Source organism: Gracilinanus agilis, chromosome 4, assembly GCF_016433145.1.
Source record: "Gracilinanus agilis isolate LMUSP501 chromosome 4, AgileGrace, whole genome shotgun sequence".
Taxonomy (NCBI): domain Eukaryota; kingdom Metazoa; phylum Chordata; class Mammalia; order Didelphimorphia; family Didelphidae; genus Gracilinanus; species Gracilinanus agilis.
This window is the reverse complement of record NC_058133.1, coordinates 160883279-160955367: the sequence shown is the minus strand read 5'-3', so window position 1 is coordinate 160955367 and position 72089 is coordinate 160883279. Positions and strand designations below refer to the sequence as shown.

The 72089-nt window shown below is 38.7% G+C and overlaps 1 protein-coding gene across 1 annotated transcript; it reads right to left on the bottom strand.

Annotated features, from left to right (window-relative positions):
* Positions 1–39505: 39505 nt before the first annotated feature.
* On the bottom strand, positions 39506–61863 carry LOC123246041 (natural killer cell receptor 2B4-like). Its single transcript, XM_044674993.1, has 9 exons — positions 61797–61863; positions 59010–59354; positions 58627–58917; positions 54829–54942; positions 54120–54175; positions 47616–47681; positions 42546–42611; positions 41170–41229; positions 39506–39565 (listed from the first exon to the last, which is right to left on the bottom strand). Exons 1-9 carry the CDS (start codon positions 61861–61863, stop codon positions 39506–39508), a joined length of 1125 nt encoding a protein of 374 aa, XP_044530928.1.
* Positions 61864–72089: the final 10226 nt, after the last annotated feature.

Below are 72089 nucleotides of genomic sequence, written 5' to 3'. Positions count from 1 at the left end.
GTACTGGCTAAGAGATAGAAAGGTGGATCAGTGGAATAAACTTGGGGCAAACCTCAGCAAACTGGTGTTCAATAAACCAAAGATCCCAGCTTTTGGGACAAGAACCCACAATTTGGCAAAAACTGCTGGAAAAATTGGGAAAGAGTATGGGAAAAAATAGGTTTAGATCAACATCTTATACCCTATACCAAGATAGATTCAAAATTGATAAATGACTTAAATATTAAGAGTGAAATCATAAATAAATTAGGAGAACACAGAATAGTATGCCTGTCAGAGCTGGAAAGAACTCCACAAACTGATGCAGAGCAAAATGAGAAGAAAAAGGAGAACACCGTACACAGAAATGGAAATACTGTGGAATGATCAAATGTAACAGACTTTGCTACTAATAGCAATGCAATGATCCAGGACATCCCTGAGGGAATTATGAGAAAGAAAGCTATCCCCATTGAAAGAAAGAACTGTGGTAGTAGAAATGTAGAAGAATAATATATGATTTATCACTTGGGGGTTTGTTTTTTAAAAGATTACTCTATTACAAAAATGGATAATATGGAAATAGGTATCAAGAGATAATACATGTATAACCCAGTGGAATTGCTTGTCAGCTCCAGGAGTGGGGAGGAAAGAGGAGAGGGAGAGAAAATGAATCATGTAACCATGGAAATATATTTTAAAATAAATGTGGCTTATAAGATATATTAAGCAATTATAGGGAATATTTTAACTTTTCTTTTTATGTACCCTACTGTGGCTATGAATTAAATTACAAAAACAGAAAGAAAGAAAAAAAGAAAAGAAAAGAAAAGAAAAGGAAAGGAAAGAAAAGAAAAGAAAAGAAAAGAAAAGGAAAGGAAAGGAAAGGAAAGGAAAGGAAAGAAAAGAAAAGGAAAGAAAAGGAAAGAAAAGGAAATAAAAGGAAAGGAACTCCTCATCGACTTATCTCTGGGATGAAAATAAGGAAACCAGGCCAAAAGAGAGGGTGTGGTGTGGAAGGCCAATTGGAGAAATAAGGTCATGATAGTGCCTTTTATCTGAATTCCCTATATGACCAATTGTAATAATCTTCCTGATGGGGAGAGCCGGGCTCTCTCAGTCTAAACCTCTCCTCGACCCATTCCCCACCATCACCCTTTCCCTAGCAGCGGTTAGAAAATCCCTCTCCCCTTCTGACTGACCCTGATATTAATAAATCCCCTTGTTACCTATTCAAACCCTCTGATGAATCATTGTGTCGAAAATTAAGACAAGGGTTCAAGAGGAAGGAATCATTTTCTTTTATTTCTTGAAAAACTCGTGTATCCATCTTGGCAGGAAGTACCTCCCCAAGACTCCTCCAGCCATCAGTTTGACTGGCAGGGAGAGATCCTCTCGACTCCTCCCTCAAGAGACTGGAGAAACCAACAAGAGAAATGCTCCAGTCAAACTTAAACATTTCTTACTGGCCCTAGTTTCCTTCCTGTATTCTCTGTCTCAAGCCTCTGGGAATAAAGCTATTTGAGCTGCCCTCTCCTACATACCCCATTTCCTTTATCTCCTATATACCTTCCCATACCTTCTTTCCTCCTCCAATCACCTTATAATTCCCTATATCCCTTTTATCCTTCCTCACACCCAAATTGCATCCATTTGACCCTACTCAGATTAACTTATTTATTTTTTATAACATGGGTTATGTAAGGTAAAAATCTGAGACTCTTCTTTTGACTCCTTTTAGATCCCCACATTTTCTTAATATTCTCATTGGAAAGCTTTGAGTCCTTAGCAAACCAGAAGTTACAGATTTAACAATTTCTCTCCTTGATAATTAAGAAGCCTGAACTCCAAAAAATATATTATTTAGACAATCAAGGTCAGAACCGGACAAAGCTAGACAAGACTTTATCTGACCAGGTGCAATCTTGTAAATCAAGAATGCAGGACTCAATTTATTTAGGATATCTATGAAATATATTACTGCTCCCTGAATTAACCTCCTGCTAATTGGGGGCTGGAATTTGACCTTTGACCCTGGACCTAGCTTTCTACCTTTAAGACTCTAATGGGTTTTTGTATAATTTGTAACCCCTTCACAGCTGTAATTCCTTCTCTGTGCTCTTTGTGTGAAATCAGTATATATTAAACTCAAGACTCCATGGCAAGTTGGAGCAGTTATGAGCTAAGCATTTAGTCTGAAGCTTCTCATTCAATCCAACACCATTAAATGCCATTCGGTACCCCTGAAATATAGAGCTGGTTCTCTATAGTTGGGGATGTTTAAAATTCAACTTTATGATAAGCTGCTATGCTGTAACATTTTGAAACTTATAGTTCCACTAGACTTTGATTTTCATTGTAATCAACAGGCTAATTGAGGCATTTCTTTGGGGAAATACTACAGAAAGAAACAAGATCTGAGATCTAAGTGAGTGGGAAGGAGATGAAATTCGAGGGCTATCTCTGGAATTAACTCATTCCTCTAGATTTTTAGAAAATATAGGTCATGGGCACTGGGGTGGGAGATGGGAGGAAGTATGTGATGTAGATGACTTTTGTCACCCCTAGCTCTGTTGGAGGGTAGCTAGGTGGTGCAATGACTAAAGCACTGAATCTGTTGAGACTGTGTGTCCTTCAATTTACTCAACTGTAAAATGGGGATAATAATAGCATTTACCTCCTAGGGTTGTTATGAGGACCAAATGAGATTTATTTTTATTTTTTTAAACCCTTTACTTCTGTGTATTGGCTCATAGGTGGAAGAGTGGTAAGGGTGGGCAATGGGGGTCAAGTGACTTGCCCAGGATCACACAGCTGGGAAGTGTCTGAGGCCGGATTTGAATCTAGGACCTCCCATCTCTAGGCCTGACTCTCAATCCACTGAGCTACCCAGCTGCCCCCAATGAGATATTTATAAAAAGCTCTTAGCATGATGCTTGGCACATAGTAATAATTGTTTATTCCCTTCCCCTATTTCTGTCAAGGGCACCACTATCCTTCTAAACTATTTCTATCATTTCTTCATGCTCTAACATTCTATGAATCTCTAGCTCTTCTCCTCCCTTTATTAATGTGTGAGCCTTCTACTCATCCCCTCTGTTCCCTCTACACTTTCCTCATGATTTCTAAACTCTACTTCCTCAGGCCCCATTTTTCAGATGACTAAAACATAGCTTTGATTTCTTCATCTTTTGATGATTTATCAATTGGGGAATGGCTCTTAGTTTTATAAATTTGGTTCAGTTCCCTATATATTTGAGAAATTAGACCTTCATCAGAGAAATTTACTGGAAATTTTTTTCTCATTTTCCTGTTTCCCTACTAATTTTGGCTACATTGGCTTTGTTTGTGCAAAAGCTTTTTAATTTATGTAATCAAAATTATCCATTCTACCTACTATGATTCTCTTGTGTGGTCATAAACTCTTCCCTTATCCATAGGATCAGACAGTTAAATTTTCTATGCTCTCCTAATTTGCTAATGATCATTCTTCCTTTATGTCTAAAGCATTTACCTATTTTGATCTTACGTTGGCATACAGTGTAAGATATTGATCTATGCTAATTTTTACCAAACTGCTTTCCAGTTGTCACAGGAAATCTTGTCAGATAGTGAGTTCTTGCACCCAAAGCTTGGCTATTTGGATATGTAATAAGTTATTTGTTAATTAGGTAACCAATTAAAGACTCTTGATAAATTGGAATAAGTGATAGAGCTGACAACATGTTTTTGAATAAGCTGGACTCCTTTAATTCAGAGTAGAATCCTAAAGGGATGATGGGAAAGAATTTTCCTAAGGAGCCTTGAGAAAGGTCAGTTAACTAACAGTCACTCTTTGGATGATCCTAGTTAAGGAAGGGTGTTAAAGGAACTTGCTCTAAGAGATTTGGAAGATTTAGAGAGAAGATAACTTGAAACATTTTAATACAGTTGCTGTGAAGTTGCTCTGGAATTTCCACCAGGGGGCAGTATAGAGCAAAAGGCTGGAGTGAATCTGTGTGTGAAGGAGTTGACAGGCTGAAGAGAAGCAGATTGTGAATTTCTGATTTAAGGAGATTAATAATTAGCTTAGGATAATAAATTAGATATTATATATTTAGAGAGAATAAGGAATTAAGTCAGGCTTGAGAAATCAAGCAAGAATCAGTCTCATGAGAGGCAGATTTTGAGGGGTCTGGGATTTAGCTAGTATTTATTAGATATAGGGAACTATATCTCCTAACCTTCCAATTCAATATCTACATTTCCTTTTCCTATCCCTGTTCCTTTAGAATTTAATATAAATACATTTTTTGCATAACTAATCTCCAGCCGATTCTACTCAACTGACAAATTCAACCATCAACCCCCAACAACTGAATCTCCAGTAGTCTATCAATAGACCATCAATAGCTACCAATGAATAAGAGATCAAATTCCCTACAATAGATGTATCAAACTCGTCATTACTGTGATTATTTCCTACTGTGTATTGTGGATCTCATCTACTCCATTGGCCCACTGCTTTATTTTTTTAGCCAATACCAGATTGTTTTGATGATTACCTCTTAGTAATATTGTTTGAAATCTGGTATTGCTAGGTCACCTTCCTTCACAGTTTTTTCATTGATACCTTTAATATTCCTGACCTTTATGTTCCTCCAGATTGATTTTGTTATCATTTTTTCCTAGATCTATAAAAAAATTCTTTGGAAGCTTGATTGGTATGTCTCTGAGTAAATAAATTAATTTAGAATTATCATTTTTATTGTATTGATTTGGCCTACCCATGAGCAATTAATATTTATCAATTTGTTTAGATGTCTTTATTTATGTGAAAAGTGTTTTGTAGCTATGTTCATATAGTTCCTAGATTTATCTTGGCAGGTAGATTCCCAAGTATATATTGTCTATAGTTACTTTAATTGCAATTTCTCTATCTCTACCTGTTGTGTTTATTGCTAGTATGCAGAAATGCTGGTGACTTATGTGACTTTTATATACAAAAACTTTGTTAAATGATTGCTTCAATTAGTTTTTTTAGTTTATTCTCCAAGGTTCTCTAAGTATACCATTATATCATCTGCAAAGAGTTAATAATGTTTTTTCTTCATTGTCTGGTCTCATTCCTTCAAATTCTTTTTCTTATCTTATTGTTATAGCTAGTATTTCTGGCAAAGAATTGAGTAATAATGGTGATAATGGACATGCATGCTCCACCCCTGATCTTACTGGGAAGGCTTCTAGTTTATCCCCATTACAAATAATGCTTTTTCTTGGTTTTAAATAGATATTGTTTATATTTTTAAGAAATCTCCATTTATTTCTATGTTTTCAGTAAGAATGGGTGGCACATTTTGTCAAAATGCATCTGCATCTATTGAGAGAGTCATGAAGGTGTTTTAGAAACATTTTTATAACTATTTTAATATAATTGGTTTTCTTTGCTATACCATGTATTTTAAAATACATTTAAAACATTATTTAGAGAGATAGACCACAACTTTCACCTGACTGCCAAAGAGGTCCAAGACACAAAAAGAGTGAAGAACTTTTGATACAAAGCTTTAAAAATTATAAAACATTCCTCTACAAGAAATCTGCAAATAAGGAAGTAAACATGACTATGTACAAAGCCCTGAGTAAAGCATCCTATTAATTAAGCTGCTTCTGTCTTCCTTCCCTCCAGATCAAAGTTATCTATCTCTACATTCCTCCATTTCTCTTGACTTCTAGCCTGGGGTCCCCTTTGTGCATCTATGTCACTCATCGATACATATTTTTAATTGCCATTTGTACCCCACCACTACCATCACAGAGTAAGCTCCTAGAACAATTTATGACATGCCATGTGGCTTAGTACAGTACCTTGCACACAGTAGATTTAGGATTTCCTGAATGGAAATGACTAACATCTCAATGTGAATGAGTTTTTGTCTTACTTTCCTCCATATTAGGAAGAGTCAAAACAGGTTAGGGATGGGAGAGAATGTGATAGATAGAGAAAGGGATGAATAAATGATTAAAGGGAAGACAGAAGAGCACACAGCATTCATTACAATCTTTGCTGGTTTCATGCATTCCACACATTCTCTAGGATTATTCTCTAGCTTTCTGGACAGGATGTGATCATCTAACAGTCAAGCAGGAGTCTTGACAGTCTGACCAGTGTGTCTAAAAGAGGAGATGACAAGGAGAGAGGGGAATGTAGTGTGGCAATTAACCAAAGAGTTGGGAACCTAGATAGTTCCAATTCCAATAACCAATATATATACTTCTCCCCGGCTCAGATCTTTGGCCCTACTGTAAGAGAGAGAAAAGAAGAAGGTTACCTGACTTTCTTTGGAAGTCATAGGTTTCTCTTTTTTTGTGATCCAGCCACCTAGCCATCAAGTGAGATATCCTGTCCACCTTGTCTTCACTGTAGTCAGTTGAGTTCCTGAAATCCAGCACCAACTAAGAAGAAACCTACCAAAGCCCAGTGACTTGTCTGTGAGAGTGAGGCCACAGTCATTTTGGTTTCGACCCAAGAGGGTGAATTCCTCAGTTACCTCACTCAATCAGCTACTGATGAACTCTTCAAATGTTAAATTTGAGGACCAGATAGATCAGGAAATTAGATAGGGGGTTTCAAGCAGTCAGAGAGTATAATTGAGGCAGCATCAAGATCAAGAAGAAGACTCCATGAGGGGTTCATAGAATTGTGGGAGGAGATTTAGAGGGAAAAGAGTAGCATCACCATTCCTCTGGTCTTACATCTCATTCTGAGTTAAAGAATAAATCAATTTACTGTTTTATATCATCAAGAAGCAGTCAGATTGCTTTACAAACCATCATACTACAGATGAGGCCTACCCTCTGGGCCTACAACCTAAGTTGCCACTTAAAACTAGGTCCAGCACTAGTCCACACCTTTTACTTATTTCAGTCCTTGAAGAGACAGGAACACTCCCCCTACCTGTTTCTGTAAGTTTTCTTTTATATCTCCCTCACACCCTGGAATATCTCCTTTTAGTTCCATGCATGCGCCAGCCCTCTTCTGCAAAGTCTTGTACAAGACTTTGTAGTGCAAGGTGGCTAACAGAAACTTTTTGCTTCTGTAATTTCTAACAGTCACAAAAAGTCAGTTAAACATCTTAGAATCTTCAGAAAGTCAGTTAGGACTTGAAGCTATAAATAGAGGTGAAGTTCCAACTGACAAGCCTTTTGCCTTCTGGCTTTCGCTGTGGCTGGAGGCTTTTACTTTGGCTTAACCTGTTGGCTTTGGCCTAATTACTTTGGCCTTGGCCTGTGCTTATTTTGTCTTGGGAAATTTGGACCTATCTCATTCCTCTGGACCTCTCCCTGATCTCTCCATCTACATTCCCTTCCCTTCCCCTGAATTTCCTGTGGGTCCTGGGTGGAAGGGAGGGCTTGGTGATTGAACATTGTGGATTTTAGTTTCTATAGACAAATAGAGTATCCTCAAATAAGTTACCCCTAGTTTTAGAGATTTAATAAGGATTTTACTTAAATGGCAGTCAAAACTCCCACCTGGGAGAACAACCTCTCAGTCTAAACCTCTCCACAACCCATCCCCCACCATCACCCTCTCCCTAGCAGCAATTAGAAAACCCTGAACCCCTCTCTCCTTCTGACTGACCCTGGTATTAATAAATCCCCTTGTTACCTATTCAAACCCTTTGGTGAATCATTGTGTCGAAAATTAAGACAAGGGCTCAAGGGGAAGGAATCATTTTTCTTTTATTTCTTGAGAGAACTGGGGCATCCATCTTGGCAGGAAGTACCTACCCAAGACTTCCTCCAGCCATCAGTTTGACTGGCAGGGAGGGGCCCTCTTGACCCCTCCCTCAAGAGACTGGAGAAACTAACAAGAAAAACTCTCCAGCCAAACCTAAACATTTCTTACTGGCCCTAATTTCCTCCCTGTATTCTCTGTCTCAAGCCTCTGGGAATAAACCGGTTTGAGCTGCCCTCTCCTACATACCCCATTTCCTTTATCTCCTATATACCTTCCCTTACCTTCATTCCTCCTCCAATCACCTTATAATCACCTAATATCCCCTTTATCCATCCCCACACCCAAATTGCCTTCATTGACCCACTCAGATTATCATATTTACTTTTTTGATAACAACTTCTGCAAAACGTATTACCTGTCTTTTTTCTCTCTTACACTACCTAACAATAGGAAACAAAAGAAATCCTGAATTCCTGGCAGGAAAGTCAGGTTTTGGGCCCAAGCCTGGGAGCTGGGGGCTCCCTAAGGTTTTAATCTGAAGAGTACCAGCAAGGAGGTTGTGAAAGAAGGGGTATGCAACAAGGAAAGGAGAGTGTGTCAAAACTGTACCTTGAGGTCCTGAATTTTCTAAGGAAATAAAGATGAAATGAGATGGGAAAAACCTTCTTAAATTCTAAAGGTTCAAGAAAATAAAATACATGAGAACTATAATAATTATAAATGTAAAGAACAACCAGAATAAAACATACAAAAATATTGCAAAATTACAAAGGACATGCACGTGGCCCCAGAGAAAAGATAACAATTTTCCTACCTTTATTTATTTGCAGAAGTTGAGGGGGGTAGGGAGAAAGAAAAAAAAAAAAGAAGAAGTTGGTGGGGATAGGTTCATGGTGTTCTAACTTTTTTAGATTTTTTTTCAATGTACTGATCATTTTGCTGGTTTCCTTCCCCTCTCTTATTCCTTAACATTTGTTGTTATATGGGATGATTCTCAGAAGAGGGTGGGAAAGGGACATAAGGGTAAATTTAAAAGATATAAAAATTAAAGATGTCAATGAAAATTCATTTTTAATATTTTACTTTCCCTAATTACAGGTAAACATTTAACATTCACTTAATAAAAAAAAAAAGTTGACTTCTATGTTCTCTCCTTCCTGAAAATACTTTTTTTTTTTAAATTTCAATTGCTCAGAGAGCTGTAGGGGTTCAAGCTCTGAAGAAACTGCACTGGTCCAGCCTAACTCCCATCCCTGAAGAAAAATTTCTGAAGGAACATTCACTCCCTCAACTCTAAGCATTGTTTCTATCACCACTCAGAGCCAGGAGTCAGGAGTCAGGAGTCTAGAAGGGCAAGAGTTGGTAGATGAGATTTGGATCCTAGGCCGTGCAAGTTTAGGAAGTCCCAGAAAAAGGTATGAGGCACTCAGTAAGCTCTGCTCTCTGGACACCAATAAAATCAGCTTCTCTGCCCTAAAGGCCTACTTACTAAGAACTAGATTCATCAATCCATTTATCAATAGACATTTATTACGCACCTTTTATGTGTCAGGCACTATACTGTGGATATAAGCTCTAGGGGTATAAAAAGAGACAAAAGATAGTCTCTTCTGTAAAGGATCTAATAATATAATGAAAAAGATAACATGCAAACAAATATGTACTAAGCAATCTATATACAGGAAAAATAGAAAATAATTAACAGCGGAAAGGACACTAGAGTTAAAAGGAGATAGGAAAGACTTCTAATAAAAGATGGAATTTTAGCTGGAATTTAAAGGAAGCCAAGGAGGTCAGTATGTAGAATGGAGAAGTATAGTGTTCTAGGCTTGGAGGACAATCAGAGAAAATGTTCATGGCAAAGAGGTGGAATGTTTTGTTTCTGGAAGAGCCAGGATGCCAGTGTCAGTGGATAAAAGGGCACATGTTGGGACATAATGTGTAAGAAGACTGGAAGGTAGTGGGGATTAGGTTATGAAGGCCTTTGAATGCCAGAAGGTTTTATATATGTACCTAGACAGAACAGGAAGATACTGAAGCTTATTGAATAGGGAGGTGGCATGATCAGATTTGTGTTCTAAGAAATTCACTTTAAGTAATCAAGGAATGAAGGGATGCGAGTTTGTTCTAAAGTGGTGGTGGTAATATCAGAGGAGAGAAAGGGGTGTATTTGAGAGATGTTACACAAAAGAAATCAGCCAGCCTTGGAAACACTTGGATGTTGAGAATGAAAGAGAGAGAAGCCCATGATGACTCCTATGTTGCAAGCCTGAGGAACTGGGAATATGGTGGTGTCCTCTACAATAATAGGAAAGAAAGATAGAAGGTGGAGAGGGTTTAGGAAAGAGACAATGAGTTCCATTTTGGATACACTGAGTGTGAGATATCTATTGGACATCCAAGTCAAAATGTCTAAAAGACAGTTGGAGATGCAAGATTGAAGGTAATGAGAGAATTTGGGACTGGATAGGTAGATTTGAAAATTATCAGCGGAGATGGTCATTAAGTTCATGGGAACTGAGATCACCAAATAAAGTAGTTTGTGGGGAAAAAAAAGAGGAACTAGGAGAGAAACCCAAGGGACAATGACAGAGGAAATGATCTGAGGGAGGATCCAAGAAAGGAGACAGAGAAGGAGAGTTCAGATAGTGAAAAAAATCAGGAGACAGTAGTGTCACAAAAACCTAGAGAGAAGAGAGAGAATAATCAACAGTGTTAAAGCTATAGAAAGGTCAAAGAGAATGAGGATTGAGAAAATGCCATTATGATTGGCAACTAAGATCTTTAGTAATTTTGGAGAGAGCATTTTAGTGGAACAATAAGGTCAGAAGCTAGATTGTGAGAGTTTAAGAACAAGTGGAGTTACTTTTTAAAGGATATGATCTTGGAAGAATAGGTGAACAGGACACAATGTACCAACGACCGTTCCTAAGTTTAGATCATCCTAACAGGATCCTCAAATAGAGACTAGAAGACCCAGAGGAACCGAATTATGGTCTATAGAAAGAAGAACCCCTATTCTCCATTCTCTGTCTGCTAAAATGATTTGAAACAATGGGAATTTGCCAGCCTTCTTTCTGAGGTACATCCAGCCCTGAGTACAGGAAATACAAAAACTATTGGCATTTCTTTGAGGCAAAATCATGGTCTAGTCCAGTGATGGGCAAACTTTTTAAAGAAAGAGGAGTCCAAACGAAAGGAAATGCTCATCTGTCAGTCTGTTTCTAAGGCAACTCTTTCGAAGTTTCATTGTATTGTATCCTACTCATTGTATTCGTCAGATTAGGAATAATATCCACAGCCAAATAGAACATTTCAGGGGGCCACATCTGGCCCGAAGGCCATAGTTTGCCCATCACTGGTCTAGTCTATTCTGAGCTTTGACAAACATACATATTTTACATAGTACTTTAAAGTTCACAAAGAATTTCATATATTATCTCATTTGAGTCACAGAATAATCATATAAGGTATTCCCATTTTACAGATTGGGAAAATGTTATTGTGACTTGCCCATTTTCACTCAGCTAGTGCCTGAGCTGTGATTTGAACCTAGCTATTTCTGATTCAAGTCCAGCACCCTTGTCCAATCTATCATACCATATTGCTTCTACATGCTCATTCCCTGCTTGAGTACATACCCAGAAAGCATGCACAGAAATTAGTGCCTATTACTGATGAATGACCACCTGGCCCACAACATTCCAGAATTTTATAGATGGTAGTGACTTGACTTGGAAGGTAGCTAGTTCAAAAGCCACCAAGATAGATGAGGATAGCAAAAGGGAAAAAGGAGAAACTGGAAAGTGGAGCACCTGTAGCATCAACTCACAGTATGTACTCACCCGAGAGGAGACTGAGAAGGAAGAAGGGCCACAGCTTGGGACGGACCATTGCAACTAATAGCAAGAACTGAGTGAATCACTTTCTGGCTCTGTGTGTGAATTATACCCATATAGTGGAACTTCCTCTTTCTACCAAGTCATCTCTAGAGCCAGATGGAGTTTAATAATAACTTTTAAAAATGAAGGTGAAGAGGAAATGAGAAAGAAGAGTGTAGGACCCCGGCACTGGGGGAGTGGTTCATAGGGAAGTAAGTTAGGTCTAGTAAAATAAAAAATGTGATGGGAGACCAATAATGTTGGTTAAAGGGCATTCTTTTATCATGGAAATCAGACTTAAGAGGGCCACATGGCAAAGTAAGTTATACTTGCTACTCTTACCCTATGTGGGAGTAGGTCAGGCTTTACTTTGCCCTTCATGGGAGACTTGATTGAACATTGTATGAAAAGAAAAAATTTTAATGAATAAAATATATATTTAGAAAGCTCGGTGTATCTGGGTCAGGTTCAAGGAGAAGAGTTTGTCCCTGGAAAAATGGATTGTTTTATCTCATTCAATCTTCATAATAACCCTGTGAGGTAGTATTAATAATTCCCATTTCACAGTTTAATAAATGGAGGCAAATAGAAGTTAAATGACTTTCCAAGGGTCACACAGCTAGGATATGTCTGAGGCTGGATTAGAATTCTCCTTAATTCCAGGCCCAGGCCTAGTGCTGTATCCATTGCATTCCTAACTTCTCATCATCTCAAATAAGATATCTGTAAAAGTGCTTAGCATAGTGCCTAGCAATTAATAGGTGCTTATTCCCTCCATCTTCCTTTCCCCTCATGTGGGATCCTAGTCCTTATGTCCAGAACAATATGTAGGGAAGAAGAGAAGTGTCTTCTGAGTCCAAAGTCATTTGTGCTTAGCTGTGGTCAGTGAAGTTCCATTCACATCTCACAATCTTGTTGTTGTAGTTGTTGTTCAGTTGTTTCAGTCCAACTCTTTTTGACCCCATTTGGGGTTTTCTTGGCAAAGATACTGGGGTGGTTTGCCATTTTCTTCTCTGGCTCATTTTACAGATGAGGAAACTGAGGCCAACAGGGTTAAATGACTTGTTACTGTCTAAGGTCATTTTTGACCTCAGGTCTTCTTGATTCCAGGCCTGGCTCCACACCTAGTTGCCTTCATGATTCTAACCTAATTCTCTAACTGGCTAGCCTCTACATGTTTTGCCCTACTGCAACACAAAGAGAGAACTATTCCTGAGTGGATGAGGAGGCAAGAGACCTAAGTCCTACTCTCAATTACTCCCATTGCTTATAAGAGACTTTAAGCAAGTCATTTCCTTTTCTGAGACTCAGTTTCCTCACCAGTAAAATTAGTGGGGTGGCTGATACTTACTATCTGTGTGCCTTTGGGGGAGTTCCTTAACATCTCTTACCTATAAAATGGAGTTTAATGGACTAGGAGACTAACATCTGTAAACTTGTGATCCTATAAAGATGTCTGGGGTCCCTCTAAGCTAGAAAGCCTGTCTATGGATAAAATCTATGGATTGAAATGAAAGATGTTTTCAAGTTACTGAAGGTTCTGAGTAGGGAGTGACATCTTCGAAGTATCTCTTTAGGACAGGGCTGGAGATAAGGGGAAGGTTTTTTAAGCCAGTACAACAGTATCTACAAGTCTAGCCAAATCAACAAGCATTTATTGTTTACTATATGCTGGGCACCGTCCTAAGTGCCAAGAATATAAACACAATCAGAAAAAAAAAAAAGAGAACTTCTCTCCTTAAGGAATTGGCATTCCAATAGAACCCTGATGGTGAACCTATGACACACGTAGCCATTTTTGATGACACACGGCCACATGTGGCCTCATACAAAGCAGTATGGGGCCACATGCCAAGGATGAAACATTTGTTGTAGTGTAATATAAGTTAAATAATATCAAGACCAACAAAAGAAACTGACTGACAGATGAACAAAGAAGTCACTAAGCAGGTAAGTTAAATAATTAGTTTTTGGTTTATTAAATACGGTTATATGTTACGATTGTATATGTTTGTTATTTAAACTATAAATATCATGAAATTATGGTTGTTTTTTTCTTGAAGTGACACACCACCCGAGTTATGCTCGGCTTTTTGGTGAATTTTGACACAACAAGCTCAAAAGGTTGCCCATCACTGCAATAGAAGGAAGTCCATAAAAGAAAACTGGAAAAATTCAGAAGAGAAGTTTGTAGGGAATGATAGAGAAAGGGCAGAGAATGAGGGGTAGATTCTTATCTGAACTTGAGTCTTGTCCAAAGGTTCACCTCTCTTCTCTATAGTTTACTAAAGTTCCCAACCTAGGAGGAAATTCTCTTCCCCATTTCCTTCCTGGAACTAAAGCTTTAATTGCTTTTAAGTCACTTTTTTTAAAGTTGTGTCTTTATGATACCACTTGAGGTTTTCTTGGCAATGTGGAAAGTTAATAATAATCTATTCCCCTTTTTGGTCTTTTGATTTTAAAGCATCAGGCCTAGATTTGGAAAGATCTGGGTTCAAATCTGGCTTAATATACTTCCTAGCTGTGTAACCCTGGGCAAATCACTTAACTCCATTTTTCTAACCTCCAATACCCTTCTGTCTTAGAATTGATATTGAGAGAAGATAAAGGTTTTAAAAAAAAGGTTAAGCATTCCCATTTCCTCCAAAAGCTTCCCATATGTCATAAACTGAAGACCTCTCACCATCCTTGTTGCCTTCATTCCCTTCAATGCTCTCAAATTTATCAATATTCTTCCTAAAATGTGGCACTTTGAAATGAATACAACCCTCCAAATGTAGTCTGATAAAGGCAGAGTGCCATGGGTCATCAGCTTCTTATTTCTGGATACCATGCTTCTTAGAGTTGCTAAGGTTACCTCTGCTTATTTTAGATACCTTACTTTGGGTAACTCATATTAAGCTTTTGGTCAACCACACCTGTTAGTTCTTCTTTCAGACTAATTGCTGTCTAGCCATGCTGTTCTGTGCACCAATCTGTAAGAGAAACTAGAGCTAGAGCGGAAGCTAAAGCGGTAAGTATTTCCTCCTTTCTGACTGTAAGGGCTCAACATTATGTACATTGGGACTTTTGTAAGAGCAGCACAAGACCCACTGCTTTGACTATTTGCCAAAAAGTTAGTGCCAAATAGCCCAACCCAGATTATATCCCTGGTGGCTTCTCTGTCTGCTCAAGGGTAAATTGACAGTTATTTCTGTTTCTGCTTTTACTTCTGGTGTTGCTTCAACAGTTTTTCCCCTTATCTGTCCTCTGGGTGGATCTGAGTCTGTCTCTATCTTCTTTGCCTAGGTCACTTTGTGTAAAATTCAGGGAATTTTAAAACCCAGGTGTCAGATCAAATTAGGGTTATTATCTGTGTGTATCCTTGTGGGGTGTGTGTGTGTGTGTGTGTGTGTGTGTGTGTGTGTATACATGTTTCTGTCTATCTATATAGCAATCTCATTTAATCCTGGGGTCAGGCTGCGACTTTCCAAATCTCGTGCGTAGAACCAGAAAATCTTAGTATATTGGAGCTGGTCTTGGAGGAAAAGAAATGAGCATTGAGATTGTGCCTACTATGTGCCAGATACTCTGCAAAGTGCTTTAAAATATTGCCTTATTTGATCCACACAACAACTCTAGGAGGTAGATATTATTATTATCATTCCCATTTTATAGTTGAGGAAATTGGTATAAATGGAAGTTAAATGGTTCATCCAGGTCTGATGCTAGATCAGAATTCAGGTATTTCTAACTCCAGGTTCAGCCCTCTATTCAGTGTACCACCTAAACTGACCCAACTCTATCATTTTGTAGATAACAAAATTCAAGGTAATGTGCCCAATATCAAATAAGTACTACAGTTGGTGGCAAATCTAGAACTATAGTCCAGGTTTCAATCTCCTGTTTAGAAAGTCAGGTTGTGAACTTGCCCCATACTTGAGAATGGACAAGACCAATAGCAAATTCCAGGAAACTTACCATAATTTTGACTCTGGGAATCTCCAGGAATGACTTTCACTGCTATTGAGAGAATAAGAGGTTGAAGGAGAGAGAAGAATAAAAGATGTAGAATATGGAGGTCAAGGAAGATGGATCCATGCTAAGAATACCTCCTACTAAACTCTATGGTCCTGATCATGTTTCCCAGTACATAGTGAAGTCTTTATGAAGATATGATATTCCTCGAGGGAAAATGGGTGCTCTGTATCTGATTGCAAAGCATACCAGATTGAGTCAGGGGCCTTTTGGCTCTGGCTTAACTAGCTGTCTAATCTAGGCAAGTCACCTCACAAGTCTGGACTTCAGTTTATTATTCACAAAAAAAAAAAAGAAAGAAAGAAAAAGATTGGACAAAATTATTTCTGAATTTCCTACCAGTTCTATGATTCTGATCATTTTTCCTACCATCCCAGAGCCTAAATCCTGCCTAGTCCCTTGAAAATATCTAGTCAAGTCAATAAGCATTTAAGCATTCACTAAGTCTCAGGGTTGGCATTGGCACATCAGTGCCTACAGAACAAAACCAGCCCAAGACCCCACAGATTCCTCCAAACCAATCTCACCTGATCCTGTGGCAATTTGTGCTCTACTGCGGGCCCTGAGGAGCAATAGGTGTTATGCTTAGCACCAGAGTACAGTAACAGAAAAAACAGAAAGGAAAACAAAAAAAGAAAGGATCCATGCCTCCAGCTATCTGCTCTATATCTGTGCCAATTCTCTGGGACTCTGAAGTTTTTTGAAATAGCTGCTCCCTTAACACCATTGCCTTCCTAACTATATGAATTACCCCCATGATGCCTTGGCTTAGTGTAGATATATCTACCACCTCTGGCCCTTCTTTGTTCATCTGAAAGAGAGTTTAAATATTCAAAAACAAAGGGGAAAAGTCAAGTTTACAGAAATATTTTTTCCCCTAACACAGTGCTTTCCAAACACTATGTGGCAATGGCATCCTTTTGTTTAAAAAAAGTTAGTTTCCCTCTATAAACACAATTTATGCAAATTATCTTTTACCTGATATTTAATTTATTATAAATTTTATAAAAATATAAACATAAAATGTAAATAACACTAATAACCACCATATAATTTTTGCTGTCATGGGAACATAGATTCAGAAATGGAAGAGTCCTTTGAGGTCATCTAGTCAAAACCATTCTTCTATGTTTGAGGAAATTTAGTGCCACAGAGGTAAAAGGCCTTACCTTAAGATGTACCTTAAGTCTCTGAGTCAGGATTTGAACCTAGATCCTCTAACTCCAAGTCATCTGATCCTTCCACAGCACCATGATTACTCCATCTCATGTGTAATGCAGGGTTTTTTGCATTGTAATATTAGCCTAGGCTAAGCTGTCAGTTACTCTGAATGGAATCTTGCCGATGGCATGTGCCATGGGGCAGGTGCCAACTGGCAGTTGGGCTGAGACTATAAAAGCCCCTGAAAACCCAGCTCTGGGTCTGTTTTCCCCTGTCTTCACCCTGATCATCTACTTATCCCTGACCTTCCCCCTGGGGCCCCTGGTGGTGAAGAGTGGTGAAGGGTGGTGAAAGGGTGTTGGAATCGTGGTTAGGAAGATAGGATAGCCTAGATCTTAGGACCTTCCTCAAGACCAACTGAACAAAATCTATTTCCTTTACAACTGATTAGCTAGTGGATCAAAATAATTACTAACCAGAGACTGTTTAGCTCTGGCCGAGGGCAGCTAGCCCTGGCCTGCCAAGACATTCTTAGGAACTTAGCCAGCACCAGTCAGCTGACCATAGCAACAGCTTAGTAACACCTAAGCCCTCTTACCATGGCTATTCCTTCCCAGTTTCAATAAATCCCTTAGCCTTTAATCAGAGATTCTTGTGATTATTCTTATACCATCAAGGCTAAGGAGATTAGGGAAGAGGAGAGAATATTGAGTAGTTTGAAGGTTCAGTTTGACATTGAACCAAACCACCATTGCTGGGACAGGAAGTTCAGTCCCAACTTCCTGCTGGTCTGCCATTCAGCCAATAAGAGGCAGTTACCTCAGCAGGGAGGAGCCACCCACTAGACATCTTAAAGGAGCCTAACAGCTAGCAGTGAAGATTCACTGAGCACTTAGCTTTCAGGGTTTGAATTTACACCTATACCAAGTTCATTCCCAGCTGAGGTTGCTCAACCTTGATAACATCCAACCCAATATCCTGCTAGACTAGTTTCTGGCTCCAAGGCCCCTAGTAGTGACTTTACCATCTGCATAACACATGAAAGGGCAAATGCAATAGTGATAGATTTTCTCCACCTTAAATCTTTAAATTTTCATTCTAGTCTTGCTTACTATCTGGGACCAGGGGCAGTAAAAAGTATAGTGTTGTCACATGGGTTCTGAAGGGGCTTTAGCAGGACCTCAACCATCCAGTAGCATTGCCTGGCCTGGGAGTGGTCTGGCTCCAAGAACCTCCTTGACCTATAGAGAAGAGAAGTCCTCAAACAGGATATCTAGCATCAGCACCAGAAGGATTCTAAGAACACAGCAGTGCTGTAGCTTCTGACTACTAGAAAGCCTCCATGGGTACTCATGGCTATATGGGAACTTTATGGGCTCTGGCATCTAATTGGCATGAAGGTATACTGCCATACAAAACATTTACCTCTTCCCTCTGGGGGATAGTTCTAGCTTTTTATCCTGATAATACAGACAGCAGCTAATATGATACTGGTTGCATATGTGTTATCATACAATACATTTTTCCATGTTTATCATGTTATGAAAGAAGATACATATCACTTACATACACTAATGAAAATTTCCCAGAGGAAACAATGTGAAGAATGACATGCTTCAATATGTGCTCAGACTTCATCAGTTCCTCCTATAGCAATGGATAGCTTTTTTCATCATCAGTCTCTTGGAGTTGTCCTTGATCTGGATCCTTTGGATCCCTGGATACATTGCTGATATTAGTTAAATCATTCACATCTGATCATCATACATTCTTGTTGTTATTGTGTGCAACTTTCTACTGGATCTGTGCACTTCATTTTGCATTATTTCATGTAAGTCTTTCCAGATTTTCCAAAATTATCCTACTTATCCTATTTCTTATAGCACAATAGTATTTCATCACAATCATACACCATGACTTGTTCAGCCATTCTCCAATTGATTAACATCCCCTTAATTTCCAATTCTTTGCTACCACAAAGAGAACTGAGATACGGACCTAATAGTGTCTTTCCTCTGAGATTTTCTCCAGTTCATCCAATTATCTCCAACGTATCTTGTTTGTGCATAGTTGTTCATACTTTGTCTCCTTCATTTGTCTGTGTTTTTGAGAGAAGGGTCTTTTTATTTCCTTTATTTGCATCCCCAGTACTTATCATAGTGTTAATATAGTAAGCACTGAATAAGTGTTTATTTACTTAATTCAAATCCTTTCTCTTTTCTCCCTCTACAAAATCTATCCCTTTCAGTTTTATAACATAAAACACTTTACCTGTACCATGATAATTACAGACATTTTTGCCAAAAGTAAGGGGAAGGCCATACTCTTTGAAAGGACTAGTCAGAAATCCACTATAAGTTTAGAGGTCAACCTGGGCAGAAAATGTCTTATAGAATATGAACTCTTCTGTAAACCATGATAATTTAAGATCATCTTCTCTATTTCCTCTCAAAATACAATGTGACAGAAGGAAAATATTATATTCCCCCTGAGGTTGTGGACCTTAATGTTGGGGCTCATGGAAGTTCCTAAGATTTCAGTTCTTATAAGATGATGTGCTTGGCAGAGAGAGTGATTGTGGAAATTTAAACAAGCCTGTTCTCAAGGTCTAGATCTTCTTGGAAAATGTAGTCCTTCTCATAATGAAAAATGATATCCACCACAAGAGACAGAACTGATGAACTCTGAGCAGAAATTGAAACACATTTTTTTCACTTTTTTTATTTTTCCTGCTTATTTTTTTTTAATCCTTACCTTCCATCTTAGAATCAATACTGTGTATTTGTTCCAGTGCAGGTGAATGGTTAAGAACCAGGCAATGGGAGCAAAGTCACATAGCTAGGAAGTATCTGAGGCCAAATTTCAACTCAAGACCTCCCATCTCTAGGCCTGGTTACCAAAGAACTGAGCCACCTATTTGACCCCTCTTACTTATTTTTTCAACATGACTAATATGGAAATATGTTTTGGATAATTTCACATATATAATAAGTATAATATTGCTTGCCTCTCTCAAAGGGGAGGATTTGAGGAAGACAATTTGAAATTCAAAAAAATTTTAATAGTGTTAAAAAATATATATGTTCATATACATATGAACATATATATATATATTTAAGAAAGAAAAGTGTAGTCATTTTCCTCAGTTGTACTGCTAGTTTTATTCAGGAAGCCATAGGGTAATAGAACTATTTTTGCATTCATATGCTTGTCACTCTTGTGGTCAACCCATAACAATCCCTCAGCATGCAAATTGATCCTGGAGAGATGAAGGAACTATCTCCTGAGCAGAATAGACAATGAGGTAATTTTCCCCCTAACTTCAATGGAAATGTCAAATTGAGTCAGGGAGCTATGGGATGTAGTATCAAAATTAGAATAGGAATGATGACAACAAAGAGCTGGCAAGACTTCATAAAGTATATATTATGCCAGATAAACTTCTTCCCCTTTGGAGGAGATGGCAAGTTTGGTGGATTAGGGGAACCATGCTTTTTTAATGTTTATTTTTATTCCAAACTTGAACAACAAGGGGGGGGAAAGCATTTCCATACAGAAAGCAGAACACCAAAAGAAGGATTCTTTATTTCATACCACTTGCTTTAAAAAAAGTATATATAATATATTCTATACATTACTTTCAAAACTATTCCAACTTGTGCTTCCTTCTGATCTTCTTTTTATTCTCTTTGAATTAAAAAAATGTTATAATGACCCTCTTTTTTAAATTACTTTTGTTATCTATGATTTAAAAATCAAGAGAAAGAGAGAAAACCCTTACAATAAGTATAGTCAAACAAAATTAATCTTTTGATATTTCTTCATTTTTCTTGAAAACAGCTTCAAATATTCCTAATGCTTCAATACTAGAAAAGAGGAGGAATGGGTTCCTTCTTTGATATATCCACAAAGTTATTAGTGTAATGGTGGGGCACCAGGGATGTTAACTATTATTATTAAAATGTAACTAAATGGTTTGTGGGTTCACACTGGGTTGAAGGAGAGACAGGACCAACCAGGATAGGGAGACCAAGGTTTACTGCCAAGCTGTTAACTGTCATAGGAATGACAGTTAGGCCCAACAGTCACTCAGCCCTCCTAGGCTGGGGTCTATGGAACCAGCAGGCAAAAGGTAAAAGGTTATAACAGTTTAATTGAGGGAAATAATAATTAAGGATGGGAATAAGGGATTCTATATTTACAACCTAAGGGCAAACCACAGGGGCAGGGGAAGGACTTGACTACACTATTCTATTGACCTAAGCCAGGCAGGGCCCAAAGGAAGCAGTACTGAAGTCACAGGGAAAGCTCCTCCAAACCTAGTTCCAGCCAGGTTTGGTCAGCTCAGCTAAAAAGCCTGAGGATGGCTTTCAATTGGGATCTCACAGTAAATCCAAGGATGGTCGCAGGATGCCAAGAGCCAACTCCACCAGGACAGATTCTGCCTTCCAAAAGAGAGTCAGATATTGGTTGTTTTAAAATGGACTGGACTGCTTCTCATGGTAGTGACTTCTCTATAACTGGAGATCTTCAATTAGAGGCAAACCATTTTTCAGGAGTGCATTAGACAAGTTTCCTACTTAGGTACCAATTGAACTAGAAAACCTCTACGGTTACTTCCTCTAAAATACTGTGAGTCTGTTCCCACTACCCCCATTGTATCCCCAACCCTTCCCTCCCTCATCCCAAATAGGGATTTTAAAGTTGAGAAATAAATCTTTAAAAGAGGAACTAATGGGAGAAGCATCTTGAAGTAGTCTCCCTCTGCTCATAAAGGAAAAAGCCAAATTCATCTGAAAAATGAAGAGTATTATTTCTCATCACTTCCTCTACTTTGTGAAATTAATCAAACCAAAACTAGAATAAGCCCTTTCCCCTAGCTATAGATTCAGGACTTCTCTGCGTAACTTCCTGGATTCTTGTTTCCCTTCTCTGATGTTTATGTTCCTAAATGGGTTGTTAAATTACACCTAGGACACTAGATAACAATCTAGATAAAGGTACTGTCAAATATCCCATTTAATAAAATAACAGACATTTTTACAGGACTTTAAAGTTTGCGGAATACTTTACAAACTTTATTCATTTGAATCTTACAATAACCTTTCAAGAGGTATATTATTACCATTTTGCTGATGAGGAAACTGGGGTTCACAGAGAAATTATATGGCTTTGGCCACAAGCTTGGTCACCTAGTTTGTGAGTTTCCAAAATAAGATGTGAAGCCAGGTCTTCTTGACACCAAACACAGTTAGTTGCCTGGTTTGGGTCAATCTGACAATGAGCATGCTGTATGTTGGGCACTATGCAAAACACGGTGGATACAAAGACAAAAATTATTTTTATCCCTTTGAGAAGATTATCATCTATTAGAGAGATACCTTGTGTGTATACATATACATATATATGTACATATAAATATACACTACATAGATACATGTATGCACACATACAAGATAATTGGGAGGAGAGAACATTAGTAGCTGGAAGGATCAGGAATGATTTCTTGTTAAAGGTACTTGAATTGAGTTTTTAAAACTGGCTTTACTTGACAGTAGTTTGGATAGGCCCTGCCTCTAAATATAGTTACCTCAACATTCTATTCTTCCAGTCAGAGCAGGTCCTTTATTCCTCAAATCAAACCTGATTACCTCACTCTAAAGATATCATGCAATAGGTCTTAAACTGCTTTTTGGACTAATAGCACTCAGAAGTCTCAGTAATAGGAGTCAAAGAATTTGATCATAAAAAAAGAAAAGCTGCGGGCAGCTGGGTAGCTCAGTGGATTGAGAGCCAGGCCTAGAGATGGGAGGTCCTAGGTTCAAATCCGGCCTCAGACACTTCCCAGCTGTGTGACCCTGGGCAAGTCACTTGACCCCCATTGCCTACCCTTACCACTCTTCTGCCTTGGAGTCAATGCACAGAAGTTAAGGGTTTAAAATTAAAAAAAGAAAAGAAAAACTGATGATGATTGATGATTCATACATAGCTCCAGCAACACTAAAGTCAGCCTGATTCTCATATCATGTGACTGGGGAGAAGGCAGCTACTGAATCTCAGCTGAGACATGTCCTCTCACTAATTCTCCTTTCATTCCATTAGTAGATTTGCTCCTATGGAGTGAGTATGGGAAAACTGGTAGGGAATGGAGGCAGAGGTATTGGATTCCATAATTCTGGTATGAGCAAACTACTGATACCCAGGTGTCTGCTCTGAGAGGGTGGGGAGAATGAACTGCCATTACTATCTATGGAGATGGGAAAATGAAACTGTGATAAAATGATAAGAACATTGGATTTGGAATCAGAAGACTTGGGTGTGAGTTCTGTCTATTAATAACTATCATGGTGAACTTTGACAAGTCATTTAATCTCTCTGGGTTTTAGTTTACTCATCTGTAAAATGAAGGTATTGGACAAGATCAGAAGTTCTTAGCCCGAGATCTACAAACCCCAAGGAGTTATTGGATAGATTTCAGGAGGTATATGAACTTGGATGGGTAGGGTGAGTGAGAACTACATCTTTATTTTCATTAATCTTAAACATTTCCTTTCATTATCTTTTGAAAAAAACAAATATCATTCTAAGGCAGTACCCATAGACTTCACTAGACTGCTACAGAATCCATAACATTAAAAAGATGAAGAATTCCTTATCTAGATGACTTTTAAGAACACTTTCATCTCTGAATTTAACTTTTTATCTCTCCCCCATCACTGCTACCATTATGTAGAATTAAGTAATTAGCTTTTATTGGAGTTGGGAAGGGATATGAATGGTTTGCCCGATTTTCATTGCCTTCATGGTAAACCACACAGAGCATCTGACAGAACCCCAAATCCAAATAAATTCCACAGTGTCTGAGAATGGTTATTGCACTCTTTCTAAGATGCTCTGTGAATGCTAGAGGAAACAATGAGACATATAGCTGGTCATCCTTGGATCCAGATGCTACTGTATCCCATGGTGGATCTGGCATTCAAATTTCTTGGACACTCTGTGATGCTGACTGGAATTACACATGCACAGCCAGGAATCCTATAAGCCATAGCAGCTCCCAATCCATCCCTTCTTGGGATCTCTGTCCAGGTAACCATTTCTATCATTTGGTAGCTCTTGGCAGACTCTGAGCAGCTGTAAAAGTTTGACCTTTGACCTATTCTCAAGAGACTATGATCCCCAAACCGATCCCCAATTTGAACCCCACAAGTACATTTTATGCCAGATGAAGTATACAATCATCCTGATGTGATGACCCTGATTCATTTGGAAAATTTTAATTTGTGTTCAACATAATCTATTTATTATAGTAGAGAAATCCATACAGGAATATACCAATAAATACTTAACAACTGACTTTCTGTAAAAAGGCAACTTACTTTTAACTTTTATCTGTTATTAATATTTTCTTCATCACATCCTTAAGACTAGCTCATCAACAACAACAAAAAATTGTCGATAAAGTTCTGATTTGTACAATTCTCCAATTTCCAAAATGCCAGTTCTCCCACTGAAAATCCAACAATGAGCTCTACCGGGGAGGTCGAAGCTGGCTTATGCACATCCTTGAGTGTAAAAGTACATTTTGGAAAGAGTTACAAAAAAACTAAAAAGAGTGTCAAGCAGTAAACCCTCAGCTACCTGAAAAACTACTTTGTAGTGAAATATTATTTACCAAAGATATCAAATAAACAGGAATTATTGAATTACAATATGTGGGAACCTGAGCTAGGACAGAGAGAGAAGTGTCATTGTACTATGGATCTAGAATCAGAGAACCTGAGTTAGAATGTTAGCCTCTGCCTGCTTAAGCACCTAGTAAGCACTTAAATGCTAATTGATTATGACCTTGAAAAAGTCATTTAACTTATCTGAGTCTGTTTCCCCATATGTAAAATGAAGAATCCAGACTAGAATACCTCTATATTTCATTCCAAATTGGAATCTGGGATTTTTTTATGCCTGGGGCATAGAAAAAGACCAAACCGTCTTGCCGAGCTGATGGCTGTGACTGTGTGTCTGACAATTCATACCCCTATCTTAAAAGAGTGAAGGAGATAGAAAACTAATGTCTAGAATCAATGAAGAAGATTGCTTGAAAGTTCAAAAGGAAGTCACACGGTTTAGAAAGAGAAAGATTGGTGGAAAGTTAGGAGTTGAAGAGGATAGGGAAGGAATATTTTATAAGAATATATAATTATAAGTTAATCAATGAGAAACCAGCAAGTTGTTGGGCAACTGCCACTCACAGATCAAACTCACAAAGATGGATAATGGTATCAGAGGCAGAGTAAATCTGATAACCCTTCACTCCAGGAATGGCAGTTGGATTTACTGGTCTCTATCAACTACCTGGGAATAATACAAAGATTAGCAACTCACACACTATGGGTTCTTTGAGGTAAGAGGAAAACAAACAAGAAGGAAAAGAAAAGAGTTTAATTATACTATTATGGTCAAGAGAGTGGGAGAGGTATATCTGTAACTAGGAATCTCTAACTGACAAGAACTGGAGTTCTAAGGGAAAGTTTCTCTGTCAACCTAACTTCAGTCAGGCTGACAGCCTTGGCTAAGGACTAGAGAGAGAGAGAGCTGGATATTTCGGGTTTCTCACAAATGGTCCAGGTCACTTCCTTGATAACTTCAGGATACCAGGAACCAACTCTTTGCACAGCAAATAGTCCAAGAGATACCAGGTAGGGGGAAATGCCTGCAAGCTGTCCACCAGAAAACAGACATAATCCACTACTAAAGCTTGTCTTGAGAGATGTTGTCTTCAAGTTTCTCCAGTCCCAAAGATCTCAAGCTCATGGAGACCCTGCTGGCTGGACCTCTGCTCCAAACCCTCTCATACCAGCAATGACAGTTTTTCTCTCCTCTCTCTTCCCTTGCATTCCATTCAGAATGTCCATGACTGACAACCAAAGTTTTGCTCTTACTTAGCCTGCTTGCTAAATCTGCTTTCTTACTTTTAAAGTCTATTTCTCTATTACGAATAATGCCTAGACCTATCCTGGTCTGGTAGTAAAAGAGCCAGTTATAAAATTCTAGGAAACTAAGGACTCTAAATATGAACATCTTATTTTCAATTCAATTAACATTAAGTAACTACTATGTGCTAGGTACTGTGCTAAGTTCTAGGGTTACAAATAAGAAAAAGAAAGACAATCCCTGACTTTAAGAAGCTTACAATCTAATGAGGCATGGGAAAGGCTGGGGGAAATGACGAGACACCAGAGATATCTTGTTCTCTAGAGCTGAAAACAGTCAGAGAAGTAGCTGCAATATAGAGTGAGCTGAAAGTCCAATTTCTGCCTTCTGTAAAGAAAGGCTTTGGGAAGATTTTGATACTCTACCCTGGTTGAGAGAGGTGGTATCCAAGGCTGAATTAGCGGCATGATGATAAAATCAGAAATGGTAAGATTATACTGATCTCAAATCAAAACAGGTCTGGAAAGTGACCTAAGGGCCAAACATCTGGAGTGAAATTTAACAAAAAGCAGCTGTCATGTTTCTCTGAGAAATACATCACTTTATTAACAGAGGCATACTACCTGCCAATGAAAGGATCTATGGCTACCGTGGTTTCAAGAATCCTAGTAAAAAGGATTTATCTTCGATTTTATAGGTTTTGGAGAGTACAGTACAAAGAACAAAACAGGGTAGGTGCCATCATGGAATTGAAGGTAACATGACTGGTTAAATAGCTGAGGCATAAGTGGAACAACAGAATTTTGTAGAAACAATTCCTTACTTCCCTCCTGACACTAAGAAGTATTCATTGTTTGAGTTCACCTGCAAGGCCAAAAATAAGGGCCCAGACTTCTTTGGTTAGAAAACCAGACTTCTTTGAAGGATAACTTGGTGGGGTAAAGATATTAAGCCTGATTCCCTTATGGCAAGCTGCATCCCTGAATGTAAGTAGCCTTGAGGCAAGAACAGAACCGTGATTAGCAAGAGAACTGGATTTCTAAACTTAATCCATTACAGGTTAGCTGAATTTTGAACTAAAGGTTAGAGTCAAAGAACCATGAAAGGAAGTTACTGAACAAAATTAATTAATTGTAAATAAGATCAATGAAAAGAGATACAGAATCCATTTAATCTTACAAAGAAATAAGAATAAAATGAGGGTGAGCAAGTTCTTACCCTCAATGGCCTGTAAGTATTTTCTAGGGCTAGGAATAAAGGGTTAGAATATGGAGTAAAATGCTCATGAAGGGGATAAAAATGAAAGTGACTCAGAGGAAAATAGAGATATTGTAGGGAGACTGATATTCAAGGGCACAAAGAGCCCCTGATGCTCTGGGGAAAGGGAACTAATGTTTCAATTTCTAATCTGCCTCTGTAGGGCCAAGAACCTCCAAAGAGAATTCAATTCCCCCAACAGTGATTGGGACCCTGGGTGATCCAATTACTTTCCCACTGAAGATTCTATCAGAAGTTGAGAGTATTGTCTGGATTTCATATACTTCTTTTACCACAACAGAGTCAAGAGAAATGAGAAAGATGAAGTCAAGACCCAGAGACCTGACAGAAGCAAAGACCCTTCCCAGGACTTCTCCCTGAAAATTCCTAATGTACAGATGGAGAACCAAGGACTTTATGCAGCCTATATAGGCACCAACTCCTCCAGATTCCCAACAACACACTGGTATTCCCACAAGTTGACAGTGAGTTCCAGGACTGAGATCCTGATATATAATCTCTTTATCCAAAAGTTTTTTCTTGTCTCTGCTGCCTTCCATTCTTGTCACCCTCAATCTTCTCTCTCTTTCAGGCAGAATTGCATGTGAGTTGGGGCATCTGGGTAGCTCAATGGATTGAGAGGCAGGCCTAGAGACGGGAGGTTCTAGGTTCAAATCTGACCTCAGACACTTCCCAGCTGTGTGACCCTGGGAAAGTCACTTGACCCCCATTGCCTACCCTTACCACTCTTCTGCCTTGGAGCCAATACACAGTATTGTATGGATGGTAAGGGTTAAAAAAAAAAAAGAATTGCATGTAAGTACATTAAATCATTGGGGAAGCTAGATAGGGCACTAAACAAAGTCCTGGGAATGGAGTCAAGAAGGCTCATCTTTCTGAGTTCAAATCTGTCCTCAACAATTACTAGCTACGTGACAATAGGCAAGTCACTTTAACCTTGTTTGCCTTAGTTTCTTATCTGTAAAGTGAACTAGAGAAGGAAATGTTAAAACCACTCCAGGATCTTTGCCAAGAAAACCCCAAATGTAGTCATGAAGAGTCAGACATGACTGAAATAACTAAAAAACAATATTACATTGACCCTCAAAATATTTCATTTAATTGGAATTTTTGGACATTCATTGTCCAACACTATTCCTTAACATAGTGCTCTGATTTGCCTCCCCCCCACTCTATTTCCTAATGTTCATAGATATTGCACAGCACCAAGAAATACCAGAGAGCCCATTGTACAGAATAGCATCCTTCACAAATAGTGTGGTTTCTACTTGGGACTAAGATGATAATTTTGAAGGTAAGAAGAGCTCACAAAGACTGAGCTATATAGTTCTCAGAGCACTTTCTTCCCAACTAGCAGCATGATGTGAAGGGGGGAAAATACTGGATTTGGAGTCACTTTTCTTTATCTGTAGTATGAGGATTTTAGGGCTGGATAATTTTGACGGTCCCTTCTTGGTCTAAATTCTATAAAAATAAACAAACAACCAAAAAACACCAAAAAACTCATGAAATGGATAATGTGCACCAGCATTGCCAAATTCAAATGGAAGTAGAGGCCACTAATTCACACCTAAGAATCCTCATGGACTTCATTTTTTAATTTGATCTCATCTATGTTTTATTTTATTTTTATTTTGCTAAATTTTTACCAATTATATTTTAATCTGGTTCAGGCCTCACAGGAATGTTGTCCCATGTGTTTGACACTTCTGAGGTACATAGATTATACTCATTAGCCAGATATGGAAACTGAGGCTTAAGGAAGTTAAATTTCCTTGGAAACAAAGCCAGTTAATGTTAGAACTAGGCCTTAAACTCAAGTTTTGGGATTCTAAATTCCTGCAATATACATAATGAAAATGCCTCTCCTTGACTTCTTCAGGTTCAGGACCAAAGAGAGTTCCTTACAGAGCTAGCAGGTAGAAAACCTACTTAGCTCCTGAAGGGGAAGGGATTTGACACTAATTCTTCCTTTTTTTTTTCTTTCCTAGCACTTGGAAAGGGTAGGCTGGGCTAAAATAGGGAAGATTGGGGTGTGCAGGAAAGGATTAGAGGATTTTAGATCTAGAGCTGGAAGAGATCTCAGGAACCATCTAGTCCAATCTCCTCATTTTACAGACAAGAAAACTAGCCCAGAAAAGTAAAGCCAATGAGATGAAATCACCCAGGTAGATGAATAGTTGAGATGGAATTGGGATCAAGATTACACATCTCCAAAGCTCACACTACCTTTCACTATATAGTATAAAGAAAACAACACTTGTCTCCACACAAGGCTGGATTCTGTTCCAGCTCTGCCACTAACGAGCCTGTTGCATATCTTCTCTGATTCCCAGCTTCCTCATCAACAAAATGTGGCTATACAATCTCTAAGTTCTCTTCCTACCCTGAAATTCAATGCTTGATCAATTTTGGGAAAGAAAAAATCAAATTGTAGAGCAAGTGGTTGAAGAGGAGATAAAGGGGAAGGGGAAATAAGAAGAACAATTCACCTCCAGTCAGAAAAATTTGCTCAGGTTTTCATCTCACTATTTGTTTATTATGTTTATCAAGTCAAAGAGAGGATTTTTCCTATCAAAGGAGAAGTTTGTCTAATTAGTCTATTTTCTCCTTCTTTTTAATCAGTTATTTTTTGTGCATGACTAAAAAACAGCATGATCTAATGAAAAGTACAGTGGCATAATTCACATTACAAGGCTAATACTGTAATTTGTTTTGCTGGGATATGCATGTTTATATGGAGGGTTTTATCTGTTTTATTTTTATTTGCTCGATTTGGGAGAAGGAAAGATGGATTGCACAAGTTATAAATGTTCATGAAAATAATTAAATAATTTTAAACCCTTACCTTCCATCTTAGAATCAATACTACGCATTGGTTATAAGGCAGGAGAGTGATAAGGACTAGGCAAAGGGGGTTAAGTGGTTTGCCCAGGGTTACACAGCTAGGAAGTATATGAAGTCAAATTTGAATCCAGGACCTCCTGGGTCTAGGCCTGGCTCTCAATCCCCTGAGCTACCCAGCTGCCCCAAAGTAAACACTTTTTTAATGAAGGGGTTGGACACTTTTTTCCCAACAATTTTATTTGTTGTCTATTCAGTTTTACAACAAAAAGTGTATTTAAACATGCACATAGTAATGGCAACTTATCAGCAACTTTACCTCCCTTTCTGATCCTTATTATTTTCTACATTCTCTTCACATACTTACACGTATATTATATTCCTTCCATGGATGTAGTTCTTTTGACTAACACAACATAATTAAAATAAATATACGACACTTCAGTTCTGATTTTTTCTTAGTGCATTACTCCATTTTGTATTTTTCTAACTTCATACTCTTCAAGTTCCTTCTGACCCCATAATACTGCACCCTGTCCACCAATTTTGGGAAAACTGTTAAAAATGATAAAAAAAAAAAAGCATTCAATGGTGTGATGATGAGGAAAAAGACAGTGATGCTAGCCTTATAAATGGATAATTCTTTCTGAAGAGCAGATTGGCAGTACCCAGAAACACTTGCAAACTTGACCATAATCTGTGACACAATGATCCTAATTTTGGGATTATCCCCACCAAGGAAGTAAATTTAAAAGAAAAAAACTGTTTATAGCCATATTATTTGTAATAGTGGAAAAACTGGAAATATTTTGAATGTTCAACTGATGAGGAATGGCTAAATGGAGCTGGGGTCAGGGAGAATATGAAACAGCATGTAACATAACAAATACTAAAATTACATGGAAGATGAGATAGCTTTTGTGATACTTCTGTTGTGAGGAAGATTAGATTAGGTATTGATTATGTATTGATTAGGAAGTACATAGCAGGAAGGAGCTGGAGTTGGGAATTCCAGGTTAGAATGAAGGAGGAGGAAGAAGGAACTTGGCCCCGAGTGAGGACTCCATTAGTGGTGGGCAAAAACTGTTGCCAGCCTGGGAGACCTCAGAGCAAAGGACACCCTGCTTCCTGATTTCCCCTGGGATCCTGTGTGGTGTGGCATCTAGCAAAAGGACAAATCTAAGGGGGTGCAGAAGGGGGGGTTGAAGGGGAAAGGTGGAGCATGAATCATGTAACCATGTTAAAAATGAATATTAATAAATGTTAAAAAAAAATCATGCATACAAGAAAAAAAAAAGGACAAATCTACAGAGCCAAGGGAGGAGGAGAAGTTTGAGAGCTGGTGGACAGTGCTTCAAGCAAAACCTTCTCTACTTGGTACCTGAGACAACTTTAGCTCCTGGCATCCAGAGATCATCAGGGGATTGCAGTGAGAATCCCAAAGCCACAAAGCCCTAGTTGTACTCAAGCCTGGCAGGTTCCAGGTTTGAGGCAGAAAACCCAGAGACTCCATTTACAGCTCCTTGAGCCCTGTTAGTTTAGATAACTTAGATTAGTTTAGTAATAAGTCCTTCCCTTTCCCTGTGGGGTTTTGTTAGGTGTTAAGGGTTTAGAGTAGACATTCCTATCCCTCCTTTTGTTGTTTCTAATTAAACCCAGTTTCATCCTGTTACCTTGTCTGTTGAATTTAAGGCCTCTGGCCAGAGTGACAGTTGGCTGTTATTTTTTCAGTTGGGAGTAGCTTAGCTGTACAAGTCTTCAATGTTCAGTTTTAGTCTCTCTTAAATCCCAGAGTGTGTTCCCACAAACCCCATGGTTAATTTATAATATCCCTGGTGACCCCATTACCTTATTTATATTTCCTACACTTCCCAGCTCTAAAATTTTGTCTACCTCCTCAGTTAGCCCATTCTACATTTAGTTAGCCAGTAGGAATCTGAGGCTACATTTGAACTTGGGACTTTTTGACTCCAGGCCAAGTACTCTGTTCTTTGTACTATTTAGCAGCAATTCCAGATTTAATAACCTTTTGTGTATAGTACTATATATGAGGTATCCCAAAAGTCTTAGTTCAGTTTTAACTTTTACTAGTTAAACCATATATGGAAATATTTATTCTATATGTTGTATATTAAAATGAAGTTAAGTGGCACAGGGGGCCTGGAGTGATGGATGCAGAGTTCAGAAGACAAGTACAGACTGAGCTTCAGTTACCTACTTACTTAAACCTGTACTTAGACATTTGGAACACACCCTATAAAATGATATAATATTGTTAATAATAAGTGGTTCTCAAGTGGAGGGTCAATGATGGCTTTTAGGGCATATCATTGGAGTATTCCTGGTTGGATTAGATAATCTCTGAGGTCACTTCCAACTCTTAAATTCTATAATTTCATGATTTGTCAGGGAAGATAGTAAACTGCAACATGGAAGAACTTCTCAAGAAAAAGGCTTTTCAAAACTATCTGGGGCAAGAGTTTCCAAGACAACGGCGATGACATGAGAGGAATGGAATGGGGCAATTTGTCTCCCCACTGCCCCCAGGTCCTTTCCCTATCCCCTTTCCTTCTCACACAGAGCAGCTAAAGAAACTTAAAGGTACAATGAGCTCAAGGACTGATGAGAGCCAAATCTGTATCATCACGATGGCCTGTCAGGTCTTATGGGGAAGTACCAGGGAAGTTAACTAAATATTATCTGTGGGTTCACGATGGGGTGTGAGGGTGACAGGAATGACACAAGACAGGACCAAACAAGGTAGGGAGACCAGGTTTAACCACTAAGGAGGTAACTGTCAACAGAAATGGCAGTTAAGCCCTAACAGTCACTCAGCCCACCTAGGCAAGGCGCTATGGAACCAGCAGCAAAAGGCAAACGTTTATAACAGTTTAATTGAGGGAAACAATAATAAAGGATGGGAATAAGGGTTTCTACACTTACAACCTAAGGGCAAACCACAGGGTCAGGGGAGGAACTTATCTACACTAAACTAAGACCTAAGCCAGGCAGGACCCAGAGAAAAGCAGGTTTGAAGTGGGTATCCTCAAAGCAGAGTCCAGACTCACTCCAGTGATGTTGCAGCTCCTCCAGGACCACCTGCTGTACTCTTCCAGATGGGTAGATTCTGGGAGCTAACCCAGCCCAAATTGACCTGCAACTCAGGGTGGGATTAATAGTCTCTACCAAAATCTCCTACAAGTAGGTGACGGTCTTCCTTCAGGATCTCTGGTAAACTGAGGTCGCCTAGGATTAGTTGCAACTTGTCTCAACCACCATGGAGTCTCTCTCAGTCAACAAGAACACACTTCCTGCTTCCCCATTCCATTTTGGAATTCTCCAGCCCTTCCTGTTAAGTCTCCTAAATGATAACTTAAGTAATCTTCCTCATAACACAGGTACAAGGGAATGGTTATGAAGAAAGTGACATTTTTAGACATTCCTGAGGGAAGGAGTCATTAAGGTCCATGAAGGATCTGTCCTCTCTTTCTCTTGGAGGCCAGGGGATGGTAAAGTGAACTTCACCTACATAGCCAGGAATCATGTCAACAACAGCTCTCATGTCTTCCCTGCTTAGCAGCTTTGTTTCAGATAATTCTCTCTGGTCCCTTGTTCTACTATGGTCTTTCCCTGCAACCATCTTGGCCTCCTTAAATGTTCCCATGAACTAGAATAGTGGGGCTAAAGGTTATGTAGGAGTCCGTTAAATAGCAGGGATGGGGGGCAGGATAAATTTTATAGGAGGGGTGGCATTTTATAGTAGAAAGAAGACTTGGATTCATGTTCTGACACTACTACTTGCTACTTGGATAATCAATTTGTCCTAGCTCTGTTTCCTCTCATATGAAGTGAGGCCAACTAAATCAGAAGTTCTTACACATTTTTGTATGTGCATCATTGACCCCTTTGGCAATCTGGTGAAGCCCATGAATTCCCTTCTCAGAATAAAGTGTTTTAAATGCATAAAACAAAATATGTAAGATTACAAAGGAAAACAGTTCTTTTAAATATGTAACTCCTGTCCCAAAGCCCCTTGGTTTGGGATTCTCTCCTTATTGATGGAGATAAAGGCCTTGTTTATATGAGGGGTGGTTCAGAGCTGGCGAGAGGCAAGTGCTCCAGCCTTTGGCAGTCCTCTTAAAATTCCCTTTGGAGACACATTGGATGGAATTTTTCTTTTTTGAGTAAGTCAGCTTCATCTTGGAGAGAAAAGATGGAAGAGGTCAACCCTAATTCAGGTTGCTGAATTCAAAAGACATAAGAGAAGGCAAGCTCCAACTTGTTCGATTTCTAACTTACTATTCTAGAGACCTAAGAGTTTCCCATTGGATGGGATCAAAGACAGCCTTGGTTGAACTGAGTTATTTCATTCCTAATGGGAAAGCTTCTTCATTCTGTTTTGATAGTACATCTTATCCTATGTTTACCTTCTATGATGTCTGTTTTGCTATGATCTGAATAAATGGGTTTCTTTGTTATTTGCAATGTATGTTCACTGTGGGACTAGTATAAGGTGGGAAAGGGATCAAGAGTTAAATATATAGAGTTTAGGGTCCCCCTTCCCCTCAAAATGTCAAAGTAATCAAAAGTTTAGTGGAAACAAATTATATCCCCTAGATAAATAATATTTAAGGGAGAAGATAGATATACTTCTTAAAAAAAACAAAAAAAAAACAAAAAACAAACCTTATCTTCCATCTTAGAATCAATACTGTGTATTGGTTCTAAGGCAGAAGAGTGGTCAGGGCTAGGCAATGGGGGTTAAGTGACTTGCCCAAGTCACACAGCTGTCCCTGGGCCTGGCTCTCAATCCTCTGAGCTACCTGGATGTCCCTCCCCCCTCCAGATATACTTCTAATTTGGCGCTTCCTCTCTCTCTAAGGTATATTAATAAAATTAGAACTCTGGTCCTTATAGTTTAATAAAGTTTATTAGAATTACTTAGATAGGTAAAAGAAGAGAAATAGATAGAAAGAGGGAGATTAAGCCCTAATCTAGCACCCACATGTGGGTGTTTCTGCAGCAACCCCAGCAACAAGTTTCTTGGCTAAGAGCCACAGACAGAGAGCAACCAAATTTCCTTGTTTGACTCTTTTATCCTGTCTTTCACATCTGGGTCAAATTCATACTCAGGATCAAGTTCATGTAGATGCACTCTGACACGTGCAGACCCACGTCACCTGCATGACCCAAAAAGAGGGGGTGGAGGGACAATAAACTTTCCCTGCACAATTCCCCTTTGATTCTTTGGGAGACCAGCATGTTAAATCTCCTCACTTGGGTTTTCTAGGAGATTAACATGTCGGGTTTCCCCAATGAATCATTCTATATATGAACCCTATACATTTAAAATTTTTCTTACTAGAGGTATATAAAATACTGCACCTTATATATAGGGAATTACAACAGTTTGGGGGATAAAAGGGAAAGAAAGAAGAAAAAATGATTGATAGACACATTGACAAAAAGTCAATTGGGGGACACTCCCCTTTGGCATAAGAGTTTACATTCAGAATAAATGACAGGTTCAACCCCCTTCAGTTCAGTTCATTATATCCCAAAGTTCACTCTGGATCTCTTGATATAGTGTGAGATTTCTATAGGCATCCTTATGGCACCTTCTCCAGAATATCCACTTTCTTGCTTTGGGGTGTTGGCAATTTTCTTTTCCTAAAATTGCTTTAAAAGATCTTAAACATAGGATTTTAGGATAATTACAGAAAGGAAAACAGATTGGTGGCCTCCAAGCCCAATATCCTATTTCCCTTCATGGCAGCAGTGATAGCCTCCCTTGGAAAAGGACAGGGGAAGAGAAGAAGCTAGAGATGTCTATTCTGCATCCCTTAGAGCAGTATGCAACTCAAACTTGGAATCTGATGATCATGAGAATTTCTCTCAGATCTCTCTGACTTCACTCTATTCTGCCCCTGAGTGCAGGACCCCAAAAAACTCAGGCTATAAGCTCATTTTACATGTTATTTCTCTTAAGCAATCCTACATGCTTCTGTGGGTCCACTTCCGAGTCTTCCTCTTCTAGAATGTTTTCCATAATTCGGGTGATTATCTTTGGTATGCTACATTACTTTTTGCTGCTCTTCTTAGATTAGTAATCTTTGATTATACCCTTCCCAATAGGTGGGATCATTGGAGAACAACATGGAGTCTCCAGAGGCCTCTCTGAAAATTTCACCCGAACTCTGAAGCCACTGGCTACCTCTGCCTTCTGACTATGGATAACAGAGAAATCAGAGCCTTATTAGCACATGGATGATCTGAGGATGAATATCCCTGCATATTGGAAAATCCTGGGATTTCTCCGCTTTGTTCTATACATGGTATGAGTTCCTTCAGTTTTCTCCACTGCAGCTTGGCAGTGACCAAAACTTCTCATATTTTGTGCCAAAGTTTCTAGTGGAAAGAGCTTATTTACTACAGTATTTTATACATTAAGAGTGCTTAATAAATTTTTTTAATAACTCAAATGGTTATTTTACTATGTCTGCATAGGGCCTAACCCAGAATCACAACCAATTACCAAGGGAATAGATTTTTTTTAATGACATATTCAATTGTTCTTCTACAGTGTTATGTGCTAGAGTCTAGGAAAAGCCACAAAAAGGGTTTTAGGAAAGTGGTCTGCTACTATTGAATTCTTTCCCTTGGCTCCAGAATAGGAAGGCAAAATGTATTAATAGGACCAGATATCTATATCCAGACCTGTGTAATTGGAATCTGAATCCCAGAACTACAATTCCCAGCACCCTGCTCTCCTCATATTACATGCTAAAAAAGGCAGGATATAAATTTTGTGTAGCCCTGCCTCTCAGTCACTCTTCCTGTGATCTCATTTGGTGGAGGTACTATGAGGTGAGTGGCAGGAGAATCTATTCATGTGGCCTTATATTTTGTTAGATAATTACCTTTTTATTCCTTTACTTCAAGTGATTATTAATAAACTTTATAAAATATAATACCTGGAATGTTGGACATTGATTTAAATCCTACAGACCCCTTCTCTATTAATCTAAACAAGGCTCTGATGAGTGGTATGACCTTGGGTGGGAAGCTAGATGACACAGTGTTTGATAAATGCCAGGCCTGGAGTCAGAAAGATCTGAGTTCAAATCCCATCCCTGAAATTTATTAGTTGTGTGTCCCTGGGCAAGTCACTTAACCCTGTCTTCCTTGTTTCCTCATCTCTAAAATGAACTGGAGAAGAAAATGGCAAACCACTCCAGTATCTTTGCCAAGAAAATCTCAAATGGGGTCAACAAGAGTCAGACATAATTTAACAACAACAACATTGGACAAGTTACTTATATGATTGCTAGATGTCACTTTGGAGACTGAAGTAAAGTAGTTTGTGCTTTTCATGTTTGTCCCTCCAGATTAGAAAGGGAGCAAGATTAAAATCCTCATAGACCACACCTACTGGAGCTAGAGAAGGGATAGGACTTTCTTCTAGCTACTTCTTCTGCAGCTCTTCTCTCATGCTCTCTTCTCTAGCATTGGAAAGCAGTAAAGGGTTTAGCCTCAGGACCCTGAGGGTCAAAAAGAGCCAGATACTTGAATTAAATTTTTTTTTAAAAGCTGGAATTGTAGTCTAAAGCAATGATAGTGAACCTTCTGGAGACAGAGTGCCATGCTCCTCCCCCCACACCGAGTGAAAAGGTTTACCCTGCTGTCCCCCTTATCCCACACAGGGGAGGTAGGAAACACTCCCATTGGGCTCCTGGGCAGAAGAGTGAGCAAAGTAAGGAATGCCCTCAGCAAGTGTAGAGAGAAGAAGGGGAATGGTCCCAGCACTCCACTTTCCTCCAGCTCTGCTGCCTCTGAGCTGCCCATCTTAATCCCTATGTACTCCCATTGGGCTCCTGGGCAGAGGGTGGGTGATGTGAAAAAATATCATCAGGCATGGTGGAGAGGGAGAGGGGAACAGCTCCACCTGAGTCTCTCTGTCTTTCTAGTAATGAACTCTGGGTGGGGTGAGGGCAGCTGTGAGCCCACAGAGAGCACTCTGTGTGCCATCTTTGGTGCCTGTGCCATAGGTTCACCATAACTGGTCTAAAGGGTAAGCACAGTGCCTAGAGAGCCCAGCCTGGGGTCAGGAGAACTTGAGTTCAAATCTAGCCTCAGACATTTCCCAACTATGACTCTGGAGAAGTCACAACTCTAGTTGCCTAGCCTTTGCTTCTCTCCTGCCTTAGAATGATATTAGAACAGAAGGTAAGGGTTTAAAAAAGCAAAAAGATAGAACTTTGTTTCTGGAAATATTTACAAATGAGGAAACCCTGTTTGACTAGCCTTTGCTCTTCTATCTTAGAGTTGTTTCTAAGACAAAAAGTAAGGGTTTAAAATAAATAAATAACCCTCAAGAATAATCATACATAATAATCTACATAATATAAGCCTTAAATAAACTCCAAATGTCCTCTCCAGGGGAACTTTCTCCGTCTTTGGTGAAACATTAAGCACTATCAGTTCTGACAGCCCCCAGAGTGAACAAAGGTCTTAAATCATATTTTTATTCCAGACACTGATCATGGCTAGGAACAGATATAGAATCAGAAGATCTGACCCTAATAATATGACCTTGGGAAAGTCATTTAACCCTTCCAAAACTTGGTTTCTTACCTGACCCTTAGTTCCATCTTTTTAAAAGCAACATTCCTATAAATATAAGAGAGGAAATTATGAGACTGGCCATAAATTAATAATTTTATTAAATCAAAAGTAGTAGGGGAAAAGATGGAAAAACAGGAAAGAGACATATGTTACTTTCCTTGTTGCTCCATTCAGCTTGCTATTCTGTGGCCACCATTAAGGCCCCCTAGCCACACTTACAGACAAATCTAGACAGCAACACAACACAGAAAAAAAGAGAGAAAAATCCGCTCTTGCCTCAGTTTATCAAATTTTTTCTCTGCTCACTGACTCTCACACATCACATCTCAGGAGCCAACTGTGTTTTTCTCTTTTGCCTGGACCTCCTAAGGGGACAGTCCAAAGGTCCTCCACCCTACCTCTTGTCTTGTGATCTCTTGACTCTATCGCTGCCTGTTTCTGGCTGCCATTCTGTCCTTGTGACTCAATCCACTCAATGATTTCCTTCACACATCAATGTCATTGTATGGCTGAAAGTCACAAAATACGATGGCCTTTGGCAAATTAAAAAAATAAACACTGACCAGAGGGCAATAGAGAAATGCATAGTGGCTAAGACCAGGCTGTAGCACAGAATAAGAAATTTTATAAAAAAGAATTAGAGCAAAAGATGTCAACAGAGAAGATTGTGATTGAAAAGAAACATGAACTAGTCATTTGACAAGAGTGAGGGATTATCTTGAGGGCTCCATTTATATCCTTCTGTTGTGAGAAGAAATCTAGGCAGTCTTCTAGCATGTGGTTGGACCCTCTGTTATTAACTAATGGGCCAACATGGACAAGTGCCACACAAGATAGGCAGGCAAAAATGTAGAGGGAACCATGTTACTGGAGAGAATGTTCACATCATTGAGCTCTGAAATTGGAATATTAGAACAATCCTTGCATTGCTTTCCTTGTGTGGCTATTGTGAAGAAAGAGTTGTGTAAACCTGCAAGATCTATAAAAATATCAGCTGTTCTTATTACCAAATCTCTTAGCCCTCAAAATGATTCAATAGCATATTCATTTCAGACAGCAGCTGCCATTGTTAGGTATAGATGTGGAATATCTCCAGCTCCTTACGAGATAGTCGGTTGGGTCTCTGGACCTATGGAAGAAACAGTGGCATTCAGTTCCTAACATCAGACCTACATTCAGTCCAGGTTCAAGCTGCCCTGCTCCTGCACTCCTGACTAGTGATAGAGAAACTTCCAGACAGGATATGACACCTGAACTGCCATACTCTGTCTTCCAGAATCAAGGTCCCAGTCTCTAGAAAAGTCCATCTATTTATTTTTTAGAGCTCTCCTTCTCCCTCTTCCCTACATACACTTTCCACCTTCCTAGAACCCTGCCCAGTCACCATATACCCCTTCTGGTCACCATGCTCTTTGTGTGTTGTCTTCCCTTAATATTATTTTTAAGGTCTTTGAGAGCAAGATTCTATTTCTCCTACCCTCCCTCTCATCTCTCTCTCTCATATATATGTACATATGTATATATATATACATATATATACACACATATATATACACATCTATAGATGTATATATTTAGAAATATAGACAAATAGAAAGTTATCTATATGTATTCAGAAATAGACATCTTACAGGAAGAAATAATGAAATATATGCATATAGACAAATATATAGGTATATATACAAAAATGTATGCATATTTACATACACATGAAATACGCACATTTTTGCAAACCCTGTGTTGTGCACAGTGCCCAACATATAGTAAATGCTTCTTAAGGTAGCAGGAAAAGTCAACAGGGAAAAGCCAATATGAAGTCTTAGGTGCCTCCTACACAGAAAGATGCTGCTCCTGTACTTTGGGAGGATAAAGGCTTCCTCAAGCCTTTCTTTGAGTGGAGACTCCTTAAGACTACCTCAAGGATAAAGCTAAGTTGTCTATCCTTGAGCAGAATTTCCTTATTCAAACAACAAATGATCTGGGTCAAATTAGAGGGATAGTCCAGTGAAGAATTCCAAATCCCAGTTCTGCCTCAGAGAAGGGAAAGAAAAACAGTACAGGAGCTTTGCTCTCTAATAGAAGGATGAATGGAAAAAAAATACATTCATCAAGTACTTACTATGTGCCAGACATTGTTCATTTTTTAAACTGCAGTCCTAGTAGTAATAATGATAATACCACGGATGTGTGACATTCTGCTTGCAGTCTTGCTCAGCCCTCTTTATAACTTATGGCCTGATTTTATAAGAAAATTGCCCATGATTAGGATTTGTAGTCTCTGGACATCAATAGGGTTTATCTGCTCTCTGAGAATCAAATCAGTGGCCTTGACCTTATTAGCACCATAGCCTAATCCACTGGGCAAACCATCTACTCTATTATATAAGGTCTTTTATGACCTCTTGTGTGGTTAACCAAAAAGGCAAAATTGGCTCATTAAGCACATTTGAACAAGGTCTGGCCTATCTTCAGCCCAAGAAGTTCTGGCCTTTTGGGACTAAATCATGAGGCTATCATGGATTCTAACCAGGTCACTGATTAACTGGAGGGAAGCACTTATTTGCAGTGTGCTTTAATTTTGTACTTCTCTGAATGGGAAGATGGCTCCCTCTGCTCTATTAATGGCTAAGCAGTGATAGTGATACCTTTGTGTTCGCTCAAGCTGAATGGTACCAAAAAGAAGTTTGGTAAATGTGGAAGCCAGTATATTCTGGAGGCATCTTTGTAGCTTACCTCTTGGTAGACAGTGGTTGAGTTGGATGACTTGACAGTCATCTGCTTGGAGGAAGGTTTCTGAAAATCCAGAGGAAGAAAGAAGTCAGCTCCAGGTTGGGAGATGCAGTTGTCATTGCTATTATAGAATAGCAGTAAGTTACGATGAGCTAGAACCCACCCAGAGGGAAGAGGTAGAGATTGAAAAGCATTTAGAGTTCTAGACCCATAGCCAGTAGTCAGCACCCCCAGCATCTCTTCAGGGCATAAACAATGCTGCTTTGAGATCTCTGGAGAGAGCAAGGAACAGCATCGCGTCTCTGGACATAGATCTGACTCTACACAATGGTAAGCACAAATCCGAGGGAGAGTAAGCATCTCTCTTTCCTTGACCTAATTCCAGAGTTTGGGGCGTCTAGCTATGGCTTCAGCACAGGACCTAACCTTACCCCACCCCTCTCTTATCTCCCTCTGACAGTGACACACCCCCAGGCTAGTCCTTTTGAATAAATCCAGAACAACTGGACCACAGCTGGGGAGGATAGAGGAGAGGATAATTATCAAGTAACAGACATTAGCAACATAGAGAGACCATTCAGCTTTATCCAGAATGAAGCAAATCTCACTGAGATTTCTCCTTACAGGCCAAACCTATCCATGCCTGATCCTCTGAGTATCTGAGTTTGAGTCACTTTTTACTGATCTCACATCACCTTCACCTACTATGTGTCTCATCCAGTTCCCAGATTCTACTTCCCATCTATACTAAGTCCCTCTGGCTACAGGCAAATGAAGTCTCTTCTGGTGTCCTATTGTATTACACTAAACACACCCTCTCTTTCTTTGTATTCTATCTCTCTTGGGTCTCGGGATTATGATTTGATCTTTCCTGTCTCTTGTAGAAGAATAAAGTGGCCCCATCACTTATTTACTCATCACTCTAAGATATGGTTATTTTGAAAGAGAGGTTCCTTTAATTTTCACCAGGAATTCCTTTTTAAAACCTTACTTTTTGTCTTAGTAACAACTCTTAAGACAGAAAGGCAAAGGCTAGGCAAATGGGATAAAGTTGACTTGCCCAAGATCACATAGCTAAGAAGTGTCTGAAGCTAGATTTGAACCCAGGACCTCCTGAAGCTATAGTCATTTAATACTGAGGTTCTAGCTATTTAACAGGGACACTCAAGACAGCAGGACCAAAGGCCACACACATGCTTGGCCCCAAGCCAGGGGAGGGCAACTCTCCACATGATGCATATACCCTACTTTTAAGGGCACAAGCTCTTACACATGCACATAAAGGCAAGCATGCATATACCTTCTGAATACCCACATAAAGACATACATATTCATAAAAATATAAACATGTGAATACTCTTTCAGAGGAGGACACTTACTTGCTTTGGGAATTGTACTGTTGAATACAATGTTTTACTCTGATCAGCAGGACTGGAAGCAGGAAGCTAGTGGTAGGGAAAAATCAAACTATTACAAAAGAAATGGGACTGACAAGGGAAAGAAAAGGTAGCTTTGCCCCACTTTGAAGAATGAGAACCTTTTACCTTCTGCTGAATTCAACACACCTTTATTAAGCACCTACCCTAAGCAAAGCACTGTCAGGAAGGGAGAAGGGAACAAATATTTATTACCCAGGAACTGTATTATTTTGTAAGGAATATTTCATTCGATCCCTACAACACTCCTGGGAGGTAGGTGCTATTATTATTCTCTTTTTTACAGATAAAGAAACAGGCAGAGTTTAAGTGACTTGTCTGGGGTCACACAACTAAATAAGTGTCTGAGGCCACCCTTGAACACTGGTTTCCTGAACTCCAGGTCCACCACTGCCTCTAGATAACAATAGTTAGCATTTATGTAGCACCAACTATTTTCTATTCTCCATTAGCATTGTCAAAATAATTTAGAAATGGGGGCCACTAAAGAATACATAAGGATCCTTGAAGGTGCATATTGACTTCGAAAACTACAATTAACATTTTTGTTGTTGTTCAGTTATTTTTGTAGTCATGTCTGGATCTTCAAGACCCTGTTTGGGGTTTCTTGGCAAAGATACTGGAGTGGTTTGCCATCTCCTCCAGTTCCTTTTACAGACGAGGAAACTGAGGCAAAAAGGGTTAAGTGACTTGTCCAAGGCCATACAAGCAGTAAGTGCCAAAGCCAGATTTCAACGCAGGAAGATGAATCTCCCTTCAGGCCTGGCACTCTATCACACTGAGCCATCTAGCTGCCTTATATTAAACATTATCTGTGTTTTATTGAATTTTTATTAATTTTGTTAAAAATTTCCTAATTATATTTTAATCTGGTTCTAACTTACTCAGGAATGCTGCCTGCCCTCTGCAGCTGGCAGCACAGTGTATAACATTTCTGCCCTGAATCCCACTTTCTCAGTTTCTCTCCTTAATCCCACTATACAAATGACACTATCACACAAAAAGCTGTTATAAACTCCTGCAGTCAAGACACAATTTGACGTAGTACTAATATGATCCTATTTCTGCTTCCCCTTCATCCACTCATCTGGCCAAGATAATTAAATGCAACTAATAGGATTCATTCTTTATGAGGTCAAGTAGTTTGTAGCCAACCCTTTGTTCTATAAGAGCTAGCATTTTTATAGTACTTAAAGGGTTGCAAAGTACTTTATATATGTTATCTCATTTGATGCCTAGCCAACCTTGTAAAATCAGTATTATTATTCCCATTTTATAGATGAGTAAATAAAGCTGAAATAGATTAAGGGGCTTGCCCAGGGTTATAGAGGTAGTAAGCATCTAAGGCAAATTTTAAACTGAGATCTTCCTTACTCCAGGTCCACTAGTCAATTCTTCATACTGCCTATGTTGTCTTTAATACCTTTATAAATTTACTTGGTGAGAAGGTGGCTGGGATGGGGATTGTCAGGAGCTATTAAGAGAAATTAGAATCTCAAGTAGATATTTTTATCTGGACCCCATCAAAAGATCAATACAGACCAGCAAAGCCGTGTATTGGCTTTTCTCCCTATCAGGTACGAGAAGGTTTGGAGTGGGCTATCTAAGATAAAAATATGAGATTCCTCTTTTGATTCCTTTCATAATTCTCACCTTCTTTTAAAATGCATTATAGTAAAAAGCTTAGGGCTCTCAGGAATCCAGCAGGAGTGGGGCTAACACTGTTCCCCTTTGACCGAGAATGCAGCTGTCTAGTACAGCCAAGGTCGAACCCTTGGCAGGGCATTTTGCCCAGAATTAAAGTAAAATAATGAGGCTCAAAAAATTGTTTAATACCATCAAGGCTGAGAACTTCATGGGCTTTCTGGCCTAATGAGATGTCCCAGGCTCCACTTAAAGATAACACATATAGTTGATAGTTTAGCATAGGTTTTTTATCTACACTTCAGACTTCTAAGGCTTTTGTTTTGACTATAGTAAAAATACTGCTCTCTGTAACTGTGGGAAACTTTCCTGAGCTTTTGGGGAAAGGGGATCTTTAATTTCCTTTATAATAAATTAGTGACTCCAATATACCTCGGAGCATTATGAGCTAACAAGCCGTGCGTCCAATCTGTTTCATTCTTTACATCCTACGACCACCCTAGGCCACTCAGATAAGTCTCTGGTTATAGAGCAGGATCTCTATAGGGGATGAAGGGTTTCTCCCATCCATATTTTACTTCAGATCTACATATTTGCCAACTGGGCTTCAGTTTACTACTACCCCCCTCTCTTCTGACTCCCTTGGCATTTATCTTTAAAATTATGTTACATGCTCCTTTAAGTTCCTTCCCACTCTAGGTCCTAGGATTCCAAGTTTCTAGGTCAATGATGGTGAACCTTTTAGAGGGGTGGTTGATATGAGAAATGTCCTTAGGTGTCCATGGAGAGGGTGAGGGGATTAGCCCAGTCCTGCATCTCTCTGGATTTCTCAAAACAAACTCTGGGATACTCCCTGCTGGGCAACAGTGTGTGTGCCCACAGAAAGGGCTCTGAGTGCCCCCTCTGGTGTGCATGCCATAGGTTCACCACCATGGCTATAGGTGCTACTTTTCATTACTAGCTATCCATTTCTGTGTTTTGCCCTAGAGCCTCTTTGGAGAAGATGTGGCACACATGTAGAGCCAGCATTCAGGGAGCTGCTCCAATCCTCTCTTCCCAGCATCATAGGACATTTTTTGCATGCTCCACTCCTCTATCCAGCTGCCACAGCAAGCCCTTCTCCCTCGGCTCTCTCCCTCCATAATGCAGGGGCTCACAGACAGCTTGAATTTGCCTTCTGGGCACTTGAACTCATTAAAGGTTTGCCAACCTTGCCCTAGAGAAAAGGGATTATGTCTCTATATGCCTTTTCATAAGAGATACAGTAACTATAGCAAGGCCTTATATGATAGATATTATATAACATAATACTAATATGCTATCCAGACAATACATAATATACTAATATAAGCTATATAATATATAAGATGATATAATGATGAATAATATATAATGACAATAAAATAATATAAATGAGTATTGAATTTGGATTTAAGAGAATTATATTTGAATCTCAATTCTAATTCTAGCTGTTTCATTTTGCTTTTCAAAATCTCAGTTTTCCTCTTCTGTAAAATGGGTATAATAATGACTTTAGGGAAAAAGAGTAGGTACTTAGTAAATATTTGTTGACTGACAATGGATGATACAAAAAAGGTATAATGACAGTCACTCATATTCATATTGTAATGTGACAAAACATAACCATTGAGATAGGGAAAGCAGCTATTATTCCCCCTATTTTGCAGATGAGGTAAAGCTTTTTGTTCATCCATTCCAGGCATCTTCAACTCTTCATGATGCCATTTGTAGTTTTCTTGGCAGAGATACTAGAGTGGTTTGCCATTTTCTTCTCCAGCTTATTTAACAGTTGAGGAAACTGAAGCAAACAAATTAAGTGACTTGCCCCAAAAAACATAGTAAGTGTCTGAGGTCAGATTTGAAGTCTTCTGACTCTGGGGCCAGCATTCTATCCACTGCACTACTTAGTTACCTAGTTCATCTATTTTCCTTATTTTTCAAATAAGAAAACTAAGCTATGGAAAAATTAAGTGATTTACCCCATGCCACATGGTTGATCACTGATGAAGATGGCATTTGAAATCAGATTCCCTGACTTCAAGTCCAACTCTCTTTGCATTGTGCTTCATAGCTGTATAAAATACAGCCTTGATTTTATACTTTCTATTACCTTGGGTTTCTTCTCTGGCCGCTCCTTGAGAACTTCAAGTCTCTCTTGAAATGTCTGACTTTCATATTCTAATTTGATTCTTAGTACTACTGGGTAGGACTGGCTTTACACATAGGTCAAGTAGGACAACCACCTACTGGTGTGAGAATCATCCAGGGCCAGCTACCCTCTAAAATGTTCTTTACCTGCTCCCTAAGCTGAGAAAGCTACAACAGTAAACAGAAACTTTTCTTCCATAATTAGACAATAGACTTAAAAATTACTCATGAGAATAGGGACAATTAAATTCCCACCAAAGTAGAAATGAATACATTAAACATTCCCTGAGATCAGATTTTGATAAAACAACTACAGGGAGAAAAAGAAAGGGGCATCCTGACTGACAAAGAAAGACTTTATTGACTGCATAAGCATTAGACTGGATCTGTGTTCTAATCCTAGCTCTACCACTTAACCAAATCACTTCTTCTCTCTGGATTTTGATCTCCTCATCTGTAGAATGTCTTTGAAGATATTAGCAATAAGAAAATTCTTTACAAGTGCTATTGGAAAGGGATGACCTCCTCATGCTTTCACCTTTCCAGACTCTTCTGCTATGAAATTCCTAAGTCAATAACTCATGATTTTCTAGTGGTTTGGAGATTATGAGCCACTTTCTCATATTATTCTCATTTAAGAGATGAGGAAACTGAAGCATAGAAAGTTTCAGAAATTTGCTCAGTCACACAACTAGCATTAGATCTGAGACTTGAACCCAAGCCTTCTGATTCTAAGCTCTTACTATATCTCATTGCATAAAAATGTAAATACATACATACATATACATATAGCCCTATAACTAAGATAACTGGGGTCAAGTATGCTTGAGACCCATTAGGCTTTCCAAGATTCTGTACTTCTCTTTGAGGTTTAGTCATTCCCCTCCATGTATCATATATAAGGATGTTGTAAAACTCAAATGAGATGATGGATGTAAAACATTTTGCAAACCTTAAAATGATATATAAATGCCAGCTATTATTGCTGTCATTGTTATTGTTAGACTATAGTCACCAGGTCTCTTCTAGTGATGACTTCTTTCCATGAGCCTTCTATTACACTCCTGCTAAGCTCATTGCTATGTTGATACAGCAATTCAGGAATGGGATGGTATGCCAATTAGAGTCATCTCCAGCACATTCCTGATTCATAGACTTCCATTGTACTTTACTGAGTTACCCAAGAAGTTGGGAATGTACCTGTTTGGGCAATTGGACTGTTGCATACAAGGTCTTTCCTTCTTCTTTTCCACAGAAATTCTGCACCTATACAAGAGAAGGAATAATTAAAGTATCACAATTCTTTCATTCCCACAGACTTTCAAGCTCAATATCATATGCAATTCCTAGGTCACCTTGCCAAACAGTTGCCAGACATTGTCATTTCTACCTCTATAACATCTTTTTTCTGTACTCACACCACCAACAACCCATTAGCCTCCTAATTGATCTCTGTTTCAAATCTCTCCCCTCTTCCAATTCTCCCTCTGCACAGATGCCAAAATGATTTTTCTAAAACTTGAGTAATCCAGTGTTTTCCTTTTATCTCTATCAGATATACTCCTCTACATGAATTCTCTAATGCAGAGTAATCTTTTTACTCTTCCTCACACACAACACTCAATCTTTCATCTTCATGCATTGGTGCTGAATGCCCTCCATGCTTAGAATGTACTGACTACCTCTTCACTATTGTTTCTTGGAATCCCCAGGTTCTATGAATCATGTAACCATGGAAAGATATTGTAAATTAATTAACTAAGTAATTAATAAAAAATAAAGAAAACAAACCCAACCCAAATACTATTTCAGGTTTATTTCCCACATGAATGAAAAAATTGAAATAAATTGCTTTCTTCCTATGAAGTGTCCTCAACTCCCACCTAAACTTGATAATTGCTATTCGACTTCCACTAATTCACATTGTAGAATTTTTTTTGTCAGTATCATATAAACCAAAGAGTGTGTTTTAGTAAATGCCATAAAATTATGAGTGGTAATCATCACTGCTGATTATCAAGAATAAGGTAGATGAGTACAGAGCTAGTTAATTTTACTAAAGCATGGTGGGAAAAATCACACTGATACTGTCTCCATTTTTGCAATTGATTTTATTGGGTAGCAACTGCTGACATTTCATGTAACTACACAAGTTACATTTCATTAATCTTTAAGTTAAGTTTGGAAGTTCGATTTTCCTATAAATCACTTATTGTCTCTAAGTTTAGAAATTCACTTTTAAACTAATGACTATTCTATTAGTATGTCAAAGAAATGTTATCCTGAAAGGATGAAGGTAGATGTTTGGAAGTTTTGTCTGTTCTATCAGAAACACCGTTAGTCCTTCAAGAAAGTGGTGCAATGTATAAAGTGCCAGCCCTGGAGTCAGGAAGGCCTGAATTTAATTCCAGCCTCAGATACTTATCAGCTGTGTAAACATGAGCAAATTACTTAATCCTCTTTGCCTCAGTTTCCTCATCTGCAAAATGAGCTGGAGAAGGAAATGGCAGACCACTCCAGTATCTTTGCCGAGAAAAGTCCAAAAAAGGTCATAACGGTTCTGACATGATCTAAATTAAGACATGATCAGACTAAAAAATAGCCACTTTAAAACAAGTTTGATTTATTGCAGAGATAATGGTATGTTAAATATAGCAATCCAAAAAAGTGAAATTGATGGGACAAAAAGAAGATTGCCTTCAAAAATAAAATTCTAACATGGTGAATGGTTAAAAACACGACTGAACAAATTGTGGTATCTGTTGGTGATGGAATACTATTGTGCTCAAAGGAATAATGAACTGGAGGAATTCCATGTGAACTTGAACGACTTCCAGGAATTGATGCAGAGTGAAAGGAGCAGAACCAGGAGAACATTGTACACAGAGACTGATATACTGTGGTAAAAGCGAATGTAATGGACTTCTGTACTAGCAGCAATGCAATGATCCAAGACATTTCTGAAGGACTTATGAGAAAGAGCACTATCCACATTCAGAGACAGAATTGTGGGAGCTGAATGAAACACAGAAGAAAAACAATTGCATGATCGCATGGTTTGATGAGGATATGATTGGGGATGTAGACTCTAAATGATCACTCTAGTGCAAATATCAATAATATGGAAATAGGTATTTTGATCAATGATACATGTAAAACCCAGTGGAATTATATGGGAGGGGGGTAGGAAGAAGGGAGGGAAAGAACATGAATCATGTAACCATGGAAAATTTTTCTTAATTAATCAATTTTATATATATATATATGTATATATATATATATAATCCCCAGTCATGACTCATTACAAGCATCATGATTTACATGAGGCCTTTCCTGATTCTCTCTACCACCAACAACTTGTACCTCCCTCAGCACTTCCAAAAAATGTTCTATTTATTTTATATATGGTTGTGTTTTCTACCCTGATAGAGCATAAGTTCTCTGAGGGCAGAGATTCTGTTACATTTATCTTTATATTCTCAGTACCTGCCTTCATTATATCAAAGGAAGATTGTTTCTCAGGTCCTCTTTTTTTATGATCTATGCATTTGGAAATGATCGTATATGTTGTTTGTGATATTCATAATATTAAAAAAGTGATTTTCAAAAAATAATCTTAGTAAATATCAATATATACAAGAGGCAAATTGACAACTCCACTTCCTTCTACCTAGGTCAGATCAAATCTAAAACACTGTGTTCAGTATGGGAACCACTGTTTAGGAAAGGCAGTGGCAATCTGAAGGGCAAACAGAGCAAGGTTACCAAGATTAGAGAACTGTGGCACATGTCCTAAGAGAATGAATTAATGAAGCTAGTGCTGTTAAGTCCAGAGAAGAGATTTATGGAAAATATGACAGCTGTCTTGAAATATCTGAAGAAGTTACCAGGTAGAAAAAAGATTTGATTAGATCTGTTTGACCAAGGAGAGAAGAAATAAGAGTAGAAAGGAAGATTTTTGCTTGATATACGGGGTAAACGTCCTGAGAACTAGAGTTGTTCAAAATTAGGTTTTAAAATATTGAGTTTCCCTATTACTGGAGGCCTTCTTGGAAAGGCTGAATAGCCACTTTTCAAGGATGTCTAACAAGGGATTCCTTTTCAGGAAGGAAGTAGTTCACTGGTTCACAAGCCTCTATAGTTAAGTTTTCAGTGTGACTACATTTTAGAAATGTCAAAATAATAAATCAGGGCTTGATTTATTGTTTTGTTGAATTCTATACCTAAGAATATGATGGAGATGATGTTAATAATGCATGTTAAATTTAAAATTTTGCCATTCATACTTTTTTTCAGACAAGACATTTTAAAGCATTTACCAGCACGCTTCTGCTTCCAAGATTCTTTTTTGAGATTCTAAGGTTCTGAATTCCAGGATTCTTAAAAGTATGTGAAAAGTGCTTTAAAATCTTGTAAAGTGGGGCAGCTGGGTAGCTCAGTGAAGTGAGAGTCAGGCCTAGAGACAGGAGGTCCTAGGTTCAAACCCGACCTCAGCCACTTCCCAGCTGTGTGACCCTGGGCAAGTCACTTGACCCCCATTGCCCAGCCTTACCACTCTTCCACCTATGAGACAATACACCGAAGTACAAGGGTTAAAAAAAAAAATCTTGTAAAGCACTATGTAATCTAAGTTATTCAGATAAAAGGGACCATTAATGTCATTAAAGGAAAGACTTTTTAACCAAACATTGAGAGGCTGGAGTGGGAGTTAGAATAGCCTATGTTAGAAATGGAAAAGTAAAAACAATAAAGCAGCTCATACCTCTATGTAAGAGGGGTTTTAATTTGCTTATTCTAAAACAGAAATTCATAACTTTGGGCCATAGAGTTTGTGCTTAAATTTCAAGAGTCTGTGAACTTGGCTTTATTTTCACTAACCTCTAACTGAAACAATACTTTCTTAAATTATTTCAAAAAATTCTGAAAAGAGAGATTTCACCAGTGACCAAGGTGCCTGTGACATAAAACAGATTAGAAAAATGTATTCTAAAGGGATTTCTTTTCTTAAACATTGTCAATATTACTTCAGATTAATCAAATTTTTTGTTACCCTAAATGGGGGTAAACAAATATAGGGAAGTAGAGAGTATAGTAGAAGAGGAACTGGCTCTGGAGTCAGAGGATCTGGGCTTGAATCCAGCTTCAATCGTGTATAACCTTTCTGATCTTAGGTTAGTCATTTAACTCCTCTAGTCCTCAGTCACCTCATATGTAAAATGAGAGGATTGGACTAGATAGCATCTAAAGGTCACTGCTGACGGTAATCAGATCATAATTTTTATTAGTATGGTGGTTTTTATTTAACAGTTGAGTTCAGATGCTTGTTAATTTCCTGTGTAATCATGCCTCCAAATTGTGGCTGCAAAGATGTATTGCAAGAGAGAAAAAACATCAACTAATTACCACTTTCAAATTATAAATGCCACAATCAGAAAAGTGACAGTTTGGGAAATAAGGAAGAGGAAGATTCATGTTTTTCAAATATTAATAGCCTGGTTCTCTCTGAGCCTTCTCAAAAAATTCCATCTAGAAGCACGAAGAATAGACATTCAGTGCCATTCAGTGATTCTTATTTTTGGCAATTCATATATTGAGTTCAGTGATATAGGCTCAAGAAAATAGAGACCTTCTGCCCTGCCAGAGCAAAATTGCTCCATAAGAAAAAACTCTTTTCCAAGGAATGTGGTGGTTGTATCTTGAAGAACATGCCAGCCCTTATCCATACATAATGGGAATTGATTAGCTGAGTAGGTTTATAAGAAACTCCTATATTGAGTTGAAGAAAGACAAGAGTTCATGTTTCCTCCACCTTTTATTATACTTTCAGGACATATGCACACACATACTCTCTCTGTGTGTCTGTTTCTCTCTCTCTCTCTCTCTCTCTCTCTCTCTCTCTCTCTCTCTCTCTCTTTCATCAGATGCCCCTTATTTCTTATCAGCTTTGATTTCAACTCTTAGTCACCAAATAACTATGAGTAGCTAGCTAAAACCAGGACACTAATCCCCTTCTGATATTTTCACAAATTGTCAGTTTGGGGTAATCTATTGAGTTAAACCATACATAGCCTTTACTGGATCATCAAAGTTGACCATCGAGTACAAGAACTGGTTTCACAAAGGCTGAGTTTTGTAGACCCCAAAATGGTAAAGAGGATGTGGCCAAGTCCTTTCTCTGAATTATGCTCTTATTAAGTGAAACTAAAAAGAGAAGATAACTCTAGAGCCATCTATATATACCCAAATGGCAACTGTTGTGCATAAGAAAGATGTCGGTCACTAATGTTTAAAAATCCACTTTTGANCTCTCTCTCTCTCTCTCTCTCTCTCTCTCTCTCTCTCTCTCTCTTTTTCATCAGATGCCCCTTATTTCTTATCAGCTTTGATTTCAACTCTTAGTCACCAAATAACTATGAGTAGCTAGCTAAAACCAGGACACTAATCCCCTTCTGATATTTTCACAAATTGTCAGTTTGGGGTAATCTATTGAGTTAAACCATACATAGCCTTTACTGGATCATCAAAGTTGACCATCGAGTACAAGAACTGGTTTCACAAAGGCTGAGTTTTGTAGACCCCAAAATGGTAAAGAGGATGTGGCCAAGTCCTTTCTCTGAATTATGCTCTTATTAAGTGAAACTAAAAAGAGAAGATAACTCTAGAGCCATCTATATATACCCAAATGGCAACTGTTGTACATAAGAAAGATGTTGGTCACTAATGTTTAAAAATCCACTTTTGATCCTGTACATTATGGAAGTGAGGTAAGACTGATATAATTGCCCATGAGAAAGAGATTAGGGAACTTCCAAAAAGGTATGAAGATGAGTAATAAAGGTGCCCTAATTCCTGATCTGGAGCAGGCAAAAATATTCTATGGTTGGTTCTGGTTTACTACTGATTGTGCAGACAAACGTGTTCTCACATGAGTCAGGCAGAATCTTACTCTTGGGCTCCAGCTTTTTCCTTCTTACCTGCTGTTCTAGTAAAAGAGACAATGATGTAAGGAGAGACATGAAGCTGTTCTCACCAGAAATAGATACATATCCCATGATTTGGGGCTTTTTGCCTTTGAATTTTTCATTATTTCTTGTTTTAAGTAAAGGATATGAGAATTGGTTATAACTTTGTGTTTTTTGAAAGATCAGAAGCATAAGCCACAAAAGTCTGATAGCATTGGGTTCATTAGAACTGGTGGCTAACTATGAGATGAACATACTGAATGGATACTTGGAGCTTATAGCATTCAAGAAAGGCACTCTTGGCCCTTCAGAGGTTTCCCTAGAACTTAATGGAATGATATAATTAGCCTCCCTCTGAAGAATAAGTTCAGAGCATCACTACAATACTCACTACTTTTGTGTAATCGGAAAACTGATAACCTCCTTAGGCCTCCGTTTCTTCATCTATAAAATGAGGAGGTTGGATTAACTGACTTCTGAGACTATCCAGTTCTAGAGCCTGTTTTGCAAAGTTTCTGTCTCTGTTTCCCCTTCATTTCTTATCCTCTTTTCCCTCTCCTGCTATTTCTTCCATTTTACTTCCCCATAACCAAAACCCAAAGTGTCAGGTGAGTGCCTCCAGAGCATATGGTCCAGATTGGAAAGATGAAGTTAACTCCTTCATTCCCAGGCCCTGTTACAAATTTCCATATCCCATAGAACAGGCTGGATGCTACTTCCAGTAATACTTGGACTGACATACCTGATTACTCCGTGGCTTACCATAATTAACTTTCTCATAAACTGTCATGTTCATATCTGTAGGAGAACAGAAGAAAAGAAGAGAGACACCTAAGCTGTGGGAGACTCCAGAAATCACCCTTTTCTCCACAACCTAATGTCTCAGGACAGGATTGCATTTCATCATTCCAGCAGAATGAATTCTCAAATCTTCAGGGAAAGGAATCTTATAGCTTCACCAGGTAACCTCTCCAATGTGGCAAGTAGTCAAATATGGAGCAATCTTCACCCAGAACTACAGGCAAATTCTCAAGACATCAAGAATAGCATCAACTACACTGAAGTGGTTTTAAAAATCAACATAGTATTTGTCAGGATGGGATTATATAATAATAATTACATATTTTCTAACAGTTCTGTGAAGAGAATAGATCCTGGGAAGCAAGTGGACCCCGAGACACTGGGAGAAGTTTCTGAAAATAGATATAGATTTCCAGAAAATAGTGATATCTTGTATGATAACATATCATTAAGACAGAGCTAAAATAGGGGATATGTCCATAGGATTGTGAGATAGCAGGAGGGAATAGAAAATAGTATCTCTCACCACCATCCCATATCTTCCCTCCAGGGCTTCTTGGGAACCTGGACCATGAGAGATTATCAGGATTTAGTCTCAACTAGAACTATCTCCTTTGCCAATAGCCTCTTACTTGGGTCTTTCCACTTGCCTGTTACTGGCTGCTGCTGCTTCTTCCTTTTCATATACAGGCAAATAAGTATGCTGAGGAGTAGCATGGTCAGGGGAATCAGAGAGAAACCCAAAATCATCAGCAACTGCATTTCTGAGAAAGGAAGAAAGAATAAAAACTGAGCTCTTATCCCTGTCACTCATCTTCAAACTTTTCTCTCTCTCTCTAGAAAGACAGTGTCTTTTTTTAAAAGTTAATACTGAGGGGCAGCTGGGTAGCTCAGTGGAGTGAGAGTCAGGCCTAGAGACAGGAGGTCCTAGGTTCAAACCCGGCCTCAGCCATTTCCCAGCTGTGTGACCCTGGGCAAGTCACTTGATCCCCATTGCCCACCCTTACCAATCTTCCACCTATGAGACAATACACCGAAGTACAAGGGTTTAAAAAAAATAATAATTAAAAAAAAAAGTTAATACTGAAAGGTGGACCTTCATCTTATACAGTGGCAACCTTTAACATGTATCCACACTCTGGTCTTAGGTTTCTTTACCATCTCATAAATATTTTTTGTACAGTCATTTTCAGCCATATCTGATTCTTTGTAGCCCCATTTGGGGTTTTTTCTTGTCAGAGATACTGGTGTGGTTTGCCATTTCCTTTTCCAGATTATTTTCAGATGAGGAAACCGAGGCAAACAGGGTTAAAAGACTTGCCCAGGATCACATAGGTAGTATCTAAGGTTAGATTTCAACTCAGGAAGAGTCTTCCTAACTGCAGGCCCAGTACTTTATCTATTGTATTGTGGAAGGCCGATTGGAGAAATAGGGTCTGGATAGGGCCTGCTATCTGGATTTCCTACATGACCAATCCAGGCTGAGGCAGTCTTTGTGTTTGGTCCTGGTCACCTGAGCCCTGAAAAGCTCTGGTACCAGCAGGTTGGTTAATCCAAAAACAATTTGACCCCTCCAGGAGGCTATTGGAAGTCATTTAGAGAAATAGAGTCTGTAAAAGATATTTTATCTGGATCCCATTAAAAAATCATTGGTAAGTAAACCTGTATGATTTTTTTCTGCACTGCATATGTCAGTACACAGACAGAATGGGCCATCTAAGGTAAAAATCTGAGGCTCCTCTTTTGACTCATTTTCAGATCCCCACCTTTTCTTAATATTCTTATTGGAAAGCTTTGAGTCCTTAGCAGATCAACAGCTACTGAGTTAACAATTTTTCTCCTTGATAATTAAGAAGCCTGAACTCCAAAAAGATATATTACTTAGATAATCAGACCAGAGACAGACAAAGCTAGACAAGACTTTATCTGACCAGGTGCAATCCTGTAAATGAAGGGGACAGAACTCAATTAGTAAAAATCTCTATGAAATATATTTCTGCTCCCAGAATTAACCCCCTACTAATTGGTGGTTGGAATTTGGCCTTTGACCCTCGACCTATCTCTCTACTTTTCAGACTTTAATGGGTTTTTGTATGGTTTGTGACCTCTTCACAGCTGTGATTCTCTCTCTGTTTTCTTTGTTTGAAACCAGTATATAATAAACTCAAAACTCCATAGCAGTTGGAGCAGCTATGAGCTAACCACTAGTCTGGCTGTTCTCAGTTTTCTGTTTCTGATCTTTTCAATCCGATGCCACTAAACACCACTCAGGACCCCTAAAAATATAGAGCTGGATCTCTATATTGTATCACCTACACACTCTCCCCAAAAGCATACCACCTACTCTTATTCTTTTACTTATGGTAGATTCTTCATCTAAAATGCCCTCCACTTTTGCTTCTGTCTAACCAATTCCTATCCATCTGAAGTCCCACCTCCTCCATGAAGTTTTTCTAACTTCTCTCTCTAGCCCTTGGGGATCTCCTTCTCAATGAACACTATTTCTTGTGGGGCTTAGTAATAGTCACATATTATTGTGTGTTATTCATTATTGTTTGGGCATTTATCTTTACTTTCAAATAAGTTGTAAACTCCTTAAGGAAAGGACCACATCTTATTTTTTATAGTCCTTATAGTTCCTAACAAAATGCCAAAATCATAGCAGACACTAAATAGCTGCTCTATTTTAGTAATTTACATCCTTCCTTCTCACTTTAATTCTTTCCATCATCCTCAGTGATCCCAATATTTATGAGGATAATTCTTGTAATACCCTGACTTATTAGCTCAACAACCCCTTCAGCTCCTAGCACCTCACTCATAGCTCTGCATTGATGAGTGGTGCCAATCAAAGTCTCAAAAATTCAAAACTATGTTTTTTGCCAAAAACAATTATTTAACAGCTTTATATGACTGACAAAATAATCATCCTATTAAATAGGTCTACTCATATCACTCCTCGTCTTGAAAACACTTTCCATTACTTGTTAAGAATGCATGTTGATGTGTGACCCTGGGCAAGTCACTTGACCCCCATTGCCTACCCTTACCACTCTTCTGCCTTGGAGCCAATACACAGTATTGACTCCAACACGGAAGGTAAGGTTTTAAAAAAAAAAAAAAAAGAATGCATGTTGATTTTTTTCCTTTTCTACAATCAAGGAATACTTATTGCCTCCACCAGTGATGGGCAAACTTTTTAAAGAGGGGGCCAAAGGAAAGGAAATGCTCGTCTTTCAGTCTGTTTCTAAGGCAACTCTTTTGAAGTTTATTGTATTGTATCCTACTCATTGTATTCGTCATAATGTCCCATGGCTGGATAGAACATTTCAGGGGGCCATATCTGGCCCACGGGCTATAGTTTGCCCATCACTGGCCTATACCACTTGCCTGAACACTAAATCAGATTATGGTATGTAATCATTTGAATTATTTTACCTGTGATTCGCTAAAAAGATTATAGGTTCCATGAGGGCAAGAACTATGTCTTGTATCTTTTTTTCATCTTCCATGGCACCTAGCAAAAACTGGACACATGAAAGTTTTTCCAATAAATCTGTATTAGAGGAATTCAAAGTCCCAACTGAATGTTCTGTACCATATTTTAAAAACTTGCAATTCATGGTAGAGCAATATGAACACATCCATGAGTTACATGATTTGGCAAAAATGAACTAGAATTTAGACATGAGCTGGTTTCCCTCAAGAATCCCTTTGGAAAGATTTAGTAGTCTAGGACAGATAAGGCTTATTTTTTCCCCTTCCTGGAGCTGCCATAGACATGATTCATGATTTTAGATGTCATCTCCTTTCAAGTTCATTAGCTCAGCATGCCAATCTTCCTCTAGGGATTATAACGTGGCCTATTGACCCACCTTCAAAAGGACATGTATATCTCTTTCTCAAAGGAGAGGAAGTCTTGTAAACTCTGTCTAGCCCAAACCTTCTTATGACAAAGGGAACAGAAGTCTGGAGCCATAGAAGAAAGAATAACATATTTAGAGGTGGAAGGGACATTAAAAGTCATAGAATTTATTTTTACAGATGAAAAAGTTGAGGCATAGAGAGGTTGAAACTTACCAAATGTCTCACAGTGATTAAGCATATGAGGCAAGATTTGAACCAAGATCTTTCTAACTCTTAGACTACTACACTATCCCCTAGATTCAAATCTGCTCTTCTTACAGATAAGGAAATTAAGATATAGAAAGTTTCTTAGAGGGAAATATAGAAAACAGGGCTAGAGAAGAATAGCAAGTGGAGGAAGGAAAAAGGGAACAAACCCATATCCTTGGATTCTTTAGTGAAATGAATTCATTACCTGAGCTAACTACCTCACAAGGGGGAGGGGGACAGTAGAAGGACTGTAACATCATTAAAAAAATTACATGTGACTTTGGTATAGAAAGCACTTCTCTACTGTTGCTATGAGAAAGTATTCTCCTTACCTGGGGTTGAACTGTAAACTGGACTAGGACATGCCCAAGTAAGGTTGATGGTATGACTCCTTGAGCTAGCTGGATTGCTGACTTCGCAAGTATAGGAATTGTTCATGTTCTTGGCTTGGATTGGGAGCTGTATATGAGAATATTGTCTTGAGGTATTAATTTGCTCTCTTCCCCTGTACCAGATGTACGTCAAATTACTGTTCCCTTTAACAAGGCAGGACAGGTTCACATGGCACAAAGTGCTATTCCATGGTTCCCAAGTCACTTGAAGCTCTGGTTCCTGGACTGGATCTAGAAGCAAAGGTTCTGTTAACATTGTCCTGGGAAAAACAGGTGCTGCAAGGCCAATAAAGAGGTTCAAAAATGTTATCAAAGGTACTCACCATACACAGAAACCTGGAACTGAGTAGTAATATCAACATGTCCCTTTGGATTTGTGATGGTCATATAATAGAGGCCACTGTCTTGCTTCTGAACTGAGTTAATGAAGAGAGTCAAGTTCTCAGCTGTAACATTAACTCTGTTTTGAAACATGTCATTTTTAAATGTTACTTTTGAGCCATTTCTCCAATTCAGTATCTGATATGTTTTTTGAGTAGAAGTCAATTTTACAAACCAAGTGAAATCTGAGCTTGCTGAATACCGCTGAGGCCAAACTGGTTGTAACTCGATATGAGTTCCAGTGGTGACATTCATGTTAGTTTTCTCCATTTCAGAACCTGATGTTCCTAAGAAAGAAAAGTCCAGGAAGTGAGATCATTGGCCTCAAGTGCAAAATCTGGTGCAAGGTTGTGAGACTAGTTTATTTTATGACCAAAAGAAATTATATTGAACAGATAACCCCCCACAAACAAAATGTATGTTTACAGGGCAGACTCAGTGCAGCCTCTGGAAAGACTTCCTTTCCTTTCCTTTTTGTCCTCCTCTAAACAGATCTTACATACTAAATACTAACTATGTGCTAAGCCTTGAAGAATGCCTCTGGCCCAGTAATTTATGGTCTAGGGCAGTGATGGTGAACCTATGGCGTGGGTGCCATAGATGGCATGCAAAGCACTCTCTGTGGGTGTCTGCCACCCTCCACTCACCCAGAATTCATCACTAGAAAGGCAGAAGGACTCAAGTGGAGCTACTCCCTTCCTCCTCTCCTCTGTGCCTGAAGATATTTTTCACATCACCTGCCCCTCTGCCCAGCAGCCCAATGGGAGGGCACAGGGAGTAAGGTGGGCAACTCACAGGTGGCAGAGCTTGAGGGGAACAGAGTGCTTGGAGCACTCCCCTCCCCCACTCTACATTTACTGAGGACATTCCTCATTTCACCCACTCCTCTGCCCAGCGGCCCAATAGGAGCACTTTCTCCTTCTCCTGTGTGTGTATAGGAGTGGGGGGCACATCTGACACTTGGTCTCTGGGTGGGGAGGGATGGCACAGCACTTGGTATGGAGGTGGGGTGGGGTGAGGGTGGGCCCAAGCATTCCATCTCCAAAAGGTTCACCATCACTGGTCTAGGAAAACAGAACACAAATCCAATGGGCAAACATTAGATAATTCCCCACTTTTCTGCTGTTATCAATACAGCCAGCATTTCTAAGTCAATGTCGTATATGATCCAGAGCCTGCCTAACTTTGTTTTTTTCTGGAGCTGCATGAAGCTTTTCTTTGCCTAGGACTATAGCCCATATACAATATAAGAAAAAATCATCCCTTTTTCAAATTTTTCAGTGTAGTTAATATACAGTTTTGAGAAGAAAAGTATCTAAGGACTTTTTTCCTACTCTGATATGAGTAATCGACTCCTTTCAAATCTCTTATTCCATTATCATATTACTGATTATGCCCTGGCAACCCTCTGTCTTTGATCATTCCCATTATACTGCCTCCGTGCCTACAAATGTGCTGCTGAAGAAAAGGTAGAGGAAATAATGCAACCATTCTGACTGGATCCACAACAAATTTATGTTACATAATGTCAACTGGGCCCTCAGTGCTACTAGGCAATCCTTCTACATCTCCCTAATTAGCTTGCTAACTCATTCACTACAAGGGCTCTTCCAAATCTTTTCATCCTTTCCCAAACCTCCTAATGGCTCTTATCCTACCACTTTCTCAGCTGAGAGCCATATCATATATTTTATTGTAAAAAATTGAGTCCACTGTGGTATATGCGGGTGATGGAATACTATTGTGCTAAAAGGAATAATAAACTGGAGAAGTTCCAGGCGAACTGGAGAGACCTCCAGGAACTGATGCAGAGCGAAAGGAGCAGAGCCAGAAGAACATTGTACACAGAGACTGACATACTGTGGTAAAATCGAATGTAATGGACCTCTGTACCAGCAGCAATACAATGACCCAGGACAATTCTGAGGGATTTATGGTAAAGAATGCTGCCCACATTCAGAGGAAGGACTGCAGGAGAGGAAACATATAAGAAAAACAACTGCTTGAACGCATGGGTCGGGGTGGACATGATTGAGGATGTAGACTCGAAACTACCACACCAATGCAACTACCAACAATTTGGAAATAGGTCTTGATCAAGGACACATGACAAAACTAGTGGAAATGTGCATCGGCCATGGGTGGGGGGAGTGCGGGGGGGTGAAGGGGAAAGGAGGAGCATGAATCATGTAACCATGTTAAAAATGAATATTAATAAATGTTTTTAAAAAATTGAGTTCATTTGCTGAGAGCTTTCCCCACCCTCCTTTGTCTTTTGCCACTTTCTATTCCTTCATTCTTGTTTTTGTTTTTTTAGTTATTGTTTTTTTTAAACCCTTGTACTTTGGTGTATTGTCTCATAGGTGGAAGATTGGTAAGGGTGGGCAATGGGGGTCAAGTGACTTGCCCAGGGTCACACAGCTGGGAAGTGGCTGAGGCCGGGTTTGAACCTAGAACCTCCTGTCTCTAGGCCTGACTCTCACTCCACTGAGCTACCCAGCTGCCCTATTCCTTCATTCTTATTTCACATAATAAGGTGGTTCTACTCCTTGCCACTCCTCTATGTGCACAAGTGATCCCATTACATTCTGTCAGCACCACAGATTGACCCCTTTGTTATCCTCCCTCTCTCACTTACCTTCACTCTCTCCCCATCTGTTGGCTGCTTCCCTTACGCCTACAGTATCTGTGATTCCTCATCCTCAAAAAAAAAAAAAAAATACTCTCACTTGATTGTTCCATTCCAAATATCTCCTGCATTTTGTGGCCAAATTCTTTGAGAAGGCCATCTGTCATGGGTACCTCCACTTCCTCTCTTTTCACTCCCTTTTTAACTCTCAAAAATCTGATTTCTGATTTCATCATGAAACTAAAACTTCTCTCTTGAGTTACCAAATTACCAATGATATTTTGATTGCCAAATCTAATGGCCTTTTCTCAGTCTTCATGCTTCTTGATCTCTCTGCAGCCTTAAACATTATCAGTCACTCTCTTCTTCATACTCTTCTCTCTCTACATTTTTGGGACACTCTTTTCCTGGCAATCCTCCTATCTGAATACTCTTCAGACCACTTTGCTGAATCCAGGTCATGCCCACTAAGCATGAGAGTGACACAGGGATCTATCCTCTTCTCTTCTACTTCTATTTTCTTTCACTTGATGATTTCATCATCTCTCCCAGGGATATAATTACCATCAATATGCTGATGATTCTCAAATTATATTTCAAATTATTTATCCAGCCCTAATTTCTCTTCTGACCTCCATGTTCACATTTTCAGTTACCTATTAGATATCTCAGACTGGATATTCGGTGGACATCCTAAACTCAACATGCCCCAAAATGAATACATTTTCCTGCTGCCCCACCCCCTAGACTTCCCCAAGATCAAAAAGTGGGTGTCATCCTTCACACTTCACTCTATTTCATCAACCTCCATTCAATCTGCTCCAAAGGACTGTAGCTTTCACCTTTACAATATCTGTGAAATATAGTCCCCTTCTCTCTCACTGTGATACTGCCACAACTTTAGTACAGGCCCTTATCAACTCACACCCAGATTATTGAAATAACTTATTGGTTGATTTACCTGACACAACTGTCTCCCTACATCAGTCCATGCTCCACTCAGCTATCAAAATGGTTTTCCAATTCAGTAATCTGACTATGTCATATCTTACCAACCCCCACTCAGGAAACTCTAGGAGTCCTCTTTAATGTAGAAACTTCTAGGTCCTGTGTAATCCTGACTGTGGTTCCATAAGATTTGAAATGCTTCCTTCTGGCTGCTTGTGGTACTTTTTCCTTGGCCTGGGAATTCTGGAATTTAGCTATAATAGTCCTTGGATGTTGTATTTTGAGGTATCTTTCAGGAGGTGATCAGAGAATTCTTTCCATTTCTATTTTCTTCCCTTCTTTGAGGATATCAGAGCAATATTCCTGGATGATTTCTTTATTATGATGTCCATATTCTTTTCTGGTGATGACTTCCAGGTAATCTAATGATTCTTAGATTATTTCTCCTGAATATATTTTCAGGTCAGTTGTTTTTACAATGAGATATTTCAGATGCTCTCTTTTTTTTTCATTCTTTTGAATTTGTCTAATTGTTTCTTACTGTCTTGTGGAGTCATTAATTTCTATTTGCCCAATTCTAATTTTGAGTGTTATTTCTTCTTCATATTTCCTTTTCCACTTGGCCAGTTCTACTTTTTAAGAAATTGTTTTCTTCAGTGTATTTTTTCAAAGATATTTTATTTTCCAAATTACACATAGTAACAATTTTCCACATGCATTTTCTGAAATTATAAGATCCAAATTGTCTCCCTCGAGCCCTTCACTCCCTCCTCCCAAAGATGCTTAGCAATTTTATCTGGGTTATGCATGAAAAATATATTTCCATATTGTTCATTCTTATAAGTAAAAAATAGTATACTTTGATCTACATTCTAGCTCCAACAGTTCTTTCTCTGGAGGTGGATAACATTCTTTGTCATAAGTCCCTCAGAATTGTCCTGGGTCATTATACAACTGAGAGTAACTAAGTCTTTCACAGTTGATCATTATACAATATTACTGTTACTGTGTATAATATCCTCCTCGTTCTGCTTATTTCACTCTGCATAGTTCATGTAGGTCTTTCCAGATTTTTCAGAAATCATCCTGTTCAGTCATTTCTTATAGCACAATAATATTCTATCGTTATTAAATATACATGTAACCATATCACAATTTTTTCAGCCATTCCCTAACTGATGGACATCCCACAATTGCTAATTCTTTGCCTCCACAAAAAAGAACTGCTATAAATATTTTTTTACAAGTAGGTCCTTTCTCTCAAACCTTTTTTTTGTCATCTCCTTGAGGTACAATCCTAGTAATGGTATTACTGGGTTAAAGGATATGCTCTTTGGGCTTATTTCCAAATTGCCTTCCAAAATGGTTAGATCAGTTCTGTTAGGATTAAAACTCTCTGGAGACTAAATATTAATTTATAATTATTCATTAGATAGTGAAAATTGGTTAGAGAGAGAAAAAGCACATAATCACATGACTGGTAGCCTAGTTAACCTGTGTTGGTCACACCACAGGTTCCATTTACTTCTGCTACTTCCTAGTCAAGAGACTACAAAATTCCTCAATCTGTTACTTATAACCCCATTGATATCACTTTTTCTGGATTTTCCTAGTTGGACAGACTTGACATCAGTCTAAATCAGAGTCCAGTCTTTAAGATGTCAGGAGTCATGTGGGATGAGAGGCAAGTGTCTTCTGGGAAGGTAGGGAGCCACAAGTCATCTGGCATGCTCTCATAGTACAAATGCACACTCATTCAAAGGATGAGTATAAGACCAAAGTGGATTTTCAAAACTTTCCTTTTAAAAGGAAAGAGGGACATAAATTTACATTAAGTTGAACAAATTGTGGTATATGATGGTGATGGAATACTATTGTGCTGTGAGGAATCATACTCTTGCTTGTACATACCAGTTAAACAAACTGCTGACTCCTAATATTACACCATAATCATCAGTAAAAAAACGAAAGGTCAGCTATAATAATAGACATAAGTTACCCATAGTGATCTCTTTTACACTTAATCAGCACTTGAGAGTCATTCATTAAGAAACACCCATGTTAAAGATTTTGTATCCTCTCTATTTTAATTCTGATTTGGGGTTTTTTTCTGTCACTGCATCATCAGATTTCTTGGTGTAAAAATGGCTATCTCCTAAGGCTCAGGGTTTCTGGTTCTGATCTTGAATAGGGTCTGGCTTTATTGGGAGTTTGGCCTCTTCTCAATGAACCTATTTAGCTTGGAGTTTTTGTATTTGTGTGATAAATGTTTGCCACGTGATGCAGAGTGAAATGAGCAGAACCAGGAGAACATTGTACACAGAAAGTAAAACATTGTGGAACAATCTAATGTAATGGACTTTACTACTAGTAGCCATGTAATAAGCCAGGACACTCCTGAAGGACTTATTGGAAAGAATACTAATCACATTGAGAGAAAGAACTATGGGAGTTGAAATGCAAAAGAAAAACATATGACATCATTTATCACATGTATATATGGGTATGTGATTTGGAGTTTAGGCTTTAAAAGATTGCTCTATAGAAAAATGAATTATATGGAAATAGGTATCAAGTGATAACATTTGTATGACTGTTATATTGAATCTCTGGGAGCTTGAAGTTCACTTTTGATTGACAGATAAGTCAGTTGGATAGAATGTTCCCAGAGAGGCATGCGGACTCAGGAGAGAGCAGTTGAGAACCCTGACAGAGGTTCTGGGGTCTTTTACCTGTCCCTGAGGCTAGAGATTAGTGTGGATCCTGGTCTTTGGAGACAGACTTGCAAACTCAACCCTGCAAGCTCTTCCTGTGTTTCCTGTACCGTTATCAACCTGTACTTGACCACCATCTCTGTATCTACTGACCCTAGATATTAGGAAGTTCACCATCTTAGTCATCTAGGTTTCCCAGGGCCCAGGAGGGATCCAGGAAGTGGGCAGGAGATGAAGAAGAGGGTGGAAACGGTGGATATATCTCAACTGATAAGGCTTAAGATCTGTTGAAGAAGAAGCTGAAGGTTTCCCAGCAGCTTACCTACTCTGGTTTAGCCTTGGCCAGGCTGTACCAGAGAGAAGCCATCATCTTGATGCCTTCATTTGCCTGCAGTTAGAGATTCATTAGTATCCATTTAAAGTAGGGTCTTCCCTTTACCTCTATCCCACACCATTATCCTTCTTACCAAATATATTTAAAGTTTAAAGTACCTTCCTGAATTGGTTTCCAAAGCTTATTTGGGAAGGGAGTCACGCAGTCAGATTACCAACATTACCTCAGCTGAAGAGCCCAATAATTAATATCAATTAACCCCAGGTGGGTCCTGAAGGGATAAATCACTTTGATCTAAAGGATCCTGCCTGGGCAACTGTTTATAAAAGAGAAGTGCCATCCTATCATCTCTCTGTACTCCAACTTCATATACATCAAAGATAGTAGTGACCTCCTATAATATAACATGACCCAGTGGAATTGCTTGTTGGCTCTGGGAGTGGGGAGGGAAGAAAGGAGGGAAAGAAAATGAATTATGTAAACATGGAAAAATATTTTAAAATAAAAATAAAAATAATTTTAATGCTTTATGATTTCAAAAAACAAATAAACAAAATAAATTGTCCATTAATGTGACCCAAAGAGGGGGGAATTTATATTAGGCTGACACTATTCACAATTCCACCAACAATGTATTAGTGTCCCAATTTATCATATCCTCTCCAACATTTATCACTTTCCTATCCTGTCATATTGATCAATCTGATAGCTGTGAGGTAGTGCCTCAGAGCTGTTTTAATTTGCATTTTTGTAATCAAGAGTAATTCAGAACATTTCTTCATATGGTTAATGATAGGTTTGATTTCTTTATCTGAAAAACTGCTTATTCATATCCTTTGACCATTTGTCAAATGGGGAATGGTTTGTATTCTTATAAATTTGACGTAGTTCTCTAAATAATTGAGAAATTAGACTTTTATCATAAAAATTTGTTATAAAATTTTTTCCCAGCTTGTTATTTTCCTCCTAATCTTGGTTACATTGGTTTTGTTTGTAGAAATCCTTTTTAAATGAATATAGTCAATGTAATTCATTTTACATCTTGTAATGTTCTCTATTTCTTGTTTGGTCATAAATTCATCCCTTATCCATAGATCTGCCAAATAAATTATTCTATGTTCTTCTGATTTACTATCACCCCTTTTGTCTAAGTCATATGCCCATTTTGACCTTATCTTGTCATAGGGTATGAGATTTTGTTCTATACTTCATTTCTGCCATACTGTTTTCCAGCTTTCCCAGCAGTTTTTGTCAAATAGTGAGCACTTACCCCCAAAGCTGGGATCTTTGAGTTTATCAAACACTTAGTTTGATAGTGCTAATGTCACTTACTCCTATATATTGTTTATCTAAGCCAGTGATTGGCAAACTACACTGGAGGGCCAGATGCAGCCCCCTGAAATGTTCTATCAAGCTGCTACATTATTCCTAATCTGACAAATACAATGAGTAGGATATAATACAATGAAACTTCAAAAGAGTTGCCTTAGAAACAGACTGACAGATGAGCATTTCCTTTCCTTTGGCCCCCTCTTTAAAAATTTGCCCATCACTGATCTAAGCTATTCTATGGATCCACCATTCTATTTTTGAGCCAGTACCAGATTCTTTTTATGATTACAGCATTATAATATGGTTTGAGATTTGGTACTGCTAGGCTTCCTTGACAGTTTTTTTCATTAATTCCGTAGATATTCTTCATCTTTTGTTCTTGCAGATGAATTTTATTATTTTTTTTCTGTTTCCACAAAGTGATTTTGGGTAGTTTGATTTCTATGACACCGAATAAGTAAATTGATTTAGATAGAATTGTCATTTTTATTATAGTGATTCAGCCTATCCATGAGCAATTAATATTTTTCCATTTACTTAGGTCTGGCTTTATTTGTGTGAAAAGTGTTTTGTAACTGTGTTCATATACGTCCTGCATTTGTCTTGGTAAGTGGATTCCCAAGTATTTCATATTGTCTAGAGTTGTTGGTTTTTTTTTGTTTGTTTGTTTGTTTTTTTTTTTTTAAAAACCCTTGTACTTCGGTGTATTGTCTCATAGGTGGAAGATTGGTAAGGGTGGGCAATGGGGGTCAAGTGACTTGCCCAGGGTCATACAGCTGGGAAGTGGCTGAGGCCGGGTTTGAACCTAGGACCTCCTGTCTCTAGGCCTGACTCTCACTCCACTGAGCTACCCAGCTGCCCCTCTAGAGTTGTTTTAAAGGGAATTTCTCTTTCTATCTCTTGCTACTGGACTTTGTTGGTACCATAAAGAAATGCTGGTGATTTATATGGGTTTATTTTGTATCCTGCAACTTTGCTAAAGTTATTAATTATTTCAATTACTCTTCAGTGTACTTTTGATCCTCCTTTTTCATTTGGCCCATTCTAGTCTCTAAAGAGTTATTTTCTTCATTGAATTTTTTCCCAAGCTCTTAACTCTTCTTATCAATTCTCTTATTTGGCTTTTTAACTTCTTTTCCATTTCTTCCAGGGGTTCTTTTGGGACCTGCTGCCCTTATACACTTGCCTTTGAGACCTCACATGTTTCCATTTTAGCATTGTTATCATCTTCTGAGTTTATATTCTGTTCTTCCTTATCATTAATGTAATTCATAAGGTCAAACTCACCTTCTATAAGCAGTCTTTGTCCATCTCTCTTATTTTAACACCTTCCCTTTGTTGATGTTTTCTATTTATCCCATATATAGGTTCTTTGCATGTGATTTTTTGCTTTTCATTTCCTCTATTAGATCGAGGACTCCTTGAGGAGAGGAACTGTCTTTTGCCTTTCTTTGTATCCCCAGTACTTAGCAAACTGCCTAGCACATAGAAGGCACTTAATAAATGTTTATCAACTGACTAAACAGTCTACTTCCTGAAAGCATTGAAGCTTACATATTTAAGCTTTAAGTTAAAACAGGTATGAACTACAGACCCTACTTGTCCTTTTCTATGGGGAAGGAAGGGAAGAGTGAGTTAACATTCAACCAAAGACTACAACTGAAGTCAGAAATGAGAAGCTAAGAAAAAAATAGTTGCCATATACCCAGCAGAGAATCACCTTAGAGACTGGCTTAGCAGAGATCAGCAGAGGCCTTTCTAATAGATATTGAATATTTATATCAGTTAATATTTATTTCAACATGGGGGTCTACCCCACCCCAATTAATAATAGAAGACCCAAATATTTTGACTAAATCAATTAATTAAAGCAGATGAAATAAATCCTTAATCAATTTGAGAGGATTATAGAAATTTTAGATCACTGGGTGAAAACAGATGACACCACATAAGAAATATCTTATGACATGAGAATAAGATATGTCTCATGGTTTTCTGAAACCATTCCTCTCATCATTTCTCATAGCACAATAGTATTCTATCACAATAATATTTTTATTAATTTATTTGTTGGTAGTGACATTAAATTTCCCAAGTATCTCCCCTTCTTCTCCTCATACTAGAGAAGGCATCATTTGACCAAAAAAATGTATATGCAAACCATGTCTTCCATGTTTCTATCCATCAGTTCTTTCTCCAGAAGTGGACATTCACAAGTTATTCTCTGAACATTTCTATAGCATATACAATCTTCTCTTAGTTCTACTCATTTCACATTCCACAATTTCATATATCTTTGAATTTTTTAAATTAAAACGCTCATCATTTCTTAAGGTGCAGTAATGTTCCATCACAATCATAAGCCACAACTTGTTCAGCCATTCCTCAAGTGATGGACATCCCCTCAATTTCTAGTTCTTTGCCACAACAAAGAGAACTGCTATAAATATTTTAGAACACATAGGTTCTTTTCTTTTTTTCCCCTTAGTACCTTGTACCCAGATGCTGTGAGCCAGGGCAAAAGTCCATTGGAGCCAACCCTATAAATACCCACCAGGCACAGCACAGGCTAGCTCAGTCTGGAACAGAACTTGGGAGGTGGGAGGTCTCCAGAAAGGGAGGGTAGGCCTGTATGTGCAACCCAACCTGTCTTACTGAGAGAGCTAGAGAGCAATCAGCATCATTGTCAATAGAGCTGAGAGGGAACAGTGATACTGTCATAAAAGATCATTAATAGTCTTCCCTAATCTTTGGCTTGGCTCCGGCCAAGTCATGCCAGAGTTAGTGTGAGGGTAAAGAACCTCCAGTTTTTACTTGATCTAGCAATCTCCAATAGCTTGATCATTAGCTTAGAGTATTAGCAATAAGGTTCCCAAAAGCCTCACTCCTTATCCTTGTTCCTAACCCCATCTAACTAAACTTAAAAATAGTGTTTTGTTATCAAGTACCTTTCCTGAGTGGTCAATATATCTAAGCCCTTGGGAAGGAGAGTCAATCATGTAGTCAGATCTTCACCATTATTCAAACAGTGCATCAATAGCCCTTATCAATAACTATTCTAACCCCAGGCTGAGGAACTAGAGAGGTTAACTACACACATAACTTCTCAGTGGTTCCCTGTCTGGGCAACTGTTATAAGGGGATAGCCGACAGGCTCAGTTTAGCTAGCCTGTCAGGAGAGGAGAGGCATAGCCCTTTGCCAGCAGCACCTGCACAGAGGCTATGGGTGAGAGTGTGTTTTCTCTCCCACCAAAATCCAATCCACCTTTCAAAAGCCTCAAGCCTCTATTATCCTCCATTTTTATAACAGTTTAGACATGGCCAAGGTCTTTCAGACTGAAACATTTTAGACAGGGAGTTAAGACTGTTAACTTTAGGTTCAGGACTTCCTTATGGAGACTTTTGGAGCTATAATTTTCCATCCTCATCTAGCTTTTAACCTCTTTAGCCTTTTGAATGCTGACTGTCAGAGGTATTAGAAATCCATAATAAGAAAAAGGGGAAAAAATGAAGAAAAGGGGTGGGGGGGGGAAGGCATGGAGGGGAGTTGGCCACATAAGAAAAGAGTGCTAATTAGGACAATTAAAGGTATATATAAAAGTTGTTGGGGAGGGACATTTCTCTACTCTTCATAAGGAGAATCTGGTATCTCTCTTCTGAAGGGCACATAATTTTCTATGGGAAGCTGCCAATCTAAGATTGCTAATACTAGCTAATATATGCTGGAGAATAATACATGATTTCAATCCACACGCCAGAAAAGGATGATAAGCATGTGTCAGAATGAAATGAAACATGTAACTATGAAAGTGACATTATGTGAACCAAAACCAATTGTATCCAACCACCACCCTTTTCCCCCCTATAAATTAGAATTGATCTTGTCTCTTCTTGAGGGCATTTGTCCTAAGAACTCAGTTGGAAGGCTGTGTCCCTTTCTTTTCCCTTCCCCTTTCTACCCCACCGCCTTCCCAAGGCTGCCTCTCCAGTAAAGCCTTACTTGCATTCTGTTGTGTGAAGTGGAATTTTACACAATCACGGTCTCTCACTGAGTGATTAGGGTGGGGAGAATCACTTGCCAACAAGGAACCCCCAAAATCTCCACTCCAGACAAACTGAATTCCCAGCTCTAACACTTTCTATCTATGTTACTATGGCCATAGAGAGACATCTTGGTGGTGGAGTAATAAAGTACTGGGCTTTGAGTCAAAAAGATCTGATTTCAAAGCTTAAAAACAAGGCAAAGAAGGTGAAAGATGACCTACAAAGAAAATCAAACCAGAAGGAGGAGGATGACCAAAAAGCCAGGGATGAAATTCAATCTTTAAAAATTAGAATTCAACAACTAGAAGCAAATGACTTCACAAAGCAGTTAGAATATATAAAACAAACCAAAAGAATGAAAAGTTTGAGGAAAATATGAAATACCTCATTACCAAAACCTCGGATTTTGAAAACAGACCTCAGAGAGACAATTTAAGAATTATTGGAAGGGGGCACCTGGGTAGCTCAGTGGATTGAGAGCCAGGCCTAGAGATGGGAGGTCCTAGGTTCAAATCTGTCCTCAGATACTTCCCAGCTGTGTGACCCTGGGCAAGTCACTTGACCCCCATTGCCTTTAAAAAAAAATAGAATTATTGGACTACTAGAACATCATGACAAAAGAAAAAGTCTGGACATCATCCTACAGGAAATTATACAAGAAAACTGCCCCAATATCCTGGAACAAGAGGGAAAAGTGGAGATTGAAAGAATCCACAGATCACCTACTACATTTAATCCACAACTGACAACTCCCAGGAATATTATAGCCAAATTCAAGAACTACCAGTCCAAGGGCAAAATATTTCAAGCTGCTAAGAAGAAGTCATTCAGATACCAGGGAACCACAGTTAGGATAACACAGGATCTGACTGCATCTACACTGAAGGATCAGAAAGCATGGAATATAATATTCCAAAAAGCAAGGGAACTGGGTCTACAACCAAGAATCAACTACCCAGCAAAACTGACTACATTCTTGTGGGGGGAAGTATAGTCACTTAATAAAACTGAAGACTTCCAA

Coding starts and splice junctions, on each gene's coding strand:
- LOC123246041 (XM_044674993.1), bottom strand. CDS start 61,863: ATGACAGATGGCCTTCTCAAAGAATTTGGCCACAAAATGCAGGAGATA. Junction 59,355..61,796: donor ATTTGGAATGGAACAATCAA/GTGAGAGTATTT, acceptor TTTCTTTCTTAG/GAACATCAGGTTCTGAAATG. Junction 47,682..54,119: donor GTAAGCCACGGAGTAATCAG/GTATGTCAGTCC, acceptor TCTCTTGTATAG/GTGCAGAATTTCTGTGGAAA.